General features: G+C 47.4%; 1 protein-coding gene and 2 long non-coding RNA genes across 5 annotated transcripts; 1 reads left to right on the top strand and 2 right to left on the bottom strand.

The window, feature by feature from the left end:
* Nucleotides 1-19,312: 19,312 nt before the first annotated feature.
* On the bottom strand, nucleotides 19,313-26,365 carry LOC135373873 (uncharacterized). 2 transcript variants are annotated; one of them, XM_064606920.1, is made up of 9 exons: nucleotides 26,309-26,365; nucleotides 26,204-26,248; nucleotides 25,772-25,819; nucleotides 25,624-25,707; nucleotides 25,432-25,506; nucleotides 25,055-25,257; nucleotides 23,926-24,085; nucleotides 20,795-20,917; nucleotides 19,313-19,816 (listed from the first exon to the last, which is right to left on the bottom strand). In XM_064606920.1, the coding sequence occupies exons 4-8, from the start codon at nucleotides 25,631-25,633 to the stop codon at nucleotides 20,802-20,804; spliced, it is 564 nt and encodes a 187-aa protein (XP_064462990.1). In that variant the 5' UTR covers nucleotides 25,634-25,707; nucleotides 25,772-25,819; nucleotides 26,204-26,248; nucleotides 26,309-26,365; the 3' UTR covers nucleotides 19,313-19,816; nucleotides 20,795-20,801. The 2 variants fall into 2 exon arrangements, with proteins under 2 accessions (XP_064462990.1, XP_064462991.1); XM_064606921.1 differs by lacking the exon at nucleotides 19,313-19,816 and having other exon boundaries at nucleotides 20,796-20,917; nucleotides 23,913-24,085.
* An 18-nt stretch (nucleotides 26,366-26,383) lies between these two features.
* Nucleotides 26,384-29,849, bottom strand: LOC135373874 (uncharacterized). Of its 2 annotated transcripts, XR_010416638.1 has the most exons (5): nucleotides 29,735-29,849; nucleotides 29,603-29,673; nucleotides 29,239-29,438; nucleotides 26,643-26,829; nucleotides 26,384-26,587 (listed from the first exon to the last, which is right to left on the bottom strand). It is a non-coding gene; the product is annotated as an uncharacterized LOC135373874 (long non-coding RNA). The 2 variants fall into 2 exon arrangements; XR_010416637.1 differs by having other exon boundaries at nucleotides 29,239-29,673.
* Nucleotides 29,850-31,204: 1,355 nt separating this feature from the next.
* On the top strand, nucleotides 31,205-49,013 carry LOC135373861 (uncharacterized). The gene is made up of 3 exons (XR_010416623.1): nucleotides 31,205-31,269; nucleotides 43,399-43,485; nucleotides 48,858-49,013. It is a non-coding gene; the product is annotated as an uncharacterized LOC135373861 (long non-coding RNA).
* Nucleotides 49,014-72,089: the final 23,076 nt, after the last annotated feature.

Here is a 72,089-nt window from a genome sequence, read left to right as displayed (position 1 = left end):
TATTCAGCATATTACTTTTTCTTTCTTTTTTTTTTCACAAATTGTCTGGGGTGGGTAGCATTGCATTCTAATTTGTGAAGATCCTAAAATTTGCCTTCCAGGAGACGAAAAATCGCAAATTTGCCTCATTTGTAAAATATGGTACGTTTTGGGAACCTCATAACTCCTCCAGTTGTGATACCCGAAAACAATCTACATCATTGTGTTCGTCTCGAAATGCCCTTTCTTCGCAAGTACGTCGTATTGTGAATTGGGGCAACGCCCCCAATAGGCTTTTTGTGAGGGATATCTACGGAAAATGCGTAAATTCGACACCGCGCATCCCATATATTCCTACTCGTAACATCGTTCATTTTGCTCGCAAGCATTCATCATGACTATTCATAGTTGTCTTACCCCAGACTAAATGGCAACAGTTTAGGTGAGACATGAACAGTGAACGGTATAGTAGTAGCTTAATTCGTTCATTAATTCATGTATCAACCTGCCCATCTAGTAACGAACATAGTCAATGTGTTCATCCCAACTGTTCCTTAAAGACTACGCTCAAACATTTGATGCATTTTACAATATCAACAGGGCTATTAAGATATATTCTCTCTTTATTCAGACTAACACTCCTGCTTTTGGTCGAAATATGATTGCGTCACTTTTACTACTATGAATGCGTGAAGAGTTTCACTTAACCCATTTTCCCAAGTTGCAAAGCATCTCGTTAGCAGTAGTGGTTATTACATCAATATCAGAGCCACTGGAAAACACGCTTGCATCGTCCGCATACGAAATAAATTCACATCAATGTTACTTATGTCATATAGATATCGGGTATGAGATCCGGGTATCTCAACTGGGAGCCGAGTTGTGAGGCTCCCAAAACGTACCATATTTTACAAATGAGGCAAATTTGCGATTTTTTATCTCCTCAAAGGCAAACCTTAGCATCTTCACAACTTACGATGCAATGCTACCCAACCCAGACAATATGTAAAAAAAAACAAAGAATTAAATAGTTATGAAGAACGTGGCGTCAAACTGCGTAGGAAACGCAATGGTCGAAATGTCCACAGCAGAATGATAATTCATTAAAATAGAACCAGCGATTATTTTCAGCTACTTTCGGCGCCAATATGCCTCCTAAGGACGAGGTTTCAATATATGTTTGAAAGAAAAAAATTTACCACCGTGCATGGCCCGGCGTGAAATCACCGTATAATACAACAACAACAACAATAAATGAAGAAGTGATGATGACATGGGATGTTTCCCCGTGGTAGCCACAGGACACTACCCCATTTCACAGTGGTTAATATGAGAGGATGAATTATGGGGAGAATGAAGCAACGACAGGTCGGAGTTCTGTTTAGAGCTCTTCAAGGAGTCCAGTGGCCTGCATGAAAACGAAAAGGGAGCGAAGAGCCCGGCACTGATGTTCAGGGGAGCTCCATGGGCCAAGTACTTTGGACAAGCTGAATGGTCTATGGTCGAGGAGTTCAAGTTGGCGTCGAAGTACCCCTGCGTTCACACGTGTACCGCTCACAGTCCTCGATGATATGGGGGATCGTAGCTGGGGTGCGGCAAGCTAGGCACAGCGCCGTGTTACTGTAACCCAGCTTAGCACGGAACGCAGGGGTGAAGGCGACGTTGAGTCGTAGACGCCGCAGGAGTGTCGTAAAGCTGCGAGGGAAGCCACCTGGCATCCTAAATGATAATGACGGGTCCACTGCATGGAGGAGCGACCATTGAGTGATGTCATGCAGCCATTGCTGGCGGGCCAAGGGTGACACCAACGCAGACAAGTAGGAGCGCCTATCCCCGTTGGAGAGGATAATGGGCAGGGCTCTGGAGATACGGTGGGCCGCAGCAGCCGCCAAATCTGCCTCTTCGTTGCCCTGAATGCCGGTGTGGCCGGGGACCCACTGTAGGGTCACCCGGTGTCCCTGTTCGCCGAGAACCCTGAGCGCCGTCAGGATACTAACAACCACCGGGGCCAACGAGCCGCGGATGCCCATGGTTCCTACACATTGCAGGGCTGATTTTGAGTCGGTGTATATCACCCAGGAACGGGGAGGGTACTTTGAGACAGACTTTAGAGATAACAAGATGGCATACAGCTCCGCAGAGGTCGACGAAGTGCGATGTGACAGGCGGAACCCACATGATAGTGACTCCTCCGGTATGACAAAGGCAGCGGAGGAGCCATCCGACGTAGACGAACCATCTGTGAACACAGCCGTGCGGCCTCTGTAGTTTGTATCCATCATTTCCAAAGTAGACTGCTTGAGAACCGAAACGGGGATCTGGCTCTTCGGCCCCAGGAGGCCAGGGATGTGTGTCGAGAGGGATGGGCTCGGCAGTGTCCATGGTGCCACTGAAGGGGCGGTCGGGGCAACAGTGAAGTCAGGGATGTTTCCAGATGTTGCTGTAACACATAGCGAGAGTTTACTGTTCTTCCGCCTACGTAGCTTTTGAACCAGAGGATGACGCCGGTGGTGATCGAGCAACCGTAGGTAGTGTCGGATGGTTTCTCTTCGGCGGAGGACATCGATGGGTATTTCCCCGGCGTCGGCGATCACCATCCGTGTCTCAGCGCTGCGCGGGACACCAAGGCACGTCTGCAGGCTGCGTGCCAGTGTACACCGAAGCTTGTGCTCAGACGTGGCTGATATACCGTGCAATACGGGCAAGCTGTATAGCAGGGAGCCGCGAACCAGAGTTTTGTGGAGCACAAGAAGATCCCGCTCAGTGCAGCCCCAGCGCACGCCGGCAAAGTGGGGAATCACATTCCCCCAGCGCTGAGCCTTTGAGATGATGAAGTCAATGTGCCTTCGCCACGACAGGTTGCGGTCCAGGATAACACCCAGGAACCTGTGGAACTTGACTTGTATGAGGGGGCAATCCCCAATCCGCAGTTGGGACCTCCGCATTTCTCTTCGAGTAAACGGAAGGACAGCGCTTTTTTCGGTGGAGATATCCATCCCCGCGTTCAAGAAGAAGTTGTTGATGGCATCCAGTGCTCTTTGCAACCGATGTTGAATTGCCGGCCGGGATTTTCCAACAGTCCAGATACACACATCGTCCGCATATATGGAGAGGTTTACTCTCCTCGGTAGACATTCTTTGAGATCAACCATGACGATATTGAATAGTAACGGGCTTAGGACACTTCCTTGCGGGACACCCTGCGGAACAGCAGTCTTTTCTGTGTCACCCTCGCCTGTTCTGACAAAAATTTGCCTTTGGCTCAGGAAGTCGGAAAGCCATGCAAGCGCTTTCCCAGGCACTTGCGACCGAAGTAACGCATGCAGAACACCGGGGTGACTTACGGTGTCATACGCCCGCTTGACGTCCAGGAAGACAGCCATCACGATTTGCCTCCGGGCTTTCGCTTCCTCAACAGTAGAGACCAAATCCATTACCGAATCCATTGAACTGCGACGCCTACGGAAGCCTGACATTTCCTGGGGGAAAACACATCTCCTCTCAAGCCACCACTCGAGCCTGTGCAGCACCATGCGCTCCAGAACTTTCCCTAGGCAGCTGGTAAGGCTGACAGGCCGAAAAGACGCCAGGTCCAAGGGGTGTTTTCCAGGTTTCAGTATGGGAACCACTAGGGCCTCCTTCCACTGAGCAGGGACTTGTCCATCCCTCCATGATTTATTGTAGATCTCTAAGAGGACCAGAAGGCAGGTGTCATTCAGGTTACGGAGCGCAGCATAGGTGACCAAGTCCGGACCAGGTGACGACTTTTTCCGAGAAAACGCCAGGGCCGCCTTGAGTTCTGCAACCGTGAAGTCTGCATCCATGTCGGGGTCCGATGATAGAGGAGCTTGGCTAATAGCGCGCTGTAGCTGCACAACATGTTCCTGAAAGCCTGAACATTTCGCCGCCTCGGAGCTCGCTGCTATGGTCTTGCAAAATTCGTATGCAACTTCCTTCTCGGGCTTGGAAATCGAGAGAGACAGAGATCGCAGAGGGTTCTTCGCCGGAGGAGCTTCCCGGAGACTTCGAGCAACGCGCCATACCTTCGCAGTACTGGTAAAAGGGGTCAGAGACGCACAGAACTGCCGCCATCTTCGTATGTCCACGGCCTTCAGGGCCTTTTGTACCATTACGTTTGCACGACGGGCATCCTGAACATCCGTGAGTTGGCCAGATCGCCGAGCCTTTCGCTCCGCCCGTCTCCTATAAGCACGCAAACGCTCCACTACTGGATCTGTACCTGCATGACCAGCAGCGACCTTAGCAGTCGTAGTGGACGACGTTATGCACCGCACAATGAGATCAGTAATTTCCTCTGCTGTCATTCCCGCCTGCACATCTTTCTTGCTCAGGTTGCGAAAGGACTGCCAATTGGTCAACCGAGCGATCCTGTGGCCTGCTCCGGGCGCGTACTTGGAATACGAGAGGAATATGGGGAGATGATCGCTGCCTCTGCCGTCCAAATCCGTACTCCAAGTGACATGTGGAAAAAGATCCCTGGAACAGAGCGAAACGTCTAGTGCGTCCGTCGAGAAGTCTCGACGCAAGAATGTTGGAGACCCATCATTCAAGACACAGAGGTCAAGATCTTCAATGACGTCGCACCACAGAGGCCCCTTGCCATCGCGCTTACGGCTTCCCCACATAGGATGGTGCGCATTTATGTCACCAACTACAAGCGAGGGAGCACCCAATCCACCAAGAGCCGACCGTAAGTCATGCATTGTCACCGGGACGGACGGCGGAGCATACATACTTAGAACAGACAATGTAGTTCTTCCAAGCTGAACTCTGCAATGCACAAGGTCGAACGGCAGTGGCCCCACCGGGTGTATCTGCGTTGCAGTCAAGTCACGCCGCACACAGAGCACTGTTCTCCACACTGACACGCCGGGTAGACCAAAAACATTGTAGCCACTAAGACGAAAGTCCGACTTCACATATGCTTCACTTATGGCCAGAAGGGGAGTCTGATATTTCAACAGAAACAACTTGAGGTCCGGGAGCTTCGTGCGCAGACCACGCGCATTCCATTGGAGGAGGGTAGCCCGCCTATACAGGTGTTCCATGCCTTGCTGTTAGCAGCCTTTCGGTCGCAAGCAAGGCCTGAACCTCTGGTAGACCCGCAGCACCCGGAAAAGCAGCCAAAAGTGCCTTGAGAACCGCTATGACCAAGGGAAGTAGCACCGCTGCCGAGTCATCACGACTCGTTGCCATTCGACTTGGTTGCTGTCGCTGGGTCGGGGTCACTCGATTCCTACGTGTACTCAACTGGGGGACCGCGGCCCGCTCTGCGACAGCAGCATAGGACTCACGCAAAGGAGACGACGACGGGAGAGGAGTCCTGGCATCCAGCTCCAGCATGGGCTCTTGGTTGCGGTTCAGAGACCGCTGAGTCCGACCTGGGCGACGCTTTCTCTTACGGGACTTCGCCGCAGCAGTCGTTTGTTGTTTGCATGGCGCTGTTTCCACCGGGGCATCGTTGCTACTACTGACCACAGGTCGGCCTACGCTGGGGAGTACATCCGTCTGGAAGCGCTGGATCGCCGATCTCTTCCGAGGACACAGAGAATGTGAGGCCGCATGTGGTCCACCACAGTTTGAGCACTTTGGCTCACGCCGCGCAGTGCAATCCTGAAGGGTGTGCGAGCCTGAGCAGATCTTGCACCGTGTGGGCCAGCGGCAGTTGCGCGCGAGATGGCCGAAACGCTGGCAGTTATAACATTGGACTGGGCCATCCACGTACTCATAAACATCATGTGTGCCAAATCCCAAGTGTACCTTGTCGGGAAGCTTCAGGGTGGGCTTAAACGTAAGGATAACGCTCCGAAGAGGAATGTAGCTGTCGGTACCGTCCTCGTGGTAAACATGACGGACTTGCCGGCGTGCAGAGATGACGCCTTCTCTCTCCAGGTATAAGGCAAGGTCCCCGTTGTCATAGTCCAGAGGGACATCATAGATCTTACCCATATTGGACACGTAGGAGGACGGTATTGAAACAGATACCGCAATCCCTGCTACAAACTCAAGCGCCAAGAGGTTCGATACAGCTCCCTCAGACTTCACAAAAACACACAAGCTGCCATCCTTGTTTATACGATGATGGGGGATTGCCTCTTGCGCAGCAGTCCAGACGTCTCTAGCCACATCGTTTGGGTTTACTTTCCAGAAGGAACGGCTGACGTCGACGGGCTTGAACAGCACAGGTATTCCTTTTGGCCGATTCTTTCTATATGTGACCAACGTAAAGCGGTCCCCCATCTCATCATCTACAGGGTCCCTCCCGGGGTTGTATGGGATTGTGGTCTCCGACCAGTCACGGTGCGAAAGCTCAGGATTATGAGAGCCACTTGCCTCTGCCATCTGAAATACAGCACAACTTGCGCCGATCGAACTTGCAGCAGGTGGGATTGCAGCGGGTGAACTTGCAGCTGGTGGATTCACGGCGGGTGGATTGGCACCAGTTGGACTTGCAGGAGGGGAACGCCCAACAGGCGATCGACTTCTGGATCTCCGTAAGACTCTTGCCTGCCTTGCCGGAGCTCGCGGAGTCTCTCGCCCGCCCTCCATAGGCAGGCTGGAGACCCACAGGCCCAAGGGTGGACCGAAGGAAGACCTTAACGGTGCAGTAGAAGTATTTCAGAACTAAGCCTAGTTTACAGCTTGAGCGATAGAAAGCGACGTCCGTGCTTAGCGCGAGCTCGCTCAGCCAAGCATCGAACACTGAACACCGTATAATAACTGAAGCATATAGTTCAGTGTATTGCAGACGTTGCATTTATCAAGCGACGCATGATTACTAATGAAGCAGTCACAACTTACAAGTCATCTTTACAGGTGAGTTGTACTGGTTGTACATGCGTGAGGGAGTAGAGTCTTGTGTACTTCTTCCCAGAATGTGTCGTACAGTAGAAATTTTAGAGGAGCACCACCTAATGCAGCTGAGGGTGCATGCGTGGTATTATGCAGTCCAGCATGGCTACGAGGAGCGTGTCGTGTCCTGTTCCTTAGGATGCTGGACATAGAAGTTTATTGTCATGAGCGCAAAATAATGTGCTTGCTGATATTGTCAAATGGCTACGCATGTCTGTTCAACAGTAGATTCCAAAGATATGGTATTGCATTTCAATGAGAAAGCTAATCTCGAATATGTGCTAGAGTCATAATACGTGATGCAGATAAGGTCTTCTTCGCCAGACCTGGGTCATCTCGAGAGACCTCCCACATGAAATGGTCACATGCTGCCAGCATGCTGCATAGCATTCTGAAATCTTTCTCATCCTTTAAGTAGCATTCAGCTGAATATTGTTAGACCCCTAAGTCATTTTATCATGTCATTGATGTGATCTGCGGTACTGTCAAATGGGTGCACGTGTCTGTGCAACAGTATATATCGTGGAACTGATACTGTTTCTAGCGTTTAAATGGGAAAGCTAATCTCGTAAATATGGTAACGCCGAAATAAATCATGCCGATAAGGTGCTCTTCGCCAGACCTGAGTCTGTACCCGCAGAGGCTGCTTACATGAAATAGTCATAAACGTAACATGGACTTCAAAAACCACTTACTATAAACCGAAACACTGTAGTCCTTTAAGATAACAGTTAACTGAATAATGTTAGACGCGTAACGCATTTCAGCTGTTTGAGAAGTAGCGTTCCACACGTGTTTTGCAGCACCACCACAACCACCTTATCGAAAATCGTGACCGTCAGAAAATCGATTTGCTTCATGTCAACACATCATGCTGCGGTATAATCAGCAATAATCATCCGAACTCCTATTACAAGAACGGATTGAGGAATCGTTAACACAGATGCTTCAACGGGGAGAAACGCACATCCGAGAAAAACGAGAACAAAGAGAGTTTCACATGGTGAACAATGGGCGTACACACACGAATTTGTAGCGCGGAGAAAGCTTGGAGAATCACAATTGTTAGCAGCGTCGTCCGCGTGCCTTGCACACATATCGTGCGACGTTGTCTCGTTCGATGCCATCTCTTCCTGTGAAATATGAATATGAAAAAACTACAGACACCCAGCGCAAAATGTGACAACTTACATTTGCTACGCCGTGCATTATGTGAGACCGTGAGACGCCAGAAGCCAGAGTGAAAAGAGTGAAGTTCTTGATATGTTTTTCTCTTGCGTGATCGAGCCAGATTTTCGATTTTGGGCGGCTCTTTTTTGTAAGCGAGCGGAATCTCGAAATATAGCTTTTCCTAAACCTTTCGACGACGATATAAAAAATTCTGAGTCTAAAACGCAAAATCTGCTTCGATCAGGCACTAGATCTAAGCATCCTCTTCCATTTAAAAGCAGTTGCACGGAGATCAACCAAATTTTCGCGGCGCTACGAGAGTTGAAAAATGTATGGGGACTCCCATAGAGCGTCGTTGGTGATGCACCGCCTTAACGAAGCAAAAGAAAAGACGCTCCATGTACGTGTTCTCAGAAGGCAGGTCCCGTATAACAATTGAAAAACAATAAGTGTTAATAGCGTAAACAAAGGCGTAAACAGCTAATACTCCAACGCATATCCTCAGTTTATCCGTCAAGACGAAATTGTATGCGTCAGGATATAGGAGTAAATCATGTCATCCGTCCCATTTACGCATAAAACACCGCCCTTTACGCTTACAGCGAGCGCGTTTACGGGTAAAAAAGAGCTTGACGGATACGGCGTCTGCGATTTTGTCGAACTCTACGCTTAGTAGGGGTAAGATTGGATGTAAGCGTAAATTTTCCCGTTTCGTTTCTGAGAGTGTGGTTCTAGCGATTTTAGCGACATAATCTGATTCCTGCACAGCTATAACCTGTTGTTTCGGTGAAAGAAAGCATGAAGACTGTGCATGCATTGCTGCTCACTGCCGAAGACATACGGATATTGTTTGTGTGGAATATGTGGAACACGCTTATATTTCGGAAGGGAGTTGCTTCAGGACAGAAGCCGCCGATATTTCGAACAGAGACTGTTCTTCTTCTGGGCAGAAGAAATAAGGCAGCAATAAAGCAATTGGGCAGAAGAAGAACAGTCTCTGTTCGAAATATCGGCGGCTTCTGTCCTGAGGCAACTCCCTTCCTACATATCTACCGGTTCGCTGGATTTCTACCCATCTACGTACGCTTATATTCAGTATGCCATGTGAAGTAGGGAGTACCGTTTAGTTAAGCGTGCAGTGCTTGGTACTTTGGCTAGTAGTTTTGTGTATTTCTGGCTTTCAACAAAGACGTAGCTGATATTCCCATAGGAGGTATAATTTGAGTAGTATGCTCCTCACAAAGGTGCTGACTGTACAGTATAGATCGACTACTAAGCATAAACCAATAACATTAGTTAAGAGCGCATCCCTCAACGATTAGACAGAATTTGTGCAGGTACATATGTTGCAATGACTGACTAGTCTGGCTGCATATGCCCTCCTTCTGCAAGGATGCTACCACACAACATGCGGACAACAACAAGGAAATTTATTTTCCTTGCATCTAGATGCAGTCCACACTCAGCCACCATCCCCATAATGTGTCTCTCAGCCCAAACACTTATGATTTACTCACTCATGTACATTCCCTTCCAAGCCGCATACACAATTAATAGCAATGTCCTTGTGTCAATTTCTATACTTAAATACCTGTCATAGAGAGAGCATCTCACAAACATATGTAATGCAGTTAACTCGTCTCTTGACTTCATCTGGCACTCAAGCCTTATCAAACATTAACTTCTGTCTCGAATCCTTGCACTGTGAAGGTGTTAAAATATGTTCAGAACCACGCGGCACACTTCGCTTTACCTATCTACAGTCGTACATTAAGTTATGTAGCATTAATGTCTAGAGTTATCATCACTTCTGAAAATTTTCGCTACAACTTTGCTTCATCAGGTTTATTCTCGTATTGACTCTTTCGTTAGCAGCCACCACAGAATGAACAATTAATTAGCAATTAGGACCCCCACAGTAATTGGGACCATCTAGTGAGTCACTATACTAATTCGGGAGCATGTAACTCGTGTTCAGACCACTCTGTGTGTTGCCGGCTACTAGCGGTCATCAAAAGAAAGGCATAGAAACAGAGTGGAGGGAAACAATTTATTTGAAAATCAACCATGCTGTGTTGAAGAAATCGTTTCGGAACAGCTGACGGACCACCATGTCATGTTGCACATTGGCGGCTGATATAGTTGCAGAGATCGACGACAGGTATCTGCCTAGTTGCAAGGCATCATAGCATATGTTGCTACCGTGTCCCCATATCAGTGGAAGACACAAGAAAACCACAAAAGGCCTGTGGCAGGTAAATATTGCAACAAGAAAGGCACTGCTAAGTCATTGCTAAGAAGACACTGACGGGCACTGCTAAAAAGTCTAAACAAAGCATAGACTCCTATATATTTTTGTTTCTCACTCTAAAAGAAGAGCGAGGAACAAAAAATATGTAAGAGATATCACCATAGTCAGCACAATTTGAATATACCGCCAACCAGGGATGGGCGGTATTTAAATACATTCTAATTAAAATACTCACGCATGTTACACTACATGTCACATGGGTATGCACAAACAGCGCACGTTTTTTTCATTATCATTGGCTCTGTGAGGAGCAGATGTGGCGCCACAGCTCATGTTGTATTCGTCTTTTTACTTGTTTACCCTCAAAACAAGCAATTTCCATTACGTCGCATCTGGAACAATTTACTGCATGTTGCTGGTTCTATCGGCCTTTATCCAATAGGATAAGCTGAGCTGTTTGCATGCATATATGGAAAACTCACAATCAAGGTACAGGTCAGTGTTCAAATGCTTTTTCACCACCGTTCGGTGCATGTTTATTGTGCCACTTAAAGAATGCAGGTATCCGTATTTGACCGACAGAGAAGACTGGAAACCTCCCAAGGGCTACGGAACCGTTTTGACACTGAAGGACAGCCATTCCTTGATTGGATCATCACTTGCAATGAAACGTGAGTGCACCATTTCACACCTGAATCTAAACACACAGCAAAACAGTGGAACCGCCTGGGTTCACCAGCTCCCAAGAAGTTGCGAAGCACCTGGACTGCGGGTAAGGCCATTGCCACAGTTTCCTGGGACAATGCCGGCGTTGTTCATGTTGATTTTCTGCCCATTGGTACCACCATCAATACTGCATATCACTGCCAGGTTCTCAGGGACGTGCATAAGGCGCTGAAGCAAAAGTGGCCGGGCCTCATCACCAAAAGAGTCCTCCTCCTGCAGGACAATGCACGCCCGCATACCGCGCACCGCACGACACGCACCTTACAGGAACTTGGCTGGGAGTTGCTGCAACATCCCCTTATAGTCCAGGCCTCGCCCCCAGAGATTTCCATCTCTTCTGCCGCAGAAGGCGTTCCTTGGGGGCCGCCACTTCAGCTGCGACGACGATGTCAAGAATGCATCATATCATGGCTCCTACGCGCCGGTAAGGATTTCTATGCTGCTGGCATCCAAGCCGCGATGGGACGCTGGGCCGAAACGCTGGCACATGTGCATTAGTGCAGCTGGAGATTACACTGAGAAATTTCTAATTTAATTTCTTCTAATTTCTCACCTGTAAATTCATTTGACTTTTGCAATAAATGAAGAGTTCAAGTTTGGCTTGAAGGCCACTCGTACTTTACTGATATATTTCACTAACTGGAGACTCTTCTGTAGGGGCCTCAAAACACCTGCGCCCAGGCAAAAAAAATGAACTGGGAAGTCAACTGGTACCTGTTCGTTTTCAGTTTGCACAATTTTGTGGTCAACTGGCACCAAACTGGTGGCAATTCAAGCTGGGCTGGTGGGAATTGGGCACTACGTGATACCACTTCAGCTCGACCAGGTGACGTGTTTGGAATATGTTCCAGTGGCACCAGGATAGGTGTGTTGTATCTACGAATAGGCAGTTTTTCACCTACGTCACATCGTGACGTCGTTGTGACGTGGCATGCTCGTGAGCTCCTCCCGCTGGTGGCCACTTTTTGAGCCAGTGGCATTGAAAGATAAACTGCATTATTTTTCAATGCGATTATTTTTCATAGAAGAAAATTTCAGAACGACATTGGCGAAGTGTCTTCGGGACAAAAGAAGGGCACGGACGCGACTGGATTTCAAAACACCATTCAAGGCTTCGTTTTCAAGAAAATGCTAGATAATATCAAGTACCCACCACCATAGCGGCCAAACGCGTTCGTTTGACGTCTCGAAAGCACACTGTATTGCATCATGAAGGACATTTGTGCAACACGGGTACGTACCATTTTCTTTGTTTTCAGTCAATATGGGGTGTGCACGGGCAATATAGGGCCCATATTCCCAGGATTTTCCCAATATTGGCTCAAACTGGGCCAGTATTGCCCAGTTCAGCCAGTATGGGGGAAATCTTACCGGATACTTGCCCGTTATTGGACCCGTATCGCCAATGAACAGCCAATACGGGCCCAATATTGTGTGCTGCTTGGGAGGTAGCTATTAATTCCTTTCTACTCACTAAGTACACCTCTTTTTAGGAGTGTAGCACTTGTAGCTCCCTATCTTAATATTTTTAAACGCCTGTCTGCCCCTAGCAGCAAGAGCATGTGGCATCCTGCATAATTATGTTCCACCGGGACGCCTCGTCTGCTGCGCTTTCCATATAGTATTTGTTTTTCTCCAATTTATTTTCTCCAACGAACGCTTCGAGCCACATGCTGGAACCAATCGCTGCCTTCTATGAGTTCGTGCTGAATTACTTCTCCTCCTGATATTGTCACATACGGGGACAACGACGACGGGGAAGTTCACCTATCGTGCCCTGCACCTTCATCGAATATGACGGGAAATTATGGCTGTTGGTGTTCATTCGGAGCAGATCGAGAGAGGTGATTTTCCTACTAGTCGTTGTCCCTATACGTGACAATACATGTTTCAACATGGCCGTAGCAAACATGGAATGCATGGAGGTAACAAGAGCTATTCAGGATTAATCACACGTTAACAATTGAGTTGCGCACAAACTAACTGTAGTGTGCGACACGCCGAACTAAAATGTGTACATTAAACTTGACGTCACAACACCGCGTTGGGTGACAGTTGCGGCACCACGCATGCATGTGAAGTTCCCGAATATTAACCCCAGTGTCGGCTGTGCTGTCTGGATTTATTCCTGTGCTTTCCTGAGACGCTTCCAGACATATGCCAGTGCAGTTCCCTTAGAAGTCGGCCCAGGACGCACATTGTCCACGGTGGCGTTTCCAAGTGGCGTTTCCAAGCTCTGTGAGGCCGACAACGGCTAGCCTTTTGACTCACCACCACCACTAGCTGATCGCTTCTGTCGTGCGTGTACGCACACATTTGTCTGCACGCGATGAAACGCTGCCGTGTGAAGCAAGCCATACAGCGTACGCTGCATGGACAACATAAACTACTACAGAATTCACAAACCTATACGCTGCGTTACCGGAATTTAGGACCACACGGACGAACAAGAATTGCCCGAGTGGTGGACGGCGCTGACACTCGTACGTTCAGCTTCATTGCCTTAGGAACAAATAGAGAGTTTTAGAACATCGGAAGGTCTTAACAGCAACGCTTCGGTAAACAAGGTAAGTGAATCGCTCGATTCCTTCGAAGTGGCTTGCATGACGTTATACACTTTCGATTGTACAGCTTCCTTTATGGTACCCTTTAGATAGAATATTGCTGATCTTCTAAAACAAGCGATAGTGTGTATCTTTTACATCCGAAAAAGGAGTCCCATCCTAGGACTGCTATAACGGCGTCGCATTTTGCACACGTTTGGCAGTACGCCAAGGAGTAGAAACATTTTATTCATTTTTTTCCTGCACCTAACGCTCCCGCAAACGTTCGATGATACCGAAGGACATCAGTCTCATCCCAGCAAGAACAAAAAAAAAATGAAAGGAAAAGAAAAGAAACCAGTGGGGATAGCTTGAGCCAGACCATGTCACTGAGCATGGATGCCGCTAGGCCCGAGAGGCGACCACTTTGATTGTTGGCACTTCCGCCACACGAGCAAACTTCTATAGCTGGCACAGGTGATGGGTAGCTGTCGCCAGAACCCTATCTGCGTTTGCAGTCGTCGTCGAAGTAACATTTCTCCAGTATTTCAATCGTTTCGGGGGCGATTGTCCCAGCAACAACTTGTTTCTCTACAAGTTTGTGCGAGAGCAGAATCATGTTTTAAGTGGGATGTGGACAAGCTTCCGTTTGTCCCATCCTACAGTTCGCAATACGAAGGATCTATGAGGCGGTTGGACACGGACACCGAGGGCAGCCCTGTTGAAAAAAAAAACAAGAAGAGGAACATAGAGGTCTTTATGTGAAAGAATAGGAGAACCACATTTTAAAAATGACCGTTCACATTCATAGTTTCTACATTATTAAAGCGTTAATAGAGCATTCAGCTACTTCGCCGCGAGCTACGAACCACTGCGCCATCTGCGAGGCCGTCTGTATTATCGCGCTCATCGTGGTTTATTGTCTATGTCGTGGGTGGTCATGCTGGTCGCGCGAAGCAGAAAATGGAAGTGAACGACATGTCTGTGGCTGCTGTGTCAAGTATTCGAAAGACATACATATGCCTGGCGTAGGTTTGGTGTTCGGGGATGCAAAAATCGTCTTTATTCATCTTCGACGACGGGCGTTTCCTACCACAAGATTCCACAGGACAGTGCGCGAAAACGAATGTGATTCGTAGCACACAGCCCTTAGAGCAGTCGTGTCGTGTGTGCTGAGCTCATTTTGCTGCCGATGACAACGAAGATGACGTTGTAGGCGAATTGCGAAGACGTCCGAAGCAAACTGATATTCAGTAACCAGTGATTTTGCTTCACCGAGGTGACGAGTTCAACACAACCTCTTAGGTATGTACAGGTGTCACATGTATAAATTACTGTATAGCAATTCCATTTAACTTGGTCCTACTATTACCTACTGCTGTTATACTGCTGTTATCCTACTTGTCCCGTACTGAGCATTGTCAGCATCAATACAGTTGATTTTAGGTGCCTTTCAGTGTTGAAGTGGAGCTAGACTGTTTCGTGTGCGTGTGATCCAGGCACTCAAGTTGACATGACAGAAATAGCTGAAAGCAGATATGCAAAGTCCACATATGGAAGCACTAGATCTGTTACGTGTTGCAGACTCTGTGACATTTTTGGAGTCTTTGGAAACGTGCAGAACATTCGTATGACGTCAACTGTAGGAGAAGAAACCGATGAGAACTACTAGCTACTTTGAAGGGTAGAGGAATACTTCCTGTTGAGGCTAGTTATGACTAAAGAACGCTAATTAATTTTTTGAAGATGCATCCTCTACACTTGAATGTCCAGTAAAACACGACTGCTCTAAGAAGGTTCATTGTCTTTGAAGCCCCCTATTGGAATTGTTCAAAGCGTGTCACAGCTGCAGCGAGCCATGCAAGGCTACATCATATCGGACCCAAATTTGCAGACTTCCCTTATCTCGGAAACAATGGTCATTTCGCTTTATTGCTCTCCCAATCCTACCTTCTCATAGATTAATGTGGTCCTGCTTTGCATGGGCACTGCCTTTTTCTACTTATGATTTCGGTTTCTTCTTCTGTTGAATAAATATTCAATTGAGAGTTTGCAGCCATCACGCTCTCTACTGTGTTCTCTACTATATTGATGTGCTATAACGGAATAGCACATCAGCATGCCGACAACTTACCAACAACATAATTACGTAGTCCTAGCATCCTAGAAAGCATCCCTAATAGCATGCACGACACAGATCGTGATCCAGTTTGGTACTTTCTATTGTATTTTCTCGGAGCACCCCATATCCTTCTTGTGAGTGGTCGACAGGTGACAGAAATAAGGGTTTCCCGTCCAATTTTGCCGTTCAAGCAGCGTGTAAAGACCACACGGCGCTGCCGCGCATGCGAAGGCACAGTATTTCGAGATATTCGTTAGTTGTGATGCAATTGTCTATCTGCTGTATATATATATAGACCGTATAAACCGTAGTATGCGTCGGTTTGCATCTCACACATGAACACCTGCACAACGAAAAAACAGCGCTTGTTTCGGCTGACACAAGTGCTTCTCCCTGATACACGGAAATTTCACAAAGCAGTCCATGTCCATAGCACGGCGAGCTACTGGTGAGGACGAATGCAACACCGGTTAATCTCTGGACCAGGAATCTTCTGCTTCGAAGCACACACCAGTGGCACACAATTTCCACCACGCTAACGCACGAACAGAAGTTCTGTGTGAGCGACAGTTCTCAAATGCGGAATACCAGCGCACTGATGTTAAAGAGGCTCGACATTATCGACACAGAAAGTGGTCACAAACGCCCACTGCCATTTTCGCTTTCGCCGGATTAGCGAACGAAATGGCGCGTATTACATGCGTCCTCGACAGATGGCGCGGTGTCATGCAATTGTTGACAGACTGCTCGGCTTCCTACTATGTCCCTGGACATGCAATTATGGCAAATTCGATTATAGAAAAACTACAGCAATTTCAGCGGAGTTCTTTGATATTTGAACTTTTGAAGGTTCAAGCTTTTCGTTGCGTTTCGATAGGTTTATATTCACTTTTCGGTCCCTTTAACAACACACTGAAACCGACAGAATATGCTTCTCGTACGTTGTGAGCGTAATTATCCTCATATAGAAAAAGAAGCATTCACCATTATATTTGGCGTAAACAAGTTTCAGAAAAGCTAGGGCAGGATGTTTACCATCATAACTGACCACCAAGCACTAGCCACGCATTTGATCCGTATCGACATACAAGCAGTGTAGCGGTGGGAAGAGTACACCGTTGGTTAAACATTCTCCCAACATACCACATCAAGATCGAGTATCGTAGAGGAAGAACCCTACCAAATGTTTATGGTCTTTCTAGACTACCGCTTCCAAATGTGGCGAAAGACCAAGAAGAATTACACTACTTTTCTCCTATTAGAGTAGATCCCCTAACAGCAACGCAAGCAGCACACAATATCGCGCCCATATTGGGTGGTCATTGGCGACACGGGTCCAATATTGGTTGCATGAACAACACCCTGGAGTTTGCAAAATGAAATCTTTTGCAAAAACCATTGTTTGGTGGCCAGGCGTCGATGAACAAGTTATGCAGCGAGTACAAAGTTGCGTGATATGTCAAAGTATTCGACCAGCATCACCGTCTGTTGCTTTGTAATCACGGTCCGTGTCTACAGTTCGTTGGGAAAGAGTGCTTACCGATTTCGCAGAGAAGGTTTAGTTACTGGTGGATACATTTTTAAAGTGGTTGGAGGTGAAAATAAAGTCTAGCACGACTGCCCAGAAAACAGTGCAAACTGTAAGGTCCATTTTTGCTTCATATGGACTACCAAGACAAGTTGTCACTGATAACAGACCGCAGTTGCGGTCTGAAGTGTTTGCTGATTTTGCTCCTTTGCTGAAGTGTTTGCTAATTTTTAAAAGTTGAATGGCATTGAGCATGCATTAACACCACCGTGCATTTCGCAATCCAACAGACCAGTGGAAAGAACTGTAGAAACCTTGAAACAGTCACCGTTAATGCAAGTGCTAGAAGAAAAAAGTTACGCAGAAGGTCATTGCAACATCGTCTGGAACTTTTCGTTTTCCTATCGAGCTGCTCCTGACACATTTGCGGATAAAAGCCCGAGTGAGCCGCTTTTCGGGAGGTATCTGCGAAAATGGTTAAGGATGTTGAAGCCAGATGAGGAAGTGAACTATAATGAGAAAGCCTACATTTTCTTCTTGGAATACTTTTTTTTACTAGAATCAAAGATGGGTTTTGCATTTACAGACAATTTAAAGACAATTAGCCTCTCATCAGGAACTGAAATTATCTCGCAGAGTGAAAGTTCAGAATGAGGCGGACCACGAAATCTATTTTCTTGTTGTAAGCTATGAGTGCGGGGATGCAGTGCTCGAAAGTTGACGAAACAGGTGAGTAAGGAAGCGCACAGATTTCGCCCCGTTACCTGCAGAAATTTATATCCTATTTCTATGTGGGATCAGTTATGATATTCATGGTACAGACAGGCCTATCAGATGAACAATTTTAAAAGAAATCGGAGATACAAAGGTTAGGACCCCATCTGAATGAAATCGCCTCTTCATGTTTATTATAAATCCCTTGCTCCAGCGACCCTACCAGGGATGCTGACCTGAAAGGAGGCATTACCCAGTAAACCAAATACGTCCCAAGGGTATCCTGGGGAAGAACTGAATCTGACATTTGGATATCCCAGGGAGGTCTCAGAACGTCCCGTTTACATCCATGGGACGTCCATGGGAATAGACTTTCTTCCTCATTTTGCAGTCCAGGGAACGTCCCAGGAACATCTATTCTGGACAACTGGACGTCAATGGGACGTTTACTGTTTCCCATAAAATTGGCTTGCATATGTAGTCATTATGCAATATTATTAAGTTTTTATGTTAACTGTTCACGCTTTCGCTAAAATAACAGTTGGCCGATTTAGTACAGAGCTGAGCATTGACGCAGCCACATAAAAGCTGACGAGTGGCGCACACTCGGGTCTGATACTGGCTATCAATAAATCTCAGCATACACTGAAATGATATATTGCGAACTGCACAGCTACACCACTGCCGTCGGAAAAGAACAGCCCTGCAAGTACACCCATGCAATATGTTTCACCATGCAGATAAATGTTACAGTTTTTGATGGGAGTGGTGTTGCTATGCTGTGGGATTACTACCAAATACAGGACTGCTCTGACAAGGCCTGCAGGCATATGTCATGCTCTCGTAAGAATCAGCAGGGAAGAACTGCTAAAATGAACAGACAGCTTTATTATAGATAATGCAAAAATGAGTATCATATCATGACTAGGTAGGATAAAAAGCAGCGACAAAGCCACCAAATTAGATCATATTCGTGACCATATAACAGTTATACAATAAAATCTTATAAAATCCAAGGAATTAGTTATTGCAGTGCAAGAATTCACAGGAATGCAAACATGAGGTACACACGTCTAGAGTCACCAACACAATACAACCTAAAAAATTAAACTAAAGTTATGTATGTAACGTAGGGATTGACAGGAATGCAAACATGAGATACACAGGTCTAAAGTTGCCACCACAACATGACACATCTTTGAAAAATTACAAAGGCAGCGTGTCTTCTATATGAACTGTTCTTGTGACACCAAAATTAGCAGCTAAAAATGTTCCGCACATCAAAAAACATGGTAATGGTCTAAAGGATAAAGATCGGGGGCATGACATCTAATAACCCTGTTAAACAGCCAGCCTTCGATGGTCATCAATGCCAATGTCCAATGACTGTTCAATCTCACCTGCCCCCATGCGTGTAAAGGGGATGCTACACCAGCATTCAATGGACACTGGTTTTGGTGATCATCGAAGACTGACTATACCACAGGGGTATCACTCGAGGAAGCCGCACGAAAACACTTAACTTTCAACATACCATTCCTTGACACGCAAGGCAGCATGGCTTCATGAACGCACAGCTTAGGACCGCAATAGCTACTACAACTAGAACATAGAAAGGCACGTATGGTGTAAATGTTGCAGACTTGTGCCAAAGGATAACTTGCAAACTTCACACAGCATCTTCCAAAAAGTTTGTGATGAGTTTCAAACACCCGGTGCTAAGGAAAATGTTTGACGGTGCTCTACTTCTTTAAGCAGCTCGCTTAGTAAGAAAAACAGGTACACGTAGCAGTAAAAGTTCTCACAATGTAGAATACTTGACTAGGTAGACTCGACTAGGCTCTGGCAAGTCACCTTGTAACTCCAACAATGTAGCCTTTATAGGAGCCTTGGATGGTCAGTCTGGGTGGCTGCAAAAGAAACAAGAACTGTATCGATCATACGGAACAGATTTCGGTCTGGGTTTGTTTGTAGAGGAGCTGAAGTGTGTAACAAAATGTGCTGTTCAACAGTGCTGGATAACAGTTTACGAAGCATGCTCTCCGCCTTGTTTCCTCACAGTGCCACGCTAGCAGCGAATGATACCGTATGGACTTGCAAACAGGTGACTTGGTTACCAACGCACATGTCTAAGTTTGTATGGTCCCATTCGCTGCTAGCCTGCCACTTTGAAAAGGGAATGTGCAATAAGATGGGTTATGCTTTGGGGGAATGGGCTATAATTTTCAGCAACAACAGGAGGCAAATGTCAGGTTAAAGTGAACCCTCAATTTGTGAACGGCTACCGTTCCCCAACAAAGGGACCTTTTTCACACACACGTCATATCCTGGTGACACACCAGCGAACCATGCTCGGCCCGTGTCAGAACAAATCCATGTGGGGAGCACAAAGAACGAAAACCAGTCTGGAGTTGGACTGACGACCTTGCGCAGTCTCCCCATTTCTGTCCTCATATACTGCGCCAAACAGTGTATACTGAGATAAACCACTCCAGCACCTCAAGGTCATATGCATGTACATGGGCCATTGTGAAAAAGGTCCACTGTCCACCAATTGAGGGAGTCATAAAACGGGGCTGCCTCGTGAACCCTGAGGTTCTCTGACACCCCATATTAGAATTGCTTTCGATGCAATATTTAATTACTCAAGCTAATGTAATTGTACAGTCAAAATGCATTAAGGTGAAGACCTTTTTAACAAATGCTACTACAGCAATTTTTCTGTCCCACCAGTGCCCCTAGAGCATGACACATCATCTTTAACAAAGTGACATTTACTACAAATTTATTTCGTGGTCAAGTTTTGTTGTAAAGAAATTTGACTTATGTCACCTAAATTATGCGAACAAGTGCCTCTCAGAGAACACCAAGCTCAGTAATGTAGGTACCTGTGTTTCACTCCTTCTGCGTTCGGGCCTGTCGCTCTTTCGCGTGGCGCAACCATGATTTGATTTCAGTTTCCACATCGAACTCAGTCGTCTTTTCCAACTTTTTTATCTGCCGCACACCACCTGTAAATAAAGCAGGATTGCATTACCGTACTAGAATTGCATTCTACTACCAATTGCATTGAACTAGAAAATGTCCTAGATGCCAACACGAGTGGACAATTGTAAACTCTGTAAAAGCACTGCCCATGCATCACTTTTTCCAAAGGATGTAGGTGATTCATAAGAGCGCACTGACGTGCTACTCCATATAACAAACCTGTAAACCGAAACCGATTAATTACTTGAAAAACAAAATCACTAAACGTAGACTTTTTTTCCCTTGGAATATTTTTCGCTTAAGGTCCCAATACGAGTCATTCCAGCTCAAACGTTACAACGGTGTTGCTCGACCAACGTCGATTTTCGAGAAATATGATGTTGGTACATGCGTAAACGTGCACCAGAAAAAAAAATTTTTTCCAACGCAGTCTAGAATGGCCGTAGGGCGGGATCAAATGTGGGCTCTGGGCGAAAAACCAGAGCGCGCTGTGGCGCTTGTGGAGGGAATACGGCTGTAAAAAACAATCGAATAAGGTCGATTTAAGGAAAGATAGTGTCATCTCTGACAGCCTTCCGCACCTCAAGGGATCAACCCATTAAAACATACTGGACAAGCAAAGTCAACGCAAATTGTGCCAAGTTCAGAATTTCTTCCATTAGCAACGGTTGGCTAAAATCAGCTGTATATATTTTTCTCTGATAGCATAGTACCAATACATTGAACAGAAAAATATTTTAGGTCGTGTGACATATAGTTTATTTTCTAAAAAATTGTGAAGTTGACCTTTTGAGCAAATATCGGCAAATTCGGCGTGCAAAAAAGGAATTGGTGCACGAGTTCTGGATCCGAATTTACCACCGAAGTACTCATCATTATTCCGGCTACTAATACTGAAAGTATCTGCAGGGCATTTTTTGTTGATCCCGCGTGACGAATTTTTAAAGTTGCCATAGCATATGAAATGGCGCTGAGCAATGCTTTCGCGACTTGCAGTGGTCTTCACCACTGTCACAAGTGGTCTTCTAGAGCTCTTCTTTTTGTATGTCGAAAGAATGGAAGCACCAAACACAAGCTTTCACTTGCAGCTGGCAACATTTGCAGATTACTAGTCCTGTAGCATTGCATGCTGCAAGGCAATGGTTTGTGCCATGGAAATCCGTTTATGGTCCCAAGCATAAGTGGCATAGATCTTTTTCATGATGCTTGCGAGCGGTCAGCTGTGTCCTTCTGGTAATTGCACCCTAATGAAAAACGTAATAATAATGGCAATGGTGCCGTGATGTTTCACGTAAGGTGTGTCAGCATATTTTTGTGGTGACATGTTGCACGTGCCGCAGAGTAGGACTGCGGATAATTTTGACCACCTGGGGTTCTTTTGACGTGCGTCAGAAATCTCCGACACATGGTGCTCGAAGCAAAATGTTTACCTCCCCCGCATTGCTACCGTCCTCGGCCAGAATCGAACTCGCAATCTTGGGCTCAGCAAGCCAACACGTTACCATTACAATGTTGCCGATTGGTTTTGTTTGGAACACAAGATAAGACAGGACATGTGGAGAACCCTGTTTAGGAGACCACACATGTGCGACTATCTCACATGAAAGTTCGTTGAATAATTTGGGGAAGAGCTTTCCAGGTCAGTGGCTAGCGTGCTCTCCTTTTGTACTTGGTGTACTTGGTACATCATGGCACAATTACCATAATTATTACATTGTTCATTACAGTGCAATTACCAGAAGGATACAGCTGACTCCTCGCAAGCATCGCGAAAAAGATCTAGACCGCTTATGCTTGGGACCATAAACGGATTCCCTTGGCACAAACCATTGCCTTGCAGCATGCGATGTTACAAGACTAGCAATCTGCAAATGTTGCCAGCTACAAGTGAAAGCTTGTGTTTGGCGATTTCATTCTTTTGAGAGAAAAAAAAAAAAAGAACACACTCTAAGCAACCACTTGTGACGCCGCTGCCCTTGCGATACTTTCAGTAGTGTTAACCGGAATAATGATGACTACCTCGGATGGTAAATTCGGATCCGGAACTCGTCTACCGATCCCTTTTTTGCATGCTGTATTTACCGATATTTGCTCAAAAGGCCAACTTTGCAATTTTGCAGAAAATAAACCATATGTCACATGACCTAAAATAGTTTTCTGTGCAATGTATTGTTACTTAACTATCAGAGAAAAATATAGTCAGCTGATTTTTCACCAACCGTTGGCTAAGGGAAAAAATTCCGAACTTGGCACAATGTGCACTGACTTTGCTTTTCCAGTATGGTTTAATGCGTTGATTGCATGAGGTATGGAAGCTGTCAGAGATGACACTAACTTTCCTTAAAATGACCTAATTCGAACTTGTTTATTTATTTACAGCCGTATTCCCTCCACAAGCGCGCCATGGTTTTTCGCCCAGAGCGAACATTCGATCCCGCCCTACGGCCATTCTAAACTGCGTTGGAAAAAAATATTTTTTTTCTGGTGGGTGTTTACGCATGTCCCAACATCATATATTTTTTTCTCGGAAATCGACGTTCGTCGAGCAACACCACTGGGACGTTCGAGCTGGAATCACCCATGCGTAAAACAGGTTCTGCAAGTGTGCAACGTAAAATTTGAAAGTTATTTTTATTTAATAAGTGAACACTTTATCGGTCATGCGGGCCGTTGCTTTTCTGCATTCTGACACTTGGGACTGCGTGCCAAAAATCAAGCAGGTTTGAACATGACTAGTACAAAGAATCGAGCACGTCTTTGAGAAACTGTCTGAATTATTGGAACAGAAATCTGAAAAACTGGTAAAGTCTATACTTTGGAGTTCAAATTATTGACCGGCAGCAGTATATGTCTGTGGGAATGGTGCTGATGGTCACCAAACTGCGACTTTGTGTATGATACTGCTGCGGAGCAGTGTTTGCAGTGTGATAGACAATCTGACATGTATATCGTGAAGAGCAAATTAGTAACGACACTGAAGTAACGTCACTATTGGAAGAAAGCGTTTGCAAATTTCACCTTGCAGACTTACGCAACATGATGCTGACGATCTTGAGGTGCTTGAAGCTATCCTTGCCTTTGTTGCCAAGCCAACTAAACAGCATGGCTAACTTGTTGGTTAGGAGATGACAAAGCATCCTCTTCACTGCGATTTTACAGGAGGTTCCTCCCAGACGTGCTAGCTCTAGAGCCTGCGCAAAAACAACAAAAATATATACAAGTTGATATTCATATATTTTTTTGAGCTCAATGTCGCATCATGCTCACGGCTAGAGATAACTATGGAGACGGAATAAATGCAGAATTTCCCGAATACAAAGGAGGATCTAAGAGTCCTATGAGTTTAAAAAGCCAGAGGAATAGACACTGCTTGTGAAAAGTGTTTGAAGCAGAAATTAAATAGCAGTGCACTTTCAGAGGAAAACATACACATATACTACTTATTAAATGTAATTTATGTAACTGTTGTTTATCGACTACAGAAAAGAGATACTCTCCATAAAGTTAAATATTGGGTGCAGGTCAGGCACTATTTTTTTTATTGCGTGTTAGCACCGTGAAGCAACTGTGGCTATGAGCGGTGTACAGACAGAGAGAGGACAGCAGGAAGGAGTGGGGGACAGGGGGATTAGTGTGCGTCCTGGGCCGACTTCAGGGGGAACCGTGCCGACATTCGCCTGGAAAGTCCTCGGAAAACCCAGGGAAAACCTCAGGCAGCACAGCCGGAGGAAGGATTCGAACCCACCACCTCCCAGTCTATAGCACGACCTTGGTGATCACCAACGAGCGGATGCCTTAGCCCACTCGGCCATGCTGCTGGTCAGGCACTATATATAACACACTATGGGTGAGAGGCTTTGGCAATTCTCAATGCAGGAAACTGTGCTAGTGTTGCCCCTGTAGCAACTCATCCAGTATGCTGAAGCCTTGCTCTATCATTCCGAGATCGTGACCTCCTTGGTACCTTTCGTTTCCCTTTTCTTCCCATGCAGTGTGACTATATGTACATGGTTATCTTGTGATTAGTAGACTATTGCTGGTTTGAGTTGTGCATTTGTGTTGTCCCCCTGTGTACCCAGACTCAGGCCTTTATATTATGGAGTTTGTTCACGAGCTAGCCTGAATCTACTCCATGTCAGGCACTACGGCTGGTATCTTACCAGCTGCTTCTCGGTTTCTGGTGTTAGCTGCTTCTCGAACTGGTCCAGCTGCTCAATGGTGTCTAGTGGCTCTGGCACAATTATGGGCTGTTCAGGCATCACGGTACTAGACTTTAAAGATGTGAAGCCATATAGGAGGTCGCCCTGCTGTTGCTGGTTCAAGCGTATGATGTTCAGTAATCGAAGAACCTGACGCTGGAACTCTGAAAGTATAAAATGGGGATCTGACACATCGTTCTCACAGAAAACGTAGTTGCTGACTTTAATATATATATATATAATGTTTAAATGAAGCATGAAGTTCCTTGTGCATCTCTGGACATACCACTTTCCTAAACATGACTGTGGCCTTACTTTATATTGCACTATATACACACCATGTAGAGGCACGGGTCTGCTTTCTGCATTGACTGAAGAAGATTCATCTGCAGGTTTGTTTTGCACTGCTGTACCTACAAAGCAATTCCTACTTTAGTTACCATACCCAGTGAAGTGCAAAAGGCCACAAAATTATTCAAACGCTGATGACTACATTGTCAAGCATTCTGCAACATGATCTGTACGCTTACGTGTAGACATGTCACTGCTTCCTAGAATACTTTTTGTTGATGATGGAGGTACTGATGCAGATCCTGAGTCTGGTTCAGATATCACTGTGGAGGATTGCATATATCCAACTGCTACAAAACCTTCACATTTGAATATATTTTTGCTCACCAGAATCAGCATCTGACTCATCCCCTGGTTGCAGCAGATAGCTGGATCCTGAAGAATAATGGAAGACATTCTTAGTACTCAGCATGAACTGGTCACCTGATATAACAATCAACCCACACGCACGACAAAGTATAATATGCAATTATACACGCAGCAACGCCCCTAGATACATACAACCAATTAGGGTGGCTTTCGTCTGAAATGTGCACCATGTGAACGAGCTTTAAAGGAGCACTGAGATGACCCCCATTTTTTTTATTTTTCACTGCAGTGTCCTACAACGAGTAAAATGAGCTCCTCAGAAAGAACGACAAGCACCGGCGAGCTACAAAGCGTGTAAGGCTTCTGTTCCGCACACATGCTCGAATTATCGAGTTGGGGGACCTTTGTGAAACATCGGGAACATGTTGAGTTACATTCATGGATACAGACCTTGGCTGACACATTGGGTGTCATTCCTAGCATCAGGTCGTGCGGCTGTGAAGGTAATCAAAGGTTAAAAATAACAAACAGTTCATAATATGCCCATGAACTCACATAGTGCCTGTGCTTTACTGGAAGCCACTCATATTGGAGTTGCACCTGCAAGGTATTAACATATGGATTGGCACAAGCATTAAAGCAAAACAATTGGACAGGTACCTTGAGTGCTTTTCACGAAGCTTTCGGGAAGAGGTGGGAAGCTTCCTTCTTCTTCTTCTTCTTCACTTTCAAACACTTTCGCCTTTCGCCTTCTCTTGGCAGGAACAACATCTGAACCAATGTCCGAAGTTAACTCAGACAGGGGCAGCTTCAGCCGAGCATCGTGGTATGATGCTGTAAGGAAGGGTGATTAACGTAACATGCTCAGCATTTTATACGTGTACCTTACCAAATATTCCTTTCACTTTGGCACTGTACTCCATTCGGTCTAGCCCAGGAGGCAAACCTTTTTTCACCATACGTTGAACCTTGCTTGATGGCCGATTTGGCCAAAGACATTTGTCGCCAGTGATCCATGAGCAAGGAACCACCTCGACCTCTTGTGTTTCGGTAAATTCAACAATTGCGTATTGCATCTGCAAAGCAGTCAACAACCAACATCTGTCTCTGTACAACATCCACAAAAAATAAAAAATACAGCATGATTCCTATAACGATTCATAACTTTGATCTACTTTGGAATGTCCGTAAAAAACTGGGACTTGGTTACGTAGGCGCCATGATTTTCATCAGCGATTCAAATGCACCAGTGGTATGATGACACTCCCTTTCTCGTGAGGCAACTGAACAACCTTTCGAATATTTTCAAGTGGCCATGCTTTAAGCTCTGACAGTCCAGAAGCGATTACAATCCCAATTAGAGATGATGGAAATGGTCTCAGAAACATATCACATTTTGAAGTGAGCTCATGGCCGATCACACATGGCTGACCTGATGACTTCAGAACTGCAAAGTTTTTTATCTTCACAATCCGGTCATTTATCATACACCACCGGTCTGCGCCTGTGCACGTTAGCATAAAGTTCCTCAGCTTCAGAGCATCGTACTGCGGTGGCAAGCAGCCAAGCACGAGGGGACCACGATCGTGAGGGCGCTTGCATTCTATGTTGCAATTCCTGCTTTGCACAGTCTTTGACTCCACAAGCTGCCTTTCTTTTATCCTATTATAGAGCTGGCTCAGCGTTGCTCCCGGCTTCTTCAGCAATTGTTTAAACACCTGCATATTATTTTCGTAGGAGAAAGCGCTGAAGCAGTCTAGTGGGCCATACTCTCTTACGTCGTCTGCTAAGTGCAAAAGGCAGTGCACGTTAAAAGAGATGAACTGAGCACCATAAAGGTCAGCAAACGTCCGGACAAAGTGTCCCAACAGGGATGCAGCATAGTCACTCTGTGTGCGACAGAGGCTCTCATTAGCCAAGATAGATATGGCACAGTGCAGTGTCAAAAAATTCAGGTACAGCGGCTTCGGGAGCACGGACTCCAGGATTACAGGGCCGGTGTACAGCAAAAATGTCCTGAATTCCGTCGCCTTCCACCTATCCACTTCGTCTATGCCCCTCGGCTTTCTAGCAAAGTCTCTCGGTATGTGGTCTGTCAGCGCAAGACTCACTTCAGTTATCATGGCTCTTTCTCTCGGACCGAGGCGGACTGATAACGGTCCACTAACCCAGAGCAAGAGCAGCTTTTTTGTGACACCCAAGCACACCAAGTGCATATAATCAAGTGGCACATTTTTTACAACATCAATAGGCAGCTCTGTCAATATCGATGTGCCACGATGATGGTCTGGGTCAGCCTGAGTTCGGAAGCTCTCGTCTGTCCTTAACGATGATATTGATGTAGAGAAGCTCATTCTGTTCATGGTATGCTCTCCCTCGTCTGTACACCTTGGACATCCAGAGTATCCCATGTGCCCCTTCGTGCAAAGAACATAAGAACGGGCAGGAGCATCACATACTAATGAATGAAATGTTACTGAAATGGATGAACCATTAATCACAATGCCTTCCTCAAGTAGGTCTTTCACTTCGTCAATGAATTTCCTGAGGAAATCATTTGGTGAGCTTGGCTTGGAACGACCACAATAGGCACCGACGAGAAATGGTGGCATGTCAATATCCTTCACCTGGCACTGGATGGGCCACAGTTCGACTTTAGTGCTCTTGGACAGAGGGAGACCATCAATATTAAATCCAAGCCGAATGTGTGAGGGAGGCTGACCAGCATACCGCAAGATATCTTGAAGCCCAGGAAGCAAACCAAAATGGCAATATTCACCAGGGGCCATGTCGATTATATGTTGGCTTGAATTTCTGGGCGTTTGCAAAAGTGTTCTGGCGTCCTTCGGGAGATCAGCATGATAGGGATACGCGCGAAGTATTCCCAACAGCAACGACAGTGACGACTGTTTTATTTTCTCGCGGAGTGCCCATGTTCGTAGCACAGTACTAAGATCAGGAAGATCACCAGGCGTAGCTTCGTCATTGCTGCTGTCGGAAGAGCTGTCCGAAGTACTTTCATTAGCAACACATGACGTACGATGAAGCTCACCATCAAAGCTGATTTCAGAAGAAGAACCTTGCGAATCAGAACCTGATGCAGCAACATTCTCATTATCATTGTCGTTATTGTTATCGCTGTTTGAATCGTCGGACGCCGCTTCGCTTGGCGCGGAACGAAGTGATGAATGCCCGCGGTCGGGAACAGCATGCAACGGTTGCGGAGCAGATGTCGAACGGCCCTCACTTAACAGTAACAACGTTTCACGAGCACGAGCAGTTGCTTTTTGAATGACGTACTTCTGTCTGTACTTCGGCATCGCTGTATACTTTCGTCGCTAAGCTGATCGGCACGTTGCGTTGACGATGCTCACTTCACTAGCTTCTAAGCCTACTTCTTGTCACTCGCAAAACGTACAATCCAACCTAGTGGAACGCACATCTCATAAAACATATATCATTAACACAGTCTTGGAAGTACTTACAATTATCGTAGTCGCAATAGGTCGCCAGTTTTTCCTTTTGATCGCCAAAGCAGAAGACAGTGAGCTGTTCGCAGTTTACACCGCCGGCAAGCCTGGGGAGTGACCTGTCTTGGATTGGATAGAATAGGGAGTCGAAGCCGCTTGTAGCGCCCCCTGCTATTCTGTTTGGTGGATTTGCTGGGCTTCAAAAGAAGTCTGCCCTGTGACAAAAGGGATGCCAATGAAACACGCAATGACCGTTTTACGCTGTCTATGACAGGAAATACGTGACAAATTTTAACCTCTTTCATAGGTTTTTGATGCACCTATTCTTTCTATCGCACGTCGCTGTTTTATAATGTTGGATGAACAAAAAAATACTCACCATATATATCGAAGGCGTCACCGAAATGCGGCTTTGTCATGGCTTAGCTGTTATGTGAATGTCCAATGTGCCTCTATATATATTCGCGAATGAAGTCGCAGTGGAGAAAATCAGGATATCCCAGGGACGTACTTGGCAGGAGCAAATTTGCACGACCAAAAGCTGATGTCTGCTGGACATCCAGGCGACGTTCTTGATATCGGTGACGTCCATGACTATTTTGGGACATCCTTGGGATATTGGTGGTTTACTGGGCATAAAGGGAAGAGCTTTGTATTGTACAGTTTCGAGTTGAAACGCCGAGTTGATACATACATGCATGCAATTTAGTAGGGACAATAGTGAATGGGTGAGTAACTTAGAGTCTGCCGATGCAAAGCACAGTACTCGTCTCAACAACAACTTTATTGCGAGATGATGAATGGGAAGTCTCATTGCCAGCGGCGATACGCTACCCCATTGCTAGTGGTAATGCGAGGAGTGAAGTAATAAGCCGCTTCACAATAAGGATCGAAGTCTAATTGTACGTCCTATGCTATCCAGAAAGCTGAAAAGAGCAGAGCGTTGGTGTGCAGGATGTGGCCAGGGACCAAACACTTTTGTGAGAGAGCGCGGGGGGGGGGGGGGAGTCGAGCTCGATGAGGGATCCGGAAAGTGTGGTTCGGGAAGGTTGGTAGTGCGGGCAATGGAGAAGAATATGCTCCCTTCGACATCGCAATTGGCTGGAACCCCTTGGAAAACTAGCGTGTCCCTGCTTCGTAGACAAGGTTGTAAGACATTAAATCAGCCATCACCAGCGTTGCGGATGAGCCTCCAATGCCAGAATTTTCATTTTTTTTGCAGCACACATGCAGAGTCAGTGCACACGACCCATTCCCGTGGGGTGAAATAAACGATGTGCTGCAGAAAGAAAGGTGGCTTAGAGTTCCGCAGCTGTGGGTGAGGTATGATGTGGAAGGCAACGTGATTCCACTACGCCTTGTGACGGGATGACGAATGTCAAAGCGGAGTTGACAGTCCGAGATGCGCCACATCCTCGACCGCGACAATCTGCACCAGCTCGGCCCGCACGATGAGTTACAGCCGCTGGGTTTCTTTTCGAAACCTCTCAAGCCCGACGAATCACGGTATAGCACTTTTGGACGCGAGCTGTTGGCAGTGTACCTGACTATGAAACGTTTCTGCTACCTTCTCGGGGGGCGCCAGTCCATCGTTTACACTGATCACAAATCTCTCACCTACGCAGTCACGTCCGGGTCACCATATTGTCGCGAAGTCAAGTCACTACAATAAGCGAGACGAAGGCAACGACTTTACTGCGTGAGGGCCGGATCTGAACTAACGAACCGCTAACCGAACAGTAAACACGAGCCGGGCAGAGACAGAGCTCGTCGTCGTCACCAGGTGCCGCTACAAGTAGATTACCAACCTGCCCAGGTTTTTATGTTAGTCAGTATGGTATATGCTTTGCATTACCACCCACATTCCCTAATAGCCCTATTACACCATTTGGTCCCACAAAATCTTGATCATATCCTGTATGTACATTTGGGACGCGGTTATCCCTTGCTGAAACATGTAGTATCCAATCTTCCACTTCACCAATGTTCTATTTCACAGGGTTGGACACTCGATCACCATGCCCAGGTGCGCACGATTATCTGTTCGTAAGTATTGGGTTACTACACTTTTCTCAGATGAAGTATCATTCCGTCGAATAATCATCCAGCTGGAGGACACACACAGAACAGAACGCACAGACACCTAGAAAATTATCAGGGTCTCTTGGAAGCCACAGAATTTTTGTATTGTAATTCTGCAAACATAAATATTGCATAGAAAGGAGGATATGCTTGTACGGAAGCAACCTCCCGTTAGTTAGGTAATATTTTATAGATTATACACTCTCGAACAAGGGTGAGTTGCACAGTTGAAGCGCCAAAGGCATGTGACATATGGTGGTCTCAAAAAGATGCAGGCCCTATTAAAGAATCCCTTGTGTAAGTAGTAAGCAATGACCACTAGCTGCCCACATCACACAGGGGTCTGGACACCATCAAATTAGCAATTAGTACTAATTAGGACCCCCACAGTAGTCAGCACCCTCAAGGGAGACACCTCACTAATTGGGAAGCATCTAACTCATGTGTTGTGGGCAACAGGTACAGACTATCACCAGATAAACCAACAGACAGACCTATTCTCCTACCTGATGCCTCACAATAACGACGTCATTACCGATACAGATGGAACCAAGGTGTTCTTGTGTATTGACCTCACCAAAGGATATTGGCAGATTCCTCTTGAAGAGGCATACAAAGAGTACAGAGCATTCGTCACACCCTTTGATGTTGTGAGCGCGGCTAAGAGAGATAGGCCAGGAGCGTAGCGGAAGGTAGATGTTTATTGGGCGGTGGCCGCGGATGGAATGAACTCCGGGTTGAGAGCGTGGGCGGGAGCACGCACTCCTTCATCGTCAGCGGAGGCCACTACAAGGGCCCCCCGCTGAACCAGAGGTCGCCACGGAACAGTGCGGACCGATGGTGGACCAGACGCCCAGCTGACGCGGCGGGCAGGAGAACGAGGAGGAAGCGCGCTCAGGCAGTGCGAATGCAGCAACGGAAGGTCCCTCAAGTCGTCAGGAAGGAGGAAAACCGGCTTGACACGGTCAGCTGAAACACCCTCCAGATGGTTGGGCAGGCGGATGGTTAACATCTTGCCCTGGCGGGAGTGGACGAGGAAGGGGCCGTCGTAGGGGGGCTGCAGTGGCTTACGCATGGCGTCGTGGCGCAAGAAAATATGAGTCACTGTGGCTGGTTGAGGGTGGGCAAAAACTTGTCGAGACGAAGGGCGGGTGGGAGGCGGCCGTAAGTCCGTTCAATAAGCCTGCGAACGCATGGCGAGAGGATCGGGGGCTGGCTGCTGGAAGCAGGCTGCATCGAAGAATTGCCTAGGCAGACGCAGTGGAGCAACGAAGACCAGGTCGGCAGGGGAGAGTGGGAAGTCAGACCGGGTGGCGGACCGTGTGCCCAGCATAATAAGGAGCAATCGCTCTACCCACTGGTCAGAAGGATTGGCTCAAAGGGCGCTCTTAAGGGTTCAGTGAACGCGCTCTACGAGCCGATTGGCGCAGGGATGGTAGGCCGTGGTTTGATGGTGGCGAGCACCCAGAAAACGGCAGACATCAGCAAAAAGTCGCAAAGCAAACTGTCGCCCTCGGTCCGTAGTAATGACAGCTGGAGCGCCAAAACGGGCCACCCAACTGTGCAGAAAGGCGCGGACGACAGTGCTGGCAGTCATGTTCTGGATGGGTATTGCCTCCGGCCAGCGCGTGAAACGATCCACGATTGTGAGTAGGTAGGAGTGGCCAGACGACATGGGCAGAGGTCCCACTAGGTCCAGGTGGATATGTCGGAAAGGGGCGTTGGGTGTTAGAAGCGGCAGAGTTGGAGATACTGTGTGCCGCTGCAGCTTCGTGCGCTGACAAGCCAGACATGTTCGGGCCCATTGACGGACGTCCCGGTTCATGGAAGGCCAAATGAAGCGGGCGGCGATAAGCTGCTGTGTGGCCTTGATACCGGGGTGATGGAGTCCGTGGAAGATGTCGAAGAGACGTCGGCGGAAAGCGAGAGGGACGAGGGGCCTCGGCGTCCCTGTCGTCATGTCGCAGAGTAGCCCGCGTGGTGTGTCGAGGTAGGGAATGCGCTGGAGATTGAGTGATTGCGGCGACTGTTGGAGGGCTTGGAAATCGGTGTCCGAGGCTTGTTGCTTGCGCCAAAGCAGTACAGTCAAGCGCCGGAGGGAACGCTTGCGTAAGCGCTACTATCGGTGAGCGAGAGAGGGCGTCGGTGACGACGTTGTCGGGGCCGGTGATGTGGCGTACGTCCGTGGTGAATTCGGCTATGAAGGCCAAGTGACGTAATTCATGCGGAGAGCGAGTCTTGGTCCCAGATGCTATAGCATATGTCAATGGCTTGTGGTCCGTGTAGACCGTGAAGTGGCGTCCCTCAAGGAAGTGGCGGAAATGTCTGATCGATAGGTATACAGCAAGCAATTCCCGTCTGAAGGTGCTGTAACGCGTTTCTGCCGGTTTCAGGGCCTTCGAAAAGAAACCGAGCCACTGGAGCTCTCCATCGGGTGTGACCTGGTGAAGCACCGCCCCCACAGCCTCGGAGGACGTGTCGACAAGCAGGACAGTTGGTGCGTCCAGAATGGGGTGGGCAAGTACCGCACAGTCAGGGATCGCCTTCTTAATGGTCAAGAAAGCGAGCTCTACGGCAGGTGTCCAGTCGAGTGATTTCGACGGCAAGCAGAGCACAAAGCGGGTTGAGAAGCTGGGCGCAATGAGGCATAAAACGGCGGTAAAAATTTACCAAGCCCAGGATCTCTCTCAGCTTGCGGTGGGTAGTTGGGCGAGGGTAATTGTCGATAGCGGCGACCTTCTCACGGAGGGGTGTAATTCCGGATGCGTCAATGGATGCGTCGATGGCCAAGGAAGTCAATAGATGTTAAGCCGAGCTCACACTTTGCAGGATTGATGACGATGCAGTACTCATGCAAGCGGCGAAAGAGCTGTCGTAGGTGGTCTTCATGTTCTTTGGCGGAGCTGCTGGCAATAAGTATATCATCGAGATATACAAAGCAGAAGTGAAGGCCGCGCGTAACCTCATCGATAAAGCGCTGAAACGTCTGGGCCGCATTACGCAGCCCAAAAGGCATGCGAAAGTACTGAAATAAGACGAATGGCATTATAATGGCGGTCTTGGGGATATCAGCAGGCTCTACCGGGATCTGATGGTCGGGCCTTGATCAGGTCGACTTTGGAGAAAATGTTGGCACCGTGAAAGTTGGCAGCGAAATCGCAGATGTGAGGAATCGGATAGCGGTCCGGGATAGTCGCAGCATTTAGGCCGCGGTAATCGCCACAAGGGCGCCAGTCCCCTGGTTCTTTCTTAGGGACCATATGGAGTGCCGAAGACCAGGGGCTGCTAGAAGGTCGTATGTAGCCCAGAGAAAGTAGGTGCTCGAATTCACGACGAGCAATGGCGAGCCGCTCAGGCGGAAGTCTTCAACCAAGTGCCTCACACTACAGTCTATAACCAAGTGCCTCACACGGCTGACTTGAAGGGATGTCCCTTTCACCTGGTCTTCAAAGTGTGAAGCCGTGTACCAACACCTTATCGAAAAGATATCATCTGACCCTGTACTTACTCTGCCGGACTTCAGATTACCGACGAAAGATGGAAGTCACTGAAAAGGTTGGTCAGCTGTAGGATTCGAACCCACATCTTCTGGATTACAGTTCCAGTTAAAGACAGACGCCTCCCATTATGGGAATGGCGCCGTATTATACCAGAAGTGTGTTAGCAACCCAAAAGGGCGCTCCGGCGCCCGAAACAGCTACTCGAAAGGGCGAAAGAGCTCTCTGTGGTTGTTTACCACTCGTGCACTTTCTCTAATGCCAAAATCAAATACACCAACACTGAGAAAGAAGCTCTAGCGGTCGTACGGGCTCTGGACTTTTTCGGCTCATATTTAGACGGCCTCAAGTTTCAACAGTTTACAGACAATCAGGGTCTCTCTCATCTCCTGTGAAGTATTGCAAGGTGGATATGCGAGCTACAACACTTCGATTTTCAAGCATCTCTTCGGAGTGCCTCAGAGCTCACTGATGCAGATGCCTTGTCTTGGTTCGCCATAGACCTGGCAGGAAAACACACCGAGCCTAACGAGAAAGTAAACGCCCTCAAGAAATGGGAGGGATCTGAGCATTTGCAGCCCATGAACGGCAAGGTTCACGTCCCAGACACACTCCTCCTTGTATCATGACAGTCAGGATTGGGGTGGACACGACGGCTTTTGGAGGGCATACAATAAACTTGCCAAGCGCTTCACTTGGAAGAACATGAGAACAATGGTACGAAAATATGTGTCTAGGTCCCATGAATGCCAAATACACAAGGCCAAATACAGACAGACTACCGATTCCATGGTCCTATCGAACACTCCGCAATACGATTTGAAGTGATTCACGTCGACGCTGCAGAAATAAAGAAAAAGGGGAAGGATATAATCTCGGACGAAGGTCCAGCGTTCTGAAGCTGGAAGCTCAGGGTGTGGGCAGAGGAGGGTGGAAATGTGCTTTGGAAGGAGCGGTCCATCGCCACAACAGGTCACACACAACCGCGTTTGTTTGCAGCCGTCGCTGCGTACAAGGTGTTTCCATTTCTCCCTGCACATCATGCGCTCGGCATCACACAATGGATCCCATCGTAAGACCATCTGAAGACTACACAGCAGCGTGAAAAATATCGCCTAACTATGAAGCGGAACTTGGATAAACCATACAACAATTCCATACTGGACATTCGAGTTGACAACCGCGTCCTAGTTCGACTAAGCCTACCTTCTACGCGGGCCCAATATGAAGGACATACGTCGTTCTCGAGACTGCCTTGAGGTATGCACAAAACGGCCGCCATAGGCAACGTAGTCCCGTACCATCCACGGAGGGATGGTCAACAAAACGGCGGGGAACGTAGAGATTGAAAAGGAAAAGAGGAGGAGGAAATAAACACTCTTGGGGCACGTTCGGCACGAGAACGGTTGGGGATTTCCGCTGCTCCTGTACCTCACAGTGCAGTATAGGTACCTATGATAGTACTACACGGCATGTCAGTAGAAAACCGCAACCTTTACTTCAGAGTGTTTTTTCTTCCCTGTTATCGATTTCCTCCTTGCTGGAGTGTGCTATGCGCGAAAGCGCTGGGTGTGAGGCTGGCTGGAAAACGGTGTTCCTTACCAGCTCCAATCAAACACCCAATGCGCAACGCCATGTTGGCAAACACGAGCCTCCTGGAGCCCACCTCGTGCACAGCTCGCTGCCCATCGCCAGAGGTAGAGCACTGCTCTACTCCATCGACGCCGGCTAACCTAGCTATCCCACGTCACCGCCATGCTGCTCTTCGCCCAGTGTGCTCGAACTATGAACTCACCGGTGGCGGCTCGCAGTGCGCAGCAGTTCGCCGCGCGTAAGAGCTGCGCTCTTAAAGGACACAATTTCTCTGTGATCCGTCATCCTGGTAACGTAGGATGTCACAACTGCACGGCGCGTGTTACGATGTCGATGTCAGTGAAGGCGCACATATAGATTGTACAAGACTATGTGTTGCCTGTCACTGGCAGTCGAAATTTGGTCGGCCGATAAAGCAGTGATAACGGTAATGTGATATGACAGGGGGAGCTGGTACTGCAGGAAAAAGACAAGTTACAGGTGTCGGATTTTTTCTGAAAGGATCGTGAAAGATATCGTAATTGGGGCTGAAATAGGGTGTTTTGACCATGGGCTTTCTAGTTAGCACAAAAATGTCATCTTTCGTAGGATAAAAAAAAAATCAGTTAGGCTAATTAGACAACTTAATGAGGTACACAGATAGAAACCACCCGTTTGGGCGGCGAAAAACTTCGCAAGTATGACACTGAATGTTTCTAATTTTCTTCTCCACTACATTTTTTAAATACTTAAATTCACTCTGAAGTGAGACACCCTGTATATGCACTAAGGACTAGGAGTCAACCCTAGAACCCAGCATATCAACGTGTGTAAGGTACACAATTCAGACGGCACTTCTTGAACAGACCTGCAGCTGTGCCTTCCTATAATATTTGAATGTCACAAGCAGGTGATCACTATGGCTTTCCAGAGTACAACTCTCTGATCCTTGAGTCAAGTAAAACATTCCTCCATTGCAGCACCCTCCAAAACGTAACATGTGCCTCACCAGGTACGACAAATGTGAAACTGATAACACCATACAGGAACAGGAATTTTCTGAATTTGGCAGCCACGTGTTGTTGTACATTGATGGTTCAAAGACTGTACCCGAGTTATCGTTCGCTATGGTCTCAGGCACAGTTACAAGGTGATATCGTTTGAAGGTCACCACGTCCGTCTTCACAGCAGAAGCGTATGCATGTATCTGAGTTCGTTACAGACTATCTGTAGCATTCATTACATAAAATACTCCGTCGTCCATCGTGCTAGGAGCCTAGCAAGCACTACAAACTAACAGGGCTTATCGATTACTTTTCTGCTGGGTACTCAACCATGTTCGGATGCCCAGAAACGAAACGACCGATCGAGAAGCCACGGTCCCTAACAAATGACATAACGCCCTTCGATATTCCATCACAAGATATCAGGTCATTTTTAAACAGAAGTGTCCAGAGGCAGGCAGAGCTTTGGGGACCAAGAGACAAGCAACAAGTTACACACTGTAAAACCTTAGATAGGCATTCCTTTATCTGCATCCAATCAACTGTACGTGGTGCTATCCTATCGACTCCGCCTGGTACACACCTGCTTAGCATACGGATGTCTTATACGCGAAGAAGACCCTCCCAAATGCAGCCACTATAGGGAACAACTCACTACCTTTCACATCCTCACTGTATGCCCAGCATATCAGCATCTTCGTCAACGTACAACAACAACAACTTTATTTGTGACCTTGGAGAGTGGGGAGTTTCATCGCCACAGGCAATACTCTACCCCATTGCTGGTTGGAATGGGGGGAATAAAATAACGAGCCCCTTCACAATAACGATCGAAGTCCGATGGTGTCCAGAAATGTCAGAAGAGCTTTGAGCGCAGAGCGTTGCTGGGCTGGATTGGACCAGGGACAAGCAATTTCGATAAGGAGAAAGGGCGAGAGTCCAGCTGACGAAGAGACACGGAGAGTGTGGTTCGGGAAGGTTGGTAGTGAGGGCAATGAAGAAGAATATGCTCCAGATCCTCAAGAGCACCACAGTGGCAGCAGGTGGGAGAGTCAACTTGTCTCAAGCGGTAACGCCACTGAACTGTAAAGGCCACATCGAGGCGCATTCGGTGGATTAATGCAGCATCTTGACGAAAGGTGTTTCGTGGCAAGCGGAATGCGAGCGTTGGATCAACTCTGCTCAACATAGAGGGGGGAAGAATGTCGGTTGTCCGTTGGCGGGAAGCCAGGGGTGTCACTAGGCGTCGCAGAATTGAACGGCGGTCTCCTCTCAGCAGAACAAATACGTGTCCGTTTCCGATACGAGAGTGCTGCTTCTGCGGCGCTGTCGGCCTGCTCGTTCCCCACGACACCACAATGGGCTGGAACCCACTGGAGAACTAGCCTGTGGCCTGCGGCGTAGATAGTGTGGTAAGCCATTAACACATCTGTGACGAGGGCTGCGGATGGGCCTCGTATGCCGGAATTTTCAATTGCTAAAAGTGGAGACTTGGAGTCTCTAAAGACTGCCCATTCCCGGGGTGTAAAATCAGCGATGTGTTGTAGAAAGAAAAGGATGGCATAGAGTTCCGGAGCTGTGGAGGAGGTTGGATGTGAAAGGCGTCTTCCGTGCACCACGCCTTCGGATGGTATGACGAATGCTGAGGCGGACTTGTTGTTTCGGGATGCGCCATCGGTATATGCTGCCGTAAACGCAGAAATCTTCTCGTCTACCAGAGCATGAAAATGGGCTCGGACGACTTGAGGGGGGACCTGATCTCTTCTTTCCAGAAGGTTTGGGAGGCGTACAAAAGTGAGCGGTACCGGTAGAGACCAGGGGGCTTCCGGCGGTATAGTGTCCTTAGTTATGAAGCCAGTGAGAGTCTGGCGTATCCCCTGCGCTACTCGATAGAAGTCGCTTTCAGGGCGGTATCGAATTTTCCTGAGGAGCGGGTGGCGGGGAATGTGAGCGCGCAAACGGAGGTAGTGCCGAGCCGTCTCCCGTTCACGGAGAACTTCAATCGGGAGCTCACCAGCTTCAGCCAGTACTTGCCGTGTTTCAGCCGTTCTTGGAACTCCGAGGCATCGACGAAGGCTTCGAGCAAACTGGGACGGAAGTGTATTTAATGAAGTTGTTGATATCCTGTGCAGAATAGGAAGGCTGTAAAGCACAGTCGCCCTCACCAATGCCGCGTGAACCGCGAGCAGGGAACGCTGATCACAGCCCCATCCTGAGCCAGAAAGATGTTGCATTGCGGGGAGCCATCGCTGCACTTTAGTTTCAAGGTGTTTAATGTGCCGAGTCCAGCGCAAATCCGAGTCGATTACAACGCCAAGGAAGCGGTGAAAGCGTACCGGTTCAAGCTTCTTTGTACCAAGCCAAAGAGGGAAATTGGCCATAGCTTTTCGCATGAAAGGGAGCTCGACGCACTTTTCGGGTGAAAGGTCCATCCCGAGGTGCGTCAGGTACGTATGGATATTGTTTAAAGCGAGCTGCAGGCGGCGCTGGAGAGCTGGGCGTGATCTTCCTACTGTCCAAAGGGCGACGTCATCTGCATACACGGAAAACGACACTTTGCGAGGAATTACTGATTGTAGGCCGGCCATCACCACATTAAAGAGTGTCGGGCTGAGAATGCTTCCTGGAGGGACTCCTTGAGGAACAGGATGCTGAGGGCTTTGGCCTTGGGACGTACGGACAGCGACAGTTCGGTCCGTAAGGAAGTCTTGGAGCCAGCTGAAGAGCCGACCGGATACTCCAAACGAGCGCAAGGCGTGCAGCACACAAATGTGCGAGACGGTATCATATGCGCGCTTGATGTCGAGAAAAACCAATCGGACGATCCGTCGATGGGGACGAGCATGTTGAACTGTAGAGACTAGGTCGAGAACTGGATCCATGGAGCTTCGGTGGCGACGAAATCCAGCCATTTCGTGAGGGAACGCACGTTGTTTTTCGAGCCACCAGTCGAGGCGATGCAAAACCATTCTCTCCATCAGTTTCCCCATACAGCTCGTCAGGCTCACCGGGCGAAAGGAGGATAGGGCATTTGGGGGCTTGCCTGGTTTTAGGATGGGAACAACCATATTTCTGGCGTACGATTGGGGTATTGACGGTATCACCGGAATCCCAGCTAAGCACTTAGCAGACAAAAGGTTGCGGGCAGCTGCTTCGGACCGTACGGAGACGAAGAGAGAACCATCTCGGTGGAAACGGTGGTGCATAACCTGTTGTTGGGCTAGCAGGCGTATCTCACTAGCGACCGCATTAGGATTCACCTTCCAGAAGGAGTAGTCACTAGTTGCTGGTCGAAACAGTATGGGAATACCGCCGGCTCGGTTCTTCCTGTAGGTGACAGGGGTGAACGGGTCATGAAGAGAAGTGGCAAGGTTGCCATCGTTCATCTCATCTGTCTGCTGAGGAGCTGGCGGTACCGAAGTGTCCATGGTGTTATCGGGAACATTCACGATCTGTGGATTGTTGGGATCACTAGAGGAAGGGCTCCCTACCCGTTGTCGTTTGGCAGGGCTGACGGGAACCTGTTGACCTGTGGTAAGTGTCATAGAGACGTTGGACCTCCCGTCCAGATTACGGCCGGAGGTCCGTGACGGTTAGATTTCTTTTTTCAGAGGCTCTGAAAAAGCCTAAGTCAACGTAATCTTGTTTAGTTCTACAGAAACCTGTTACCACTACACTTGGCACTTTTTCTGGGTGATGAAAGTTTTGTAGAGATACTGGGCTTTTAAAGGGTCCGCGAATCAAATTACTAATTTAGCATTTATGTGAGTTTTAGTGAACACACAAATTTTACCTGGATAAAACTTAAAGTAGTATTTCGCGCATTATGGTCTGGACAGCTATTGCGCGTGAAAAACACGAATCAAATGAAACCTTCGTGAGTAATAAATGTGGTCAATGGGCAGCTCTCAGGGATCCGCTCAACTTTTTAATAGGCTGATGCAACGTCAAGCTTGGCAAAGTGCCTCGCCCCGGACAATGAGTTCAGCAACCCTTCAAAACTTGGGAATGTGTAAGCATCTGCCGCAATTAGCATTGTTCTGTTCCCACAGCTCAACGTACACGCGTACTATGCCATCCCTCTTCTGAACTACGACAATCGGAGAACGCTATGGTGATGTGTCTACGAGCACGGTAACGGTAACGCCTCCACGCTCCAGTATCTCCAGTTGCTGTGATACTTTGTCTTTCAGCACTTAGGGAACTTTCGCTGCTACAGGATATACATCAGGTTTCACCTGCACTCCTTTTGCCAAAACCCAATGCGGTCGTAGAAAAAATGTCCAACCCTCCGCCCCCTCCCCGAAGATACCTTGGCAGAACATTTTGTCGGCTCTGGATACTGGCACGTAGCCGCCGTTCAAGAAGAGCTTTTAGCATTGTGCCCTCACATAGCTGCTCCTTTATTGCATCATTCTCGAAATCTCCTAATTTAAACATCGATATGAAACATCTTAGCTCCCCGACAAAAGCCTGTATGGACTCATCCGGTATTTGCTTACGTGCACGGAACTGCTGATGTAGAACTACGACGTTCGAAGGAACACCAAAACATCCACCCAAAATGCTCAGCGCCTGCTGCAGCAAGTACGGATAGTTCTGCGGCTTCCTGTCTTTGCCTTCTTCTTCCGAAGACGCCTATGGCACTGCAGTGCTCGTTTTTGTATTTAAAGCATTGAAGACATACACTGGCCTTCAACACCCAAGCGGTGTAGGAATACCGCTGTCTTTCTAGCAGGCGCAAATGTAGAATCCGCAACAGCGTCCAAGCAGTTGAGGAAAATGCCTCGCCATTCTTCCCATGGCACTTCAGTGAATCGGCATTGAAAAATTCAGCAGTGCGAATCATGCCTTGCATATGCGGAACACTACACTCTTAAAAATGAACTTCACCACATAGCACGCTCCTAGCCAACCACCATCCCGAGTGACATCGTTCTCTCCCCTGATTTGTTGAAAACGGGAGGCGTACGCCTTTCTGTGACACTTATGCAGAAATGTTAATTGTCACAAAAAGGCGGACGCCTCCCGTTTTCAACAAATCATGTGAGAGAACGATGTCACTCGGGATGATGGTTGGCTAGGAGCGTGCTATGTGGTGAAGTTCATTTTTAAGAGTGTACGATCGTACCCGTTCCGAATCCACAGAGCCACGATAGGTAGGCGCTTGTCCTGCTGTCTCAGTGGACGCAGCCAATCTCAATCTCCTGGGGATCCCATTCGTTGCCGCCAAATACGGCTCTGTCTTCATTGCGTTTTTCTTCTAAACGGTAGCGTTCTGTTAACTGATTTTGTTTGAATCGTACTAATTGAAGCACGGAATTTCATTTAAGAGCAAGTTGTTTTTGCATTTTAGTGCCCCTTTAAGATGTAATGAGTAATATATTCAAATGCCTTGCATAAGTGAATGAGCACAGCGGAAGTAACTTTGCTATAGTGTATGATAAGTTTTATATTATTAATGAACGGGTCTAGCGCAGCGCAGTCGTCTGGGGACGACAGAGCTACCCAGAGCCATCCCCAAAACGCCAGGGTAGAGGGAGCATCGGAAGGGTCGCCCTTTGTTTCGGGTGTTCGCACGGTGAAGTTTCCCCTGTTATGTGTCTGTAATACATGCCCCCTCCTTTTTTTTTTGTCTTGTACTGTCAGAATTTTTTATTGCTTGATGCGGCGGATTTTTTTTTTAAATTAGCCGCGCTTTGCTAGTAAGTCTCCAAATAGTCTCCTAGAGAAAATATTATTGTGACACTATTGAACCAACATTGTCCGTGTGGTTAGCGTTCTTTCAATGTCGTAAGAACACACTTTAATCGAACTATGGATTAACTTTATTCGCCATTTCATTTCCATTATGCACGTTGACTTTGGTTTTGAACACACCAGAAATATTTCAAGTCTGTTGAACGCAGGTAAAGAAAGAATGTCATGTTGGCTCATCATCAACACGGGCGCGAAAATGGTTCATGATACGTGCACAGGTGTCTCCCCTAGCATAACATGCCTCATTCTCTTGCGTGCAGGACAAAAGAGGGGCTTACGGCTGTCAATATTATTGCAAGAAGAGGCCTCACGAGATCGTCGATCGTCCTGATGGTCATCAGTGTCTGGTAAGGTAGAATGAATCTTTCAGGATTATAATTGAAGCGTGACAGATTCAGAAACTGATAACCTCATCGCGCGTCAGTTCTTGCTCTTTGAAGGAGCGTGGAAGTCACCCTCAAAATATTTTTGTTTCTCGGTGCGACGTCTTCTGCAACGAATAAAGTCAGCCCCTGCGAAAGAACGATGAGCGCAGGTAATCCAGAAAGCACGCGCAAGGCTCTGTTCCGCACACCTTTCAGAAAACCCGTCTCCACGTGCAAAGAGCGCATCGGTGAACGAGAGGACGTCGTGAAGTATCACGGGTTCTGGCACATGACCAGTGACGTCCAACCCTACGGCAACCCTACGTCATTGATTACGTAGGGCTGCCGCGCAAAGCACGTTGGTGGTCACTGACAGCTGTAGCAGCCTGTCAGCCGACGCGTTTTTCCCGCTTCTTGCCCACCACAGCAAAAGATAAACTCGAACCAGTCGTCTTGTGACGTCACGTGTTTGAAAGCAGAGGGTCGTCTGTAAATGGCACGGGAGCCGAGAAGAAGAAAAAAAAAAGAAATAAATAACCGAGCAATTTCTACTCACGCGAGGCGCATGTCTCTCGTCCGCGACTGCTGTCTCGGACTGTCTATTCTAAATTGTATCTCATTGCGCAGTGACAATAGACGACCTGCATCCGTACGTCATCGACTGCGTTTCGCCGCCGCGCACAGCGTGCTGGTGGACACCTATAAAACTTATCCGACTTTTCGACCTATCAGCAGACGCGTTTTTCCCGCTTCTTGCCCACCACTGGAAAATATAACCTCGAACCTGTCTTCTTGTCACGCCGCGTGTTTGAAAGTAGAGGGTCGTCTATAAACGGCACGGGAGCCGAGAAGGAAACATGAAAAGAAAAATGCACCGAACAGTATCTACGTCACGCGACTGCTCTCTCCGACTGTCTATTGTAAATTCTATTTTATTGCGCAGTGACAATACACGACCTGCTCCGTACGTCATCGATTGCGTTTCGCCGCCGCGCAAAGCATGCTGGTGGGCCCGTATCCAACTTATCAGCCTTTTCGGCCTCCCAGGAGACGCGTTTTTCCCGCTTCTTGCCCACCACAGCAAACGATAACCTCGAACCAGTCTTCTTGTGACGTCACGTGTTTGAAAGCAGAAGGTCGTCTATAAACGGCACGGGAGCCGAGAAAAAGAAAAGGAAAGCAAAAGCACCGAACAGTTTCTACGTCACGCGAGGCTCGTGTCTCTCGTCCGCGACTGCTCTCCCCGACTGTCTATTGTAAAATTTATTTTTTTGCGCAGTTACAATAGACGCCCTGCACCCGTACGTCATCGATTGCGTTTCGCCGCCGCGCAAAGCATGATTGTGGGCACCCATAAAACTCATCAGCCTTTTCGACCTATCAGCAGACGCGTTTTTCCCGCTTCGTTCCCACCAAAGCAAAATATAACCTCGAACCAGTCTGATCGTGACATCACTTGCTTGTAAACAGAGGGCCGTCTATACAGCGCGGAGCGAAAATATTTTACTCGGTGACTCCTGGCGGACAGCTCCGCAGATGAAGCAGGATTTCGAGCCATGTTGAATGTCACTCCCATGCTCCTACAAATTGCTGATGAAATATGGCGACACCATGCCCAATCGTCTATGCCGTTTGGGATGAGTAACAGTGAAGTATGTACCTAATTCCCCCTCAAGTCGGTACCAGGCCCCTTAATGACGGGCGGCAATCCCTCATGAAAAGCTGCAGAAGGGACAGTTGTTTCAGGACAGGCAGCCACGCAATGCGCGTAGATTAAAGACAGACAGAAGACAAAAGACCCAAAGAAGGGAGAAAAAAGCGTGGATGAGACTGGCATCGAAGTGATCCGTTGGGCTGCATTCATTGCACGGGTCTGAAATATTCGGACGGGACATGTATTACGTAGGTTGGCTTCGTAATAGAGATTACCTTACCCTCAAAAGAAGCAGCATGTCTATTCTCAAAGGAACCGGGTGCTATACACACCTTACAAATTATGTGGTGGTGGTGGTGGTGGCGATAGGGCTTGCCGTTGTCGGCCTCACGTATGTGGGCAACGTCACGACTCACGCCCTGGGGGAATATGCGTCCTGGGCCGACTTCTAAGGGAACTGTGCCGACATATGTCTGAAAGCGTCTGAGGAAAACCCAGGAAAAACCCCAGACAGCACAGCCGGCACCGGTATTCGAACCCGGGTACCTCCCAGTCTCGACGTGAAATGGCCAGCACGCTAACCACTGAGCCACGGGAGCTGGTTACAAATTATGTTACGTTTACACAAGAGCAGAATATGTGGTACCAGCTGGCCAATGGGAAGGGTTACAACTTTGTGCCCAATGTGTGAGGCACCGCCAGTGCGCCAGGATAGGCAATGTCTAAAGGAGCCAGGAGTGTCATATCTGCGCTGCCGTCACTCACAACTAATGTATGTAAAGATAATTATGCAAATGGCTACCTCATGAACAGAGCTGTCCAAAGGGCGCATTTTCCGAGGTCTTGTCAACATCCCCGATTCAATGCTTGTGCGAACCAAAGGAACGGGTGGCAGTACAATCCTCATAGACCCACGTAACACCTCCACCGGACCGATCGACTTTTCATTTCGCAGCTATCGGACCCGCAAACTTATATCGTGCATCACTGTTACCAGAAATGATGTGCATATTTGGTATTGGATCCGGCTAATGTCTGTATATGTAAAACGGGAAGTGGCACAGCATACGTGAAGGGTGTCATATAAGTGCAGCTTCGGGAAATGGCACCTACACTCTTAAAAATGAACTTCACCACATAGCACGCTCCTAGCCAACCATCATCCCGAATGACAACGTTCTCACCCCTGATTTGCTTAAAACGGGAGGAGTAGCCTATTTTGTGTCCATTATGCACGGCACAAAATAGGCTCCTCCTCCTGTTTTCAACAAATCTAGGGCGAGAACGTTGTCATTCAGGATGATGGTTGGCTAGGAGCGTGCTATGTGGTGAAGTTCATTTTTAAGAGTGTACTTGCTGCTTTCCTTTAATCTGTTTGTAGATGTAATTATGAAACACCTTGCGCAGTAACCTTAATACAAGTATACGGAGAGGAGAAGATAGGGAAATAGATCATGCGATTAGACGCAACCTGTCCAGCAGTTGGCTCCTCCTCCGAAGAGAAACAATTCCAATGGCTGCTGTTGTAGCATCGCTCCCGGGATTTCTCTAGGTTCTGCAGCCCAGCCGTCGTGGCTTACAGTACTGACGCAAGCAGCGTGGAAGCTCGACCGGCGTTTCATGTCAATAATATTTCACGAGAATGTGTTCTGGAATACGTTGTTGCAATCTTCCAGCAACACACAGGAGGGACTTGGGCACAAAAGGGGGGAGGAGGGGAACAACTTGTGGGTTGCAAAAAAGTAAAAGAACTGGCATATATGAAACAAGTTACACAGGCACCAAATCAAGGCCAGCGACAGAGCTCTTTATTTGAGCTGGCCTGTCGCCACGAGAGCGGTTCGCCCTGTCGATTGTGGTCCGGAGCAATCTCTTCCCCAAGTTCGTGTCCCAGGACAGATCGATACAGCGCGATTACATACACACGCAACACCATCTCCGCTGCGGTAACGGGTGAAGAGTATCCGATACGCATTCTTCACGTGCCATGACAGGGTGACATGTGAACCGGCAGCCGCCGTCGCCGCTGCCACTTTTTCTCTGACGTGAATCTCCGAAATGGCCAATCTTCATCGCAGGCTTCTTTTCTCGTTTGTTCGCTTCATCTCACACCAAGAGAGGAGGAGGGTTTCCCGCGATGCGACGTACGGGAGAGGATCTTCACGTAATTGACCCCTTAACAACTGTCGCCTAAAAAGAATAAAATTGGCGGTCAACGACTCGAGCACCTGCTCTTCATTGAAAGTGGGAACTAATGAATCATATAGATCGAGTGTGCTAGGCATTCCACGCAGGCACCAGGTGGATGCATCATACGAGCTGAGGGGACAGTATGTGTGACGTACCTTGACTAAGTTTAAAATCCGGAAACAAGTTTATCGTTCAAGCCGCTAGAATGAACTGTGCTGCGCTAACGAATGAGGCGCACCAGAACGAAGAAGGCCACGCGAGGGTTATCAGTGGTGTGATTGGGACTGGAGAAATGGTGGGAGACCAGGGTAATTTGATGGGATCTGACACCGGAAGTATTATGTAACTGCACCAAACGCTTACCGCGCCGGTGTTTACGTAAAAGTTCATGGAGCCCAACGCTCAGTCTCACCGATGTACAGTAGTCTGAGGCAAATTCAATAGACCAACCTGGCAGTCTTACATGTGTGACAGCCGGTCGTATGTATATTGCTGCCATGAAGGCGAACAACTGGTTGAGCGGCCGGCGCCACACAGCAGGCCGTGAGGTACGGGAAGGTACCTAGTTCATAAACTCGGGAAGCAGGGGAGTTCGAAATTGTTAACTACAGATTAAATAAGACAAACCCCAGTGCCGAGGGTATGCGAAAGGGCGTACGGAACAGAGGTCGAAGTTCAATCCACTGTGCCTTTTTCTGTATGTCGATGTTACATTGTTTCTGATAAGCGATTCTACAGGGGTTAGAGGGGAGAAATCGATTGCAGGATGTTTATAAGAAGAGAGAAATAGGTCAGGACACCACTTAGGGATAATACATAAATGCATATAGTCCCTCGAAATGTCCGACAAGCAGTGCAATAGAAAATTCGGAACATCAATTTGTGCAGGGATAGCAATTTATTTATTTATTTAGTTATGGTAGCATCTCAAGGCGCCCCGTTGCATCTAAATTGAACCGCGACCGAGATCTTTCCGTTGAACATCTTGTCCGTGCTGTAAGATGTCATCCGCTGCTGTTGAGGAACAAATCTGAAAGGTATTGACTCAACGGACCCGTCCCCCGTAATTAAAACTACAATTCCATTCAGAGTATTATACCAGTGTGATGTGAAGATGGGATCTCTGACGGAAAATAAGGGTGGTCTCGGTTTATTCACCGGCCTCGTTGGCTCAGTCGGTAGCGTGTTCGCCTTCTGATCGTGAGATCGAACCCGACTAAAGACGCCAGCAAGTTGTTGGCAGGTTAGACACGCCGTCTTCCGCGAGGTACGTTAAATAAGGGTGCCGTGTGATGAGCTTACGTCGCACGTTAAAGAACCCTCAGGTGGGCAAAAGCAATCCACAGACCGACCGCTGTGGCGTCGCTCATGATATCGGTTGCCTCGCGACGTACACACCCAATTATTATCGGTTTATGCGGTGGAGCTTTGGCTTCCCTGAATTACTTGAGGAACATGTGTGTTTTCTTACACACATTCTGCAATATATGGATGTATCTTGCTATTTCAGGACCCCAGAACGGCACGTACTGGCGGATGTCGTGGAGGTTATTGCCATAAGTTCTATAGCTGGGATGTCTGAAGATATCAAGATAGAAATCGAGAAATATCTGGTTGTTTTGCTTGTCAATGCCTCTGTTGGATCGATAAAACCTATTTGCATGTTTGTGCTCGCTTTACTTGCCCCTCTTCGGCAGTAGTATTGTAATTTTTGCCCTTAACTGGATGGAATTTTTTTGCGAAAGAATCGCGCTTCCCATATTACAGACCCAACAGGGATGCATACTGGGAATCTATTCATCATTCTATCTGGGAATCTATTCATCATTTATACCACGCACATCACTTGAGTGGAACCACCTTCCCGGGTCTCTAACCTCTATTTCAGACATCAAGCAATTTAAAATTGGTTTGCTCGATCATTTTAACTTGTAAATCCCGTTCTTCGTTTTCCTTGGTCATCCACATTCTGTTTCCATCTTCATTACTGTTACGCTTAAGCACCTGTGACACACGTCATCATTTCATTGCTGTCATTTTGTTAACCGATTTGTATATTCACTTTACCTTTGCTGCTGTTGCCCTTGTTGTATTGTAACCCCACTCCCCTCTATTTGCCCTCCGGGCCCTGAGGGTATGTCAATAAATAAATAAAATAAATACTGTTTCAACGGCGTCAGCTCCAAGCCACGGAGATGAAGAGAGCGTGTTGCCGCGAACGAAGGACAAGAGGACGGGCTCTTGAATACTAGACTCATCTGTCTATGGTGGAGTCACCCTTTGTAGAAGCAAATGCCGCAAAGCCGCAATGTTGATGCCCAGGGTTACCATGCGTGAATCCTGTGTACAGACTTAACCAACTTTTTCGGACCTCATTTGCTATGTGTATGCTCAACTCTAAAATGTAGCGTCTCACCAAGCGTATAGCTCCACTTTCGTGAGCGCATCGCGATCTGTGCATGGGAATCAAAATGGCGGCAATTCGTAGCAGACGACGCGGTTGTGTTCACCCTACGCAGACGGACTGGGCCACCCTATAGGCGCAGCGAATGTTGAAATCACGACCTGTGCATTTCTTATAGGTGACAAACCGTAAGAGGCAACATCCACCCTGCTGAGAAATCTGACAGAATCGCACACATCTGTCTCAGAGGGTGTCTGAAGAAAATTATATGGGATTATGGGGCTAATTCCCTTCTGTTGGGGGGGGGGGGGGTTCTTTGAAGGATTTCGCTGAGGGGTTCTCACAGAACTTTTAAGAAACCCCTCTAAGATTTTCCGAGGAGTCTCAATATTTCAAAGTATTTCATAGGAAGCAGCAAAGGGTAAATTTTTGAAATGTTTAATTCCTTTCACTCTTTATTGGTGCCATTGAGAGAGCTCCGCATATGCAGTACAGACGAGCCCAGTGTTTTTGACGATGGAATGTCAGATATGGCTTTTCTTTGACGCACGTTTGGTAGGCGTCTGGATGACAATAATCTGGCTGCTTAGCAGGAAAGAGACCCCACTGAGTCTAAATGGAGAAACATGAGAAAGCAAGCATATGTGTCGCAACATACTGGTAAGAGAGCTCATCCAGAGAAGTAGAAAAAGTCTAAAAGCCATGCCTGGATCGGTATTTCACACATACACTCATTCTCCCATACTGGTGTTTGCGATTAGTTTGACTTCTTTTACGAAAAAGCTATGACAGCACCATAGAGAGTATGTATATCTTAAATGACTAATTACCCAGCATTCATTATTTATTTTTTTAATGAGCAACTTTCGGGCAAAAGTTACATATGACAGCGGGACACTGAGTCTGAAGGACAATGAAGCAACGGCTCAAAATCAGGAGATTACCTCATTGAGGTCTGAACGCACACGCCGGACAAACTCCTGCAGCGCCCTTGAAGTGGATATCGAAGGTTGGCTGACACATCCTAATGTGGTTACAATGGCAACAGCCTGTCTGAGGACTCGCTTCTTATCATTGCGTTGATAGCAGACAATGGTGGTTTGGGAGCCCTACGGGTTTGCATCAGATGCAGCCGGCCAGATGCGACACCACTTTTGAATACCTGCATTTCTCATTCATGTTGCGTCCATGCTCCCTGACCCTATCGTTAATGCAAAGTGACGTCTGGCATTGAGCCGTGGCAAGGCGAGTTTGCGCCCGGGACAGGGCAAATCTGAAGTGCCCACCCCTCGTTGTCGGCAGAAGCTCTGGAAACAAAGAAAAGTATATATATATAATATTAATATATTAATATATTAATATAATATATAATATAATGATATATATAATAATAATATATATAAAGTAAATATCTTGGCGTTCATCTTTCAGCAAACATGTCATGGAATACACACATTGACTACATAATCTCGAACGCTAATCGCTCACTTGGCTTCATCCGTCGAACATTGACGCAGGCACCTCCTCACTTAAAACATCTAGCATATCTCACTCTCACTCGCCCAACACTGGCATACGCCTCCGCAATATGGGATCCCGCCCAAACATCCCTAATTGATAATCTTGAACGCATCCAAAACAGGGCAACACGATTCATATTCAACAATTACTGCACCACAACATCAGTATCTGCACTGAAAGCTGAACTCAACCTCTCGACCTTAGCACATCGTCGTACAATTTCAAAGTTGTCCCTCTTTCATCGATTCTTCCATACCATACCCACAGATCAATCCCCAATCGTTCGTGCCGGTATGATATTCCCCCGTCTAGACCACACTAATAAAATCACACGTCTTCACTGTAATACAAACGCATTCTCGAAGTCATTCTTTTGTTCCACCATAGTTATTTGGAATGATCTCCCAGGACACATAGCCACCACTCACGACCACCAGGCATTTTTGAACATTAATACATCCGCTAAACTGATTTTCTGTGTGTTTTTTTCTCTGTTAGATTACTTGCAAATTGTATTAAGTATGTTCGAGTTGTTCACTGTTGTTGGTGTACTAACTCTTTTGTATTCTGTCCTCTTTTTCCTCTTTCTTTTTTTTTTATCTTCACTTTCATCATGCAAATGTTCTGTATTTTATTTATATCTTATGTACTGTATTGATTTCTCAATTGTAACTGTATGTATACTGTAATTCTTTTTCTGTTTCTGTGTGCTGTAACTAACTGTTTTTCGCACCCCCCATGTAATGCCCGTAAGGGCCCTTGGGGTAAAATAAATAAATAAAAAGAACACACTCAATATGCACTGCCGAGATCGCAAATTCAAATTTTCCTCGTTCCCGCTTGATAATGTCCAACTAACCCGTGAGGGCCTGCCGTTCGTGCGCTCTCTCTGGTGAGGGCGCCCGGGGTGGCTGCCCCTCTCGCACCCCCGTCACTACGGCTCTGGTCTATAGCCGATGTATTTCATAACCGAACCTGTCGTGTGCTCTATACTGTTTGCAAGGGGGGCTGAATTCGCTAAACATCCAGTTGCATCAACGATAGGGACAGGGAGCATGGGCGCACCGTGAGTGCGGGAATGAGCGGAACTGGACGAATGTAGCGTGTTAGAAGTGGTCTCACGTTTGGCCAGCTGCAATTCGTACAAACCTGTCTCGCAGAGCCCACCATCACCTGCCAGGAACACAATGATATCAAGGCAGTCTACCGTGAGGTTATTCCCATTGATACCACGCCCGGATGCGTCCACTAACCTTCTATCTCCATCTGAATAGCAATGCGGGAGTCTTTCTAACCTCGCAGGCCCGACCTCAACAAAGTAATTTGTTGATTCTCAGGCATTGCGTGTGTGTGCGTCTGTGCACCCTTTTTGTCCCCAGACTCAAGGTTCCGTTGTGACGCATTTCCACCAGCTTGCTGTCATCGCTTTTTTTTATTTTAAGGTGAAAAGGCACTATGGGAGACTCTCCAACAAGAATAATAAAAAAAGTCGAAAGAAGCCCGTACGAATTTATATATTTATAAGCGAATTCTGCTATGCAGATGAGGGGAAGCCAAAACAGCGTCCATGCACAGGGATGACAGTACCTCAACCGTAGACAACGTTTTCGAACCAAAAAGCGGTTGACCTGGAAAGTACATCAACATATTCTTCAATTATCCAATGCGCTTCTGATGTGCGCATTTTCGATTCCTCCTCGTTTATATAGCAAAATTCGGCAAGATATATATTTCAACGTTCATCACGCTCCTTTCACGATTTTTAGGAAAATGAAAATACAATGGCTTCGTACGACCAACTATCTCTCCGATTTTGCTTTCTCACTGCCCCCTGAACCACCGTATTCGAAGACTCGAATAATGAGAATAAGGTAATTAGCCAAACAGTAGTTGCAGATTCTTACTGAGAGGACGTCCACCTTGTTCTGTAACACACCTACAAAAAGAGCATAGATTGTGCTCTCATAGCTTTTTTTATGTCGATAAACAAATAATAGAAAACCTCGTAACCCCCGTTGCGGGAGTACTACAGGTGCTCGTACGACCTGGGGTATTTGCACTGCCGTTTAGATGTTTTCAGTTGGTCGTTCACAACTGCGGAGGTTACGGGTACAAAATGACTGAATAACATCAATAACCAGTTCAAAAAATAGCTTTGCTTAGATATAATTGAGCGTAATATATGAGGATGATGGGTGTTAATTTTTGTCTCATCATAATTCGTTCATCATGACTTCTACACAAGCACGTACAGTCGGACTCGGTTTGTATCACACTCGTTCATCAGACACCCTTGCTTTATGACGATTTTCTTTGGAGTCGTTGCCATCATATATAGCCTCCACATGTAACTCCTCTCCGTCAGTGTATTAACTGGTTTATCAAAGCGTGCGGAGCGAGATAAAAGCCACATTACTGTCAGTCGCACCTCTTCGTGATTTAATGTGCGGCAAAAAATAAGAGAAGCGGTCACTTGAAAACGCCTGTACTTTCTTGGAGTCACTGCAGGTTTTGGTGACACACCGCTTTTGGTGTAACCATTACTAATCGTCCCGCTCAGGCTTCGTCTATGGGGCTCTCCCTCCCCGAGTTCGTCATGATGCCGTCACGGTGCCTCGCGGGAAAATGTTGGGTCTTTTTAGATTGTATAGCCCATACCAGCTTTTCTCTGGAAACGAATATGTCGCTTACGAAGTGCGCCTGAAATTTATTTGTTTATTTTTTTAAAGATACTTCCAAAGGTCCCGTGAGGGACATTACATGGGAGGGGAGTACAAGAATAAAGGGCTACAGCATCGCGAGTATATGTACATAACTTTTAGTACAGAAAAATAAAAAAAAGAAAATACAACACCGTGATGATGCGAGATAATAATGTGACATATACAACGAAATTTATGCATGAAGAATCAGCAACTTGGTAAATCATCAGCTACAATGAAAATGGATCATGTGATAAACTTTAATACTAGTACCTTAACAGGTACTGTACACCAGGAAAACAGATAGGAAGGTAACATAATAATAAGTAGAGAACAGAACGGAGATGGCAATATGAAATTCGTGAGTTTCTATTATTGTAGCGATGTTGCTCGGAAGTTCATTCCATTCTAGGACCGCCGCGGCAAAAGAATAATTTTGAAAAAAAAATGAAGAAAAAACAACAACAACAACATTAGAATGACATAAAAAGAGGTTGACTTTGTTTGGGTGGTCAAGACGGGGAAAGATGGCAGGTGATCGGTGGCACTGTGATGAGGGAATGTTATGTAAGAATTTATGAAAGAGAAATAGACGTGAGATAAGACGGCGCTATTCTAAGGACGACATCTTAAGTTCGCGTTTCAAAGCAGTGACTGATGTATTAGGAGGAAAATCAACACAGATGAATGATGCTGCACTGTTTTGAATGGATTCGATGTTACTTATTAAATACCTCTTGTGAGGATCCTGTATTGATTATGCATATTATAGTTTAGGACGAACTATTAGGTACGTGAGTCGTTTTATGTTAGGTGGGGTCGATTTAAGATTACGTCGGATGAAGGCGAGGGTGTGATTAGCATTTGAGAATATTTTATCAATGTGGTTATTCCATGTTAAATTCGCTGAAAGATGTACGCCGAGGTACCTGTAAGTACTAGAGGGCGCTATGAGGGTGTTGTTAAGGGTATACTGGAAGTGATGCGAGGTTTTACGGCGTTGGAAACTTACAAGCGAGCATTTGCTTAGGTTCAGTGGCACCTGCCAAGTGTCGCATCAGAACTGGATTGAGGATAAGTCGTTCTGTGGTGTTATTTCACCAGAGGAGGAGCAAATTTTACGGTATAGCACACGGTCGTCGGCGAAGAGGCGGATTTGCAAACATATGTTGAAGGTAAGGCCATTATATATATAATGTAATTATAATTGGAGATTTACGTCGCGAGACAACTGAGATCATGAGCGACGCCACAGCGGTCGGTCTGTGGATTGCTTTTGCACACCTGAGGGTTCTTTAACGTGCGATGAAAGCTCACCACACGACACGCCGTACTTGACGTCCCTCGCGGAAGACTGCGTGTCTAAGCAACTTGCACCACCAAGTTGCTGGCGTCTTCGGCCGGGTTTCGAAATCCCGATCTGGGGATCAGAAGGCGAACACGCTAACGACTAAGCCACCGAGGGAGGTGGGAAGATCATTGGTGTATACGGAAAACAGAAGGGGATGAGTACCCAGTACAGGGGACTTGGGGTATGCCGGAGCTAACGGGAGTGAATGATGAAAGGTGACCATTGCAACTGACCAAGAGAAGGCGTCGAGAGAAAATTACGCAGCCAGTGAATTATACCCCTGTCACACGGGCATTTTCGATCCTGCTCGACCGAACCTGCTTGAACCCAATGCAGATCGGATGGTGCTACACGGCCGCTTCCAAGCAGGATCGAACTTTGATCCTGCTTGACTCAAGACAGTTCCCATAACAGGATTGAGAATTTCGAGACTGCTCGACGGCCGCCATTTGCATCCTCGACCCCGGTGAACTGTCATAACTTAAGACGGACATGCGCGCGGAGCTACAAATGATGCTTACATCGGTATAAGTAGTATAGAGATAGACTGTATAATTTTGGAGCGGCATAAGAACCGAGCGGCATAAGAACCGAGCGACATAAGAACCGAGCGGCACAAGAACTGAGCGCTATAACGGCATCTTTTTTCTAATCCAAGATGGCCGATTCTAAGCCAACACAATTCAGTTCTAAGCCAACACAAGCCAAATCCAAAGCCATCTGATTGGCCGCCATTAGCTCCGCCCACTTCACACGTTGATTGGCCCATGCTAAGCCTACTGATCTTTGATTGGTTGACCGTAGCTCCTTCATGCTAATTAATTGGCTCCGCCCCCACTTCACACGCTGATTGGCTCATGCTAAGCCTTGACTGAGCATTGATTGGTTTACCGTAGCTCCACCCCTTCATGCTAATTACTTGGCTCCGCGCCCCGCGCGCCCGTTGGTTGGCTACCGCTACTGATCGCGCGTTGATTGGTTCACCATAGCTCCGCCCCCCAGCCCGTTTATGTTAATTACTTGACTCCACCCCGCCCCCCGGCTTCACGCTGATTGGTCGGCGCGACCGCTGATTGGTCCAGGCGCGGCGGCAGCGACCCCGCTGCGGCTTTATCTCAGATGTCCAAACCTACCCATCTGATTGGTCCATTCTAAGCCGGTCCGCGCACTCTCCCAGCCCCCCCTCTGATTGGCTGCCACTGCCTTCACCGGCGCCCACCAGACGGCCCGTTGCGGTCCTATCTCAGATGTTCAAACTTACCGATTGGCCCGCCACCAGACGGTGCGCGGCGGCTTCAGATGGTTCTAACCCAATGTCTCTATCTCATACATCCAAACTTACCGCGTGCCACCAGATGGCGCGACTCAGGTGCATCAACTCCACGTGGTTCCGCTTCGAGGCGTCACACGAGCGAGAGAACTTCGTCGAGATGTGCTGCCACATATTGCGCTCCCGTATCACCGCAAACAAGTTGCGGGAAATCATACGCGAAATCTTGGACGAGTACCTGTCGGCTTACAGGGAGCAATCACTGCGCGAGCTTCAGGAACTATGTCAGGAAGAAATAAGAGTCCTGGAGACGATCATCAATCGCTCTAGGAGCTATAGATGAAAATAAAGATGCATCACACCTCGCTACACAGTCTGCTCAAGTTATTCCACGATGCGCATGCAGTTCCAGCACCCCGCTCGAATTCTCATCTCCGGCGCGTCCATGTGTGGGAAGACGGTGCTCACGCAGAATATAATGAGACACCCAGAGTTATTTAGCGTTCCACCGCAGAAGATACTCTACGTACGAAGGTATGCAGCCGGCTGGGAAAAGGATTTCGATGGTGTGGAGTTTATGGACCGGATACCCGCAGATTGGGATGAGCGATATCCCACTCTCATAGTTATTGACGATCAAATCACGGAAAAGGGGGTTCTATCGGAGGTAGAGTCGTTGTTTGTACGTGGTAGCCACCATAAGAACGCGTCAGTGATCCTGATCACACAAGCCTTGTTCTATCATAACGCCGCTTTTCTAACGATATCGCTGAACGCCAGTTATATCGTATTGTTCCGGAATGCGCGGTCCGTGCAACAGATCGAAACCTTCGGACGTCAGGTATTCGGGAAACAGGGGCTTTCCTATTTTCTCGACGCATATAACCAGGCGACGGAGAAGGCGCACGGTTATTTAGTTGTGGATCTGCACGCGCAAACACCTCCCTCTCGTAGCCTGCGAACGGGTATTTTACCGCACGACCGGCAGTTCCTGTTTACGCCCGCGAAATGACGGCCGATCTTAGAAGACATCTCACGCTCCTCAAAGTATTGGCCGCCAGCAAACCGACGCACCGCGCAGAGTTACTTAAAGAGCTCAGCTGCGACGACATTCAAATCCTTTGGGAAATCTGTCTGAATATTCTACGCGGAAATATCCCACTTTCGACGGAACTTCATAAAAACCTGAAGAAACACAAAAAAATCCTTCGCTTCCTCACCTACAAGTCACTTCATAAGTGCCCCCGGCAGTTGCAGAAATATATTAGGGGACAACGAGGTGGTCTCATTCCCATACTTCCACTGCTCCTCTCAGGGCTATCAAGTCTCGTGGCGGGAGTCGCCGGGCGAGCGATATCCAAAGCCATCGGTCATGGCTCATAGAATAGAAATAGGTGAAGTTCTGAAATCTAACGATTCGGACGATGTAAAAGTGGGCAAAATACTGGAAGCCCTCTATTACTTGCTGAAGCGAGCTCACTATCATCCTCCTCCTCCTCCTCTTCCTCCTCCTCTGGAACCTGTCCATTCGGAGCCCGAACCGGAACCCAATCCATTCGATTTTAATCTTCTACCCTCCGGCGTTGATAAAGCACGCGCGAAATCTGTGCTGAAAGAATTGAAGAAAGTTTTCACCTGGCAGGCGGATAATGTGCTAGTATATAGAGGGAAGCGAATCAATCGCTCAAACATTGTGACTCTCGTGAGCTACTTAGCACGTCGTAGCGCGCTCATCAAGAAACCCAGTTGGTACAAAAAAGTATCGAAAATTATAAGCGCTTTGAAAATACAGCGAATTGCTCGCTGGAGCAAATATGGGGCCCTATAGAAAGATCAAGGAGAAAGGGTTAGGTGGAGTGGATCGGTACCGACGTTATCACAAGCTCACGCACGCAGAAGCCGTGGAACAGCTGAAAAAAGAAGATGCTTACACCCTTCACAAGCCAGTGAAGAAAAAATTTAAGCGGCGCTCCATCATCGCAACTCACGTGCGGGATTTATATCAGGCAGACCTTCTGGATATGCGTAAATATCAGAAATTTAACAAGGGCTTCAGGTACATCCTAACGGTCATAGATACGCTATCGAGGTACCTGTACATGGTCCCCATTCGCACAAAGCGCCCGCAAGACGTAAAGAAAGCCTTCCAACGAGTTTTCCGTCACGGAATTCCAAAGAATTTGCTCACGGATCGCGGGAGCGAATTTTGGGGTTCCCCCGTTCGTCAGTACTTTCAGTCGCTACTAAATCACTATAGCACGCAGAGCGGAATGAAAGCGGCCTCCTGTGAACGCGTGCAGAGAACAATTAGGGAAAGAATAGCCAGGCATTTCACTAGTACGGGGAAGTTTAATTATATCAACGCGCTGCCGAAGATAGTGGCCGACTATAATGACTCGGTACACTCTGTCACGGGCGAAAAGCCGAAAAATGTGAACGCCGGAAATGAAGTAGCTCTCTTCAACAGATTGAATCGTAAGACGACCCCGCGCGAGAGCAAGTATAAATCAGGGGACCAGGTGAGGCTCGCGTTAGATCGCGGCGTGTTCGCCAAAGGCTACGATCAAAGGTGGACGGCCGAAGTGTTTGAGGTGTCACGAACGAGAAAGACCGATCCGCCCGTAGTGTACGTGAAAGATTCGACGGGAAAAGAAATACTGGGATCATTCTACGAGCAGGAGCTGCAGCCCGACCACCATCTTTCCTCGTACGATAAGCGACTCATATCCGCGGTGATTAGAAAGAAGAAAATTAACGGGGTATTGCACTACTTGGTTCGTTGGTTCGGATACGCCAAAGATCACGATTCTTGGGTGCCCGCCAGCGATGTCAGAAAATGAATTTTACGTGTATCTGCTCTCGAACGCTAGCATGGACCTGTACCCGTCCAACACGCTGAATGACTTCACGATTGCGTTAGATAAGCCGCTACACCTGGATGATTCGTACGTCGTCGGTCTAGAGGGATTTTCCATTCCCAACAGCTTCCTGAACGTGAACCAAGCGCCTGATAACCTGATAACGCTATCAACGGAGAAGTGGCAAACAAAACAGCTCACGTTCGAAGACACGGACACGCTATTGAATAAAATATTCCCCGAATATGGGATAGAGTGGACTTACGAGGAAGATCACTACGTGTTTAAGCTACCGTCTCGCGTGCGCTCGGCGAAACTAATCGACAGACCGCTGCATCTCGCCTTTGGAATCGTCGACATCGATGGAGATCACCCGGAGGGCGGTAGAGTACGCGCCGTCCCAAACGTGTTACCGCTCGCGGAGGAAAGAGCCGTTATGATGCGAGTTCGCCGGGTGATAGTGATCAATAACGATCTAATTTTAGAACCCCGATCGCTCATTACCGACACATTCAACGAATTCTTCAGAGCGACAAACGATACAGAATCACGGGTGGAATACAAAGACAACACTTACTCGCTTTCTCTCCCGACGAATTTCAACTTGTCGACCGAGTTCCTGGACCTCATTCAGGTGAAGCACATCCATGTTGAAGGATCCCGAAAGCACATCACGTGTAATCCCATAGTGAAGACGTACCGCATCCACATAAACACTCAAGAGACGGAAAGTCGGCGCATTTCACTTCCACCAAATTACTACGAAACACCTGAAGCTCTCATGAGCGCTATCCATGAGCGTCTGCAGCCGGAGGCTTCCCTCACGTACGATGCATGGGCGAGGAAGTGTTCGTTGAGCTTGCGGGAAAACGTGTCGCTTACGTTATCCGATTACTTTGCGTACCTACTGGGTTTCGGCGCGAAAACCGTATTTACCGAAAACGATACGGGCGTCGACGAAGTGACCATAGATCTTCCCATTAACTGTATTATGATATACACGGATCTCGTCGCGCCCTCCGTAGTGGGAAACGGGCGGCATCCGATACTGAAATTAATTCCATTCGTATACGATAGAACGAAAGAACAACTGAGTTTCAGCTTTCTTCCCGTTCAGTATTTTAAGTTAGTGCAGCGCGAAATTTCCTCAATCACCGTCTCCATACGCGACGACACGGGTCGCAAGCTACCGCTACAAAATCGCGGTAGATCGACGCTGACGCTGCACTTTAAGCATGTACACTAAAGCGGTACCAATCTACGGATTTGGCGTTCCAACGGTATACAGGTCGCACCTGTACCAGAGGGGAGGCAATTTCTTTTCTCAGCTCGGGCGTTTCGCTATTCCACTCTTTAAACGCGTATCGCCCTACTTAAAAAAGACGGCTGTTGCGGCCGCTAAGCGCGTGGCCAAAAATCTGTCGGAGGGAGACTCTTTCCGAAGTGCGCTTAAAAGATCGGCGAAAGATACGGGCCGTGAAATTCCCCGCGACCTCGGAGGGGCTGGCGGGCGAAGAAAGAGGAGAAAACCGGACGTCTTCGACGGCATAAATCACGCTGGTTGCGCGGCCACAATTTAGTTGCGAGATGGACACGATTAACGTCGTACATCCCGACACTCCTCTGTTGGATAAGTCGGAAACACAGTTATTTTCCGTGCCGGGAACGCAGTGGCATATACTGAAGGGGCAATATGAGGTATTCTACCCGGTCGCTGACATATCCTCCGTCATAGAGTTCCAGCTTTCGAATTTGGGGCACCACTATCTCGATTTGAACTCCGCGTACATAGTGACGAAAGTCCGCATCGTACGTGACGATGGTTCGCTACCGGAAACACAGGCTGGCGATCGGACGACCTACGACGAGGTCTACCCCGTCAACGCGTTCGCCAGCTCGCTTTTCAAGAACGTAGCCGTCTTCTTGAATCAGACCATGATTACGAATAATGATTTGTATAGCTATAGAAGCTACCTGGATATTTTGCTTCACGCCAGCACCACGGAGCAAAATACCGTGCATAAAGCAGGTCTGTACACGCAAGAAGAAGCGCGTCAAACGGAAAACAACATTCGCGCTCATGGACCGACCGAACGATACAACCTCACACGTGGCGGCAAGACCATCGACCTGGTTTCCAAGATCAACTCGGACATTTTCCTGCAGCCTAAGCTACTCATATCGGGAGTGGAAATTAGGCTTGTTTTTTATCAAGGCTCCGACGCGTTCCGCATTATGAAGACCGATCAGGAGCAGCACACGCATAAAGTGGAAATCATGAGTGCCACTTTGTACATAAAGAAAATCACCGTGTCTCCCAGCCTATTCCTCGGACACGAAACGGAATTGCAGAAGCGCAAGGCTCTCTACACACTGGCCGGAAGTGAATCGCGTATTCGTTCGCTACCAGTTGGCAACCTGGATGCATGCCTGGAAGATTTATTTCCTGAGAAGATACCGTCTAAGGTGGTGGTCGCATTCGTGCCCATCCTAGCCTACCAGGGAGCATTCAATCGGGACCCGTACCGATTCGTGAACTGCGACATTGAGTCGGCGACGCTCACCGTGAACGGGACGCAGCGAATAGACACGTTCGACTTCAACAATAACCTGAACCACCGAAGCTACTTCAACCTCCTGGAGCAGCTGTGTGAGAAGCACGTCTCCTACGAATACGACCACTATGTTGGAAACAAGTTCCTACTGTACTACGACCTGGATCCGGATCAATCCTCCGTCCACCTGTCACCGATCAGGCGTGGAAACGTTCGTCTGCAACTCAACTTCCGACGTGCCTTGGCCGAACCCACGACCGTATTGATACTGTCCGAGAGTGTGCGAATTATGTCCATCGATAAGAACAGGAACGTCACACTGGATTAGCGATGTTCGAGCAAGATATCGAGAGACTCCTGAAGTACAACGATTACACTTCGGCACTCTTCCGCGGTGTATACGCTCGAGACGATCGTCTGCCCGCACTGGATAGACCGGGTATGATCGTGGTGAACACCGATCGGCGACAGCAAGCTGGAGAGCAGTGGATTTTGTACGCGAAAATGAAGGATGACCTCATCTACTTTGATTCCTTTGGATTGCCGCCCATCGAACCCGAGCTGAAACGCCTCACCGTCGACGAATATAATGATGTCTGTATCCAAAGCCTGTATTCTCCAATGTGTGGTGTGTACTGTTGTATCGCGGCGTCATTGTTGGCGAAAGGGAAATCACTGAAGAGCATTGTATCCCTGTTTTCCGATAATCTCGCCGCTAATGACCTAAAATCAATAAAGCTGCTAGAAAAGTTGTTTGTCGCTTAAAAACGCCTGGTGTCCTTTATTCTCTATAGCTCCCCCACAAACTATACTTGCTTAGTCAATGAATACACGCTATAGCTCCCTATCATATCATTCTATCAATACAGCTTCCCATCATATCAGCCTATCTTCCTAATCCATTACAACAACGCAACACTTAAAATCAGAAATACATGTATTTTTATTTTACTGCTGATTACATATGGGACGCTCGCTGGTCTCGCGGTCACTTCTTCTTCGCGTGAGTAAAGATGATGTCGGGCGATGCGACTCTTTTACCATCCCTGAATCTCTCCTTCTTCTCTAGTTTCAGATCTGGTAATTCTCGCATTTCTTGCAAATCTTCATCTGTCAGTCGCTTAAAACGACTGGGTAGGTACACCTTTACGCGTTTATCGTTGTCCATCAGGAGTTCCACGTACACGGACTCCCCGTACATAGTATCCACTTTGCGCAAGTCCAACACGTCGAGCTTTTCGTTGTTCGGAACAGTGCTCATTTTCTGAATGTCCCCATCACCGGGTTTCTTTAGTTTATCCAGCTTCTCGAAAATAGATGACATATCTCTCAGCGCAAGTTTCTACGCACGCCAAATGAACTGAAAATGAGGACAACTATTACCTAACTTTCCTCATCTTGAAGACAATAGTGAAACATACCTTTCTCGTTGTGCGCTTCACCGAGAGTCAACCGACGGAAGTAGCTTCACAGACCTCAAATGAGTTGTATATATCGCAACTTTTATATAAAGCACCCCTGGAGGAGCGCAAGGGTGGTGCGATTCTGTTTACACAATCACGCAGGAACAGCATGTGATTTATGATGCGCGCGCGCGCACACGAAGGACATTTGGAACTTCTTGGAAACCAAAGTGCATAAGCGAACCCTTTGTTTTTGGTTACAGAAAGCTTGCTGATATAAAACAGATGGCCCAACTTGTTGAGACATGCAGCGCCGCGGCCGAGGCTCCATGACCTCATTTCTTGACAAGCGTGATTTACGACCTCCAAAGCATGGCAGTACGCGAGCTTTGATATAAAACAGATGGCCCCAACGTGTTGGGATGGCCGATGAAGCTCCGTGACCTCATTTCTCCTCCGTGACCTCATTTCTCGGAACACATGATTTACAACTGCCAAAGCATGGGAATATGCGAGCTTTGATATAAAACACATGGCACCAACGTGTTCTGACATGCAGCATGGCTGCTGGTTTATAAGCCGCGCGATCGCCTCAGGGGGGAACAGTCTGCTTTCACTCGCTTCAAAAGTAAGTTATTCGCCTCACTTGTTGCACGTTTCTTACGGATCCGTTTATTTTCAGTGCCTCGGTGTGTGTTCTGCTTTTTTGATCCTCACGATATCGAGGATGAATCGGACGACGATTCTCGGGACGGCGCACCTCCTACACTGTCTGCTCACGTGATGCGATCGCACCCCGACGTGGATACATCTTTCCTGCCCTTCTTCCAGACTTACAGTGCATTTAGAGGTGTCGTTAAAAGGTACGTGCTATTGGCATCTGTTCACGATCAGGGAGTAGAGGATTTGCGACAATATTTAATGAGTCACTTTCACGATAGGTTCGCTATATTGAGAGCGCAAAGAATACCCTTTAGGTTTTGCATTTGTTCGGATGTTTTAATGGTAAAGGAAACTCGTGGGGAGATAATCGCGCACATTGCCCACTTTATGGCGTTTGCTCGCGAAGTCCACAGCGACGGAGCCATCGCTAATACCCTGATGGATGTGATTCAGGAGTCCACGGGACGCGTAGAAAATTATCAGCGGGAAGGGAGCGGGTTCGTGTCCACCGACGTCCAAAACGTTCAAATGTGCATTTCCGCCGTGAAAACGAAAAAATTCGGATGCAATGGGACACTTCCCGATCATTTGGCTAAGCGCAGGAACGTGCTAACAAATATTCATTTACCGGCACGTAAGGAGGGTGAGTGTTTTAAATACAACACGCTCGCCCTCCTGCATCCACAGAGTTGGAATACATGGTCAAAAAAATATGAAAATTATGCAGCGGAGTACTGGTGGCCTAGTCGCTTCCCCGTTTCCTACTCTGACCTGGACGAATTCGAAGACAAAAACATGATATCCGTGTACGTATACGAGTACGTCGATCAGGGAGTGCACGTGTCGCGACCTCCAAAACTCGAGTATGAAAAGAAAATTCACTTATTGGCTATAGACCAGCATTTTTTTGGAATCAAGTCCCTCGAGCGGTTACTGATTAGGAAAGACAAGCGTTTCGTCTGCGAGCGTTGCACGCGCTCTTTTAACAAGGAAGAGAGCATGGCGAAACATCGTCGCCTGTGCGCGGACGTAAACGAAATCATATTGGAATTTTGCGAACCGGGCAAAAACTTTGTAGAGTTTACTAAAATACAGTACAAGCAGCAGTACAACTACGTCGTCGCGTTGGACACGGAGAGCGTGCTCGCGCCCAGTGGTGTTGGCATGCAGCGTCACGTCACCTCGAGCTTCTGTGCCGTGCTCGTACGCACCCACGACTCGAAGGTGATGCGCATCAGGACGCACCACGGTGAAGATTCTGCGAGGCAGTGCGTCAGAGCTTTGATGGAAATACGGGACGAGATGATCGCCCTGAACGCCTGCCCCGCGGAAATGGTGCTGAATGATGAGCAACGAGCACGGCATAGAGCTGCCACCCACTGCGCGTACTGCGGGCGGGAGTTCGCGCAAGATCTACCCCGTGTCCGGCACCACGACCATTCGAAGCGTTGTACTGCCGGCGAGACAAATTACATCGCGACGCTGTGCAACCCCTGTAACGTGGCGTGCACGACGCGGGAAAAACTGCCCATCATGGTGCACAATCTGGCCTACGATTTGGCCGGACTACTGCGGGAATTTCACCTTCTCGGGTGGAAGCGAGCTCCCTTCATCGTGGCCAGTTCCATGGAAAAAATCCGATCATTCGAAATTGGCACCTTCCTATTCAGAGATACCATGCAGTACCTAAATTCGTCGCTGGGAGAGCTCGTGGAAACCGTCAAATCCATGGGGGGCGCAGAGGCGTTCCAATGCCTGAAGCAGGTATTTGGAGACGACTACAAAATTTTGCTTCGTAAAGGTGTATTCCCGTACAGCCACGTGAGCTCGTTCGCGGTCTACGACGAATTGGCTCTGCCGGCAAAATCCGCCTTTCGAAACGATCTGACGGGGGAGGATATAAGCGATGAAGACTATCAGTACGCGCTGCACGTATTTGAACGTTTTGGATGCTCGAATCTGAGGGATTATAATGCATTGTACCTGAAAACGGATGCCCTGTTACATGCTGACGTAATGCAGCACTTCCGACGCCTGTGCTACGACGCGCGCGGTTTGGAATTGCTTCATTGCGTTTCTCCGGCATCCTATTCGTGGCAATGCGCTCTAAATTACACGCGGGCAAAATTGGAGCTGATCATCGACGAGGACATGTACCGGACCATCGAATCGGGTGTTAGAGGCGGACTCTGTCAGGCGAGCAGGCGTCATTTACGGGCTAACAACCCGCTGTGCAGTGGCTACGATCCCGATAAAGAGGAGGTGTACATATCGTACATAGATTGCAACAATCTTTACGGATTCAGTATGATAAAGCACCTCCCCGTGAGCTCCTCGAAGAGTTAATGTATCAGCCGGCGAACAGCAAAAAGCTGCTGCTCACGTGCAAGGACAAGGTCGAGTACGTTGTTCATTACGCGCTGCTCGCTCTCTATTGTAGACTGGGCATGCGGGTGACGAAAATTCACCGAATTCTAAAATTTCGTCAGGCACCATTCCTGCGTCCCTACATCGAGGACAATGTTGCCAGACGCGTCGCATCGAGCACGACGTTTGAGAAAAATTTCTATAAAATCTCAAATAATGCGGTCTTCGGGCGTACATTGCTAAATAAATTTAATATGCGGGACATTCGAGTAGCCTTCGATGAGGAGACGGCGAGTCGCCTCGGGAGTCAGGCGGAATGCGCGCGAATGGAAATTTTGTCCCCCGATTGTGTCATGTACGAAATGCGCAAAAGAAAAGTACGATGCGATTTCCCCCTGCAGATTGGCTTCACGATTTTAGAACTGAGTAAGTTAACCATGTACTCGTTCTATTATGAAACCCTGTTGAGTAAGCTCACTTGTCCGGTGATTACGTGCTACTTTGACACGGATTCTCTGATCCTCGGCCTATTCTGCAAGGACTATGAAGATCAGTTACGCGCGATCGCCGACGACCATTTAGACTTGTCTTCCTTCGATCGTGATCATCCACTGTACAGTGAGAGGAATCGCGGTAGACTTGGCGCGTTCAAAAGTGAAACGGGTAGCGTACCCATCGAGGAAGTAATATGCTTGAAAGCCAAAATGTATTCCATCAAATTAGCCGGGGGAAAACAAATTGCAAGAGCTAAAGGGGTCAAAAAGAACATTGTGCGCAAACACCTCCTCCATGATACGTACCGCGATACCCTGTTCAAGCACGCTAGCGTATCGCACGAACAGGTGTCGATAGTGGGAAAGAAACAGTGCATGTACACCATCAGAAATGTGAAAAGAAGTCTGATGGCGTACGACGACAAACGATACCTCTACAATGACGTGGACTCCTACCCGTACGGAAGCTGCGAATATGGTAAGCTCGAGTGGATGACGTAGATAGCGAGATTTCACCTGGCGTTTTTTCCCCCCGCCGCACAGATAATGCAGTGGATGAGTAGGAGTAGCATCATTTGACCTGCGTCACTGGAAGGATGTGGCACCTCGTTCTCTTCTCGCTCGTCTCGTGCGCGCTGGCGCTGGACGCTGGCAACTGTACTGCGAGCATCAAGCTGGAGAAGGATAAGCACACGTACGCGCACGAATGCCCTGGCGACATCTTGGCCATCAGAGAGTGGCACGTGGTACCTATGCGGTCCGGCATTAACCTGGACAGGAACGCTACTCGATCGCTGCGTACGTGCCTTCACTCGCTGGACGTGAGCGACAGCTACGAAGATATCCAGTGCACGCGGATGTGCCTGCTCACGGAGGACGAAATTTTTCTCAGCCGCTGTCCCGGAGACGTCTACATGATCCGTCACTTCCGTGGAACCATGCCCAGCATCAAAGGAATCAATCTCTCCAAGACCGCCATGCTTTTTCTCAAACATGTACTCAATAAACGTTGAAAGGTATTTTTCCCTTGTCTGTCTGAGATAAAGCCGCAGCAGGGTCGCTGCCGAGCGCGCCATCTGGCGCGCGCTAACGAAGGCTATGTTTAGCGGACTTAGTCAGCCAATCAGTGGACTTAGAATGGGGCCAATCGGTGGGCTTAAACGGGGGACGGCCAATCAGAGGGCTTAGAAAGTCTGGAAAATGTGGAGAGTGATCAGTAGGCTTCGATTGGACCAATCAGCGGAGCCAGCTAATCGGCATAAAGGGGCGGAGCTGTGCTCAGCGATACGCATGCACCAATCGGCGTGAAGTGGGCAGAGACGAGTAATTAGCATAAAGGGGCGGAGCTACAGACAACCAACCAATGATCAGTCAAGGCTTAGCACGGGCCATTCAGCGTGAACTGGGCGGAGCCAAGCCAACTAATTAGCATGAAGGAGCGGAGCTACGGTAAGCTAATCAAAGATCAGTAGGCATAGCATGGGCCAATCAACGTAAAGTGGGCGGAGCTAATGGCGGCCAATCAGATCAGTAGGCTTAGCATGGCCCAATCAACGTGAAGTGGGCGGGGCTAATGGCTGCCAATCAGATGGCTTTGGATTTGGCTTGTGTTGGCTTAGAACTGGATTGTGTTGGATTATAACTGGATTATGGCTTAGAATTGGATTGGAATTGGATTAGAATTGGATTGGAATTGGATTAGAGAAAACTCTTGGCTATAGGACTTCTTTCTATACTACTGGTACACTATAAATTACCACTAATATCGCTGTTATATAGGAAACGCGAAATTAATGAGTTCCATTTATTCATTTGCACAGGTCAACCATTCAATGCGCATTGAAAGTGGCCGTGTAGCAGCGTCAAAACTCGAGTGCGCTCGGGAAGTTCAATGCAGATCGGATTCGAGAAGGATCGAAATGCCCGTGTGACAGGGGTATTACACTACTGTCGCGATTCAGAACAGAAAGCTTCAGAAGGAGTGTGTCATGTGGTACGCTGTCAAAAGTTTTGTAAAAATCAAGAAAAAATGCACTGTCTGAGCTAGATATTATGCCATGTATGAAGCCTGCTAGTTGGGTCTCACAAGACAGATGCTTGCGTAACCCGTGCTGATAGGGGAAGAAGAAGCTGCTGCTCTCAAGGAAGTTAACTATTAGTGAGTAAAGTATGTACTCGAGGACCCTACATGGAATGCTGTTTAAGGATATAGGACGATAGTAACTTGGAGATGATGGGTCACCGGACTTGCGGATAGGAATGACCTTTGCTAGCTTCCAGTCCGCAGGCAGGGTCCCTTCGTTTAATGATTGAGTAAATATGCAGGACAAAACGATGCTCGAGATGTTCTTTGTAGCAGAGAGGATTTTAGTATTTATGGAGTCGGCTCATGGAAAGTTTTAAAGAGTCAATGGCGTTAGCAATTCCGTTGCGCGTGATGGTTAAGCTGCATGGTCATAGGGGCACAGTTTTTCGGCGACATGCTGAGATGGATAGCTGAGCAAGGTGTGGAGAAAAGTAACGAGAAAAAGCACAAGCGTGCACAGTTCATGAGGCAGCCGCTGTTGCCCGGAATACCGCATACACGCATCTTTTGTCCGCACGTACAAAATAAAAAGAATCACCCATAATTTGAAAATAATGCCATATGTCTAAAGCGTAAACGTGCACAGTTCATCAGGCAGCCACTGTTGCCCGGAATACCGCATACACGCATCTTTTGTCCGCACGTACAAAATAAAAAGAATCACCTATAATTTCAAAATAATGCCATATGTCTGAAGCACAAACGTGCACAGTTCATCCGGCAGCCACTGTTGCCGGGAATACCGTATACACGCGTGTTTAGTCCGCACGTACAAAATAAAAAGAATCACCTATAATTTGAAAATAATGTCATATGTCGAAACCATAAACGTGCGTGGTTCATCAGGCACCCACTGTTGCCCGGAATACCGCATACACGCGTGTTTAGTCCTAACGTACAAAATAAAAAGAATCACCTATAATTTGAAAATAATGCCATATGTCTGAAGCATAAACGTGCGCAGTGCATCAGGCCGCCACTGTTGTCCGGAATACTGCATACACGCGTGTTTAGTCCGAACGTACAAAATAAAAAGAATCACCTATAATTTGAAAATAATGCCATATGTCTGAAGCATAAACGTGCGCAGTGCATCAGGCCGCCACTGTTGTCCGGAATACTGCATACACGCGTGTTTAGTCCGCACGTACAAAATAAAAAGAATCACCTATAATTTGAAAATAATCCCATATGTCGAAAGCATAAACGTGCACAGTTCATCAGGCAGCCACTGTTGTCCGCAATACCGCATACACGCGTGTTTAGTAAGCACGTACACAATAAAAAGAATCACCTATAATTTGAAAATAATGCCATATGTCTAAAGCATAAACGTGCGTGGTTCATCAGGCAGCCACTGTTGCCCGGAATACCGCATACACGCGTGTTTAGCCCGCACGTACAAAATAAAAAGAATCGCCTATAATTTGAAAATAATGCCATATGTCGAAAGCATAAACGTGCGCAGTTCATGAGCCGGCCACTATTGCACGGAATACCGCATACACGCGTGTTTAGTCCACACGTACAAACTAAAAAGGATCATTTATAATTTAAAAAAAGACATATGTCCAAAGCATAAACGTGCGCAGTTCATCAGGCAGCCACTGTTGTCCGGAATACCGCATACACGCGTGTTTAGTCCGCACGTACAAAATAAAAAGAATCACCTATAATTTGAAAATAATGCCATATGTCGAAAGCATAAACGTGCACAGGTCATCAGGCCGCCACTGTTGTCCGGAATCCCGCATACACGCGTGTTTAGTAAGCACGTACACAATAAAAAGAATCACCTATAATTTGAAAATAATGCCATTGACTAAAGCATAAACGTGCACAGTTCATCCGGCAGCCACTGTTGCCCGGAATACCGCATACACGCGTGTTTAGTCCGCACGTACAAAATAAAAAGAATAGCCTATAATTTGAAAATAATGCCATATGTCGAAAGCGTGAACGTGCGCAGTTCATGAGGCGGCAACTATTGCACGGAATACCGCATACACGCGTGTTTAGTCCGCACATACAAAATAAAAAGAATCACCTATAATTTGAAAATAATGCCATATGTCGAAAGCATAAACATGCGCGGTTCATCAGGCAGCCACTGTTGCCCGGAATACCGCGTGCACGCGTGTTTAGCCCGCACGTACAAAATAAAAAGAATCACCTATAATTTGAAAATAATGCCATATGTCGAAAGCATAAACGTGCACAGGTCATCAGGCAGCCACTGTTGTCCGGAATACCGCATACACGCGCTGTTTAGTCCGCACGTACAAAATAAAAAGAATCACCTATAATTTGAAAATAATGCCATATGTCGAAAGCATAAACATGCGCGGTTCGTCAGGCAGCCACTGTTGCCCGGAATACCGCATGCACGCGTGTTTAGTCCGCACGTACAAAATAAAAAGAATCACCTATAATTTGAAAATAATGCCATATGTCCAAAGCATAAACATGCGCAGTTCATCAGGCAGCCACTATTGTCCGGACTACCGCATACACGCGTGTTTAGTCCGCACATACAAAATAAAAAGAATCACCCATAATTTGAAAATAATGCCATATGTCTAAAGCGTAAACGTGCACAGTTCATCAGGCAGCCACTGTTGCCCGGAATACCGCATGCACGCGTGTTTAGTCCGCACGTACAAAATAAAAATAATCGCCTATAATTTGAAAATAATGCTATATGTCTAAAGCGTAAACGTGCACAGTTCATCAGGCAGCCACTGTTGCCCGGAATACCGCATACACGCATCTTTTGTCCGCACGTACAAAATAAAAAGAATCACCTATAATTTGAAAATAATGCCATATGTCGAAAGCATAAACGTGCACAGGTCATCAGGCAGCCACTGTTGTCCGGAATACCGCATACACGCGCTGTTTAGTCCGCACGTACAAAAAAAAAGAATCACCTATAATTTGAAAATAATGCCATATGTCGAAAGCATAAACATGCGCGGTTCTTCAGGCAGCCACTGTTGCCCGGAATACCGCATGCACGCGTGTTTAGTCCGTACGTACAAAATAAAAAGAATCACCTATAATTTGAA

This window comes from Ornithodoros turicata, unplaced genomic scaffold (genome assembly GCF_037126465.1).
Source record: "Ornithodoros turicata isolate Travis unplaced genomic scaffold, ASM3712646v1 Chromosome33, whole genome shotgun sequence".
NCBI classification, from domain to species: domain Eukaryota; kingdom Metazoa; phylum Arthropoda; class Arachnida; order Ixodida; family Argasidae; genus Ornithodoros; species Ornithodoros turicata.
The sequence above is the reverse complement of the archived record's forward strand: the minus strand, read 5'-3'. Positions and strand labels throughout refer to the sequence as shown.

Bases quoted from the DNA above. Each gene is read 5' to 3' on its own strand.
- LOC135373873 (XM_064606920.1), bottom strand. The intron at 24,086-25,054 runs GTAAGATACCAG...GTTTTTGCGCAG, and splicing joins CAGAAACCGAGAAGCAGCTG to GCTCTAGAGCTAGCACGTCT. The intron at 20,918-23,925 runs GTAAGTCTGCAA...CTTTATTTACAG, and splicing joins GATCGTCAGCATCATGTTGC to GTGGTGTGCGGCAGATAAAA.